Below are 70,127 nucleotides of genomic sequence, written 5' to 3' on the forward strand. Positions count from 1 at the left end.
CTAACCTAACCTAACCTAACCTAACCTAACCTAACCTAACCTAACCTAACCTAACCTAACCTAACCTAACCTAACCTAACCTAACCTAACCTAACCTAACCTAACCTAACCTAACCTAACCTAACCTAACCTAACCTAACCTAACCTAACCTAACCTAACCTAACCTAACCTAACCTAACCTAACCTAACCTAACCTAACCTAACCTAACCTAACCTAACCTAACCTAACCTAACCTAACCTAACCTAACCTAACCTAACCTAACCTAACCTAACCTAACCTAACCTAACCTAACCTAACCTAACCTAACCTAACCTAACCTAACCTAACCTAACCTAACCTAACCTAACCTAACCTAACCTAACCTAACCTAACCTAACCTAACCTAACCTAACCTAACCTAACCTAACCTAACCTAACCTAACCTAACCTAACCTAACCTAACCTAACCTAACCTAACCTAACCTAACCTAACCTAACCTAACCTAACCTAACCTAACCTAACCTAACCTAACCTAACCTAACCTAACCTAACCTAACCTAACCTAACCTAACCTAACCTAACCTAACCTAACCTAACCTAACCTAACCTAACCTAACCTAACCTAACCTAACCTAACCTAACCTAACCTAACCTAACCTAACCTAACCTAACCTAACCTAACCTAACCTAACCTAACCTAACCTAACCTAACCTAACCTAACCTAACCTAACCTAACCTAACCTAACCTAACCTAACCTAACCTAACCTAACCTAACCTAACCTAACCTAACCTAACCTAACCTAACCTAACCTAACCTAACCTAACCTAACCTAACCTAACCTAACCTAACCTAACCTAACCTAACCTAACCTAACCTAACCTAACCTAACCTAACCTAACCTAACCTAACCTAACCTAACCTAACCTAACCTAACCTAACCTAACCTAACCTAACCTAACCTAACCTAACCTAACCTAACCTAACCTAACCTAACCTAACCTAACCTAACCTAACCTAACCTAACCTAACCTAACCTAACCTAACCTAACCTAACCTAACCTAACCTAACCTAACCTAACCTAACCTAACCTAACCTAACCTAACCTAACCTAACCTAACCTAACCTAACCTAACCTAACCTAACCTAACCTAACCTAACCTAACCTAACCTAACCTAACCTAACCTAACCTAACCTAACCTAACCTAACCTAACCTAACCTAACCTAACCTAACCTAACCTAACCTAACCTAACCTAACCTAACCTAACCTAACCTAACCTAACCTAACCTAACCTAACCTAACCTAACCTAACCTAACCTAACCTAACCTAACCTAACCTAACCTAACCTAACCTAACCTAACCTAACCTAACCTAACCTAACCTAACCTAACCTAACCTAACCTAACCTAACCTAACCTAACCTAACCTAACCTAACCTAACCTAACCTAACCTAACCTAACCTAACCTAACCTAACCTAACCTAACCTAACCTAACCTAACCTAACCTAACCTAACCTAACCTAACCTAACCTAACCTAACCTAACCTAACCTAACCTAACCTAACCTAACCTAACCTAACCTAACCTAACCTAACCTAACCTAACCTAACCTAACCTAACCTAACCTAACCTAACCTAACCTAACCTAACCTAACCTAACCTAACCTAACCTAACCTAACCTAACCTAACCTAACCTAACCTAACCTAACCTAACCTAACCTAACCTAACCCAGTCTCCCCGCCGCGCGCGAGCTGAACGCACACGGTCCACGTCGCTCCGCGCAAAAAATTCCCCATTTTTCGTTTAAAAAATTAATACCTCCGGATCTAAAAGTGCTACAGCTAAGTGAGATACCTTAAAAAATGCGTGCATATTAGTGCTATAAACTGTGTGTAGTGTTATAAGTGTAGATTTTTAGTAACTATTTTTAAAAGTGCAAAAACTCTAAATTTTCGTTGACTTTTTTCATATTAAAATCAATAAAAAAACCCAGTGGACAGATATCTTTATGATTCATATACCAAATTAAAGGTTACAACAGTGCGCAACTTTTGACATATAGTACAGTGATATTAAGACAATAGTGTAACAACAGGAAACCCAAACATTTTCACTTTTAAAAATTTTAAACTTCAAAAAATTTTTTCTCTGGAATAAGATCGATAACCCCACTTTTTTGAACTGCTATCTTATGTGTAAAATCAGTGACCACAATTTCACCAAATTTGAGACATTTCTGCTGAGCCATCAGGTGGCTATCACAGAAAAACGATCACAGCCAATCAGCGGTTTTCTTGTGTTTGCGGCTAAACCCATGCACCTACGCTAGTGGTTCAACTGCCTCCTGAAGTGCGGTAAGAAGACGCATCTGAAGGCAGTTTCACCAAGTCCCTGGGATCCCGCGTTCCTGAGATACAGCCGTTTTTCCTGCCGAAATTCAACATCTGGCGACTTCGCGTCATCACACACCAGGACCCTGGAGCCCCAGAGCTAAGTGACATAGTTGAGCCCCTAGTGCATCTATCTGACCATAATTGTGCCAAATCTGAGAATTTTCCCTGCCATAGTTCCTGAGATAGACCGTCCTAACCAAAAAAGAGAACACTTTCTCGACGACTTTACGTAATTTCAAACTGAAAAATCACTTTTCTCCTACGGGATTTTTGGACAAACCAACAATATACATCCATAGTCTAGACCTAAAAAATAAGTTTCACGCTGTTTTTGGAATTTTATACCCAGTACTTTCTGAGATATTAATCTCGTAAAATCGGAAATTTTCACTACTTTTTCGCATTTTTGGTCAAAATTGCACTCTTTTCCAATAGATTAGACCCACAGAAGTACACCTACGCCATTTTTGAAATCTTTTCTCAACTAGTTCCTAAGATATTAATTTATAAAGTTAAAATATTTCTCTTATCCTTTTTTTTTTTTTTTTTTTGTAAAGTCATTTTTTTCTTTCATTTACCATGGCTAGCGTTAAAGCCACTTTGCCCACCCCCCCGACCCTCCCCAATTTGTCAGAAAACCCCACAGAAAAAATATATCAGCTAGCAAACATCATTATTGAAGCAATCAATCAAGGAAAAAGCGTCACAGCACCCAATAAGAAATTAATAGTAGAAGCAGCAGAAGCTATTAAGAGCACTACGATAAGAATCACATCGAGCAATAGTGAGAAAAGCTCTCAGGACACCCCTAACCCCCTAACCCCAAACCCCACTATTCAGGAAGACACTCTCAGACGGGTTTTTAGGGAGGAGCTTGAGGCGTTCCATACCCTCTCTACTCCCTCCAAGGCCCCCACATATGCCTCTTTGACCGCCAAGACCCCCACTAAACCAGCCATTCTTGTCAAGACCCCAACCCCCGACGGCGACAACGCCAAACCAGCTATACAGACTCTGAGAGAACAAATCTCATTTAAAGATAAGAACTTCGCCCCTAGCAAAATAACCCAGATTACAAAAGACAAACTTATAATAGAAGTTGAAAACCCACAACAACAGAAAGAAACATTAGAGTACATTAACCAGTTCGAACACCTGAAAGCCTCTATACCAAAGAAACGTAAACCACTAATTATTGCAAAGGGAATCCATAGCCGAATAAAAAGAGAAGAACTTATACAAATCATCACAACACAAAACACTCTCCCAACAGAATCAATCAGGCTGTGCTACTTGACTAACAACAGGAACCCTAAACTATACAACGCCGTACTAGAAGTCGACCCCTCTGTTTACGCCCGTATCATCGGACTAGAGAGGATCGCTGTTGACTTGCAACGAGTGCACGTAGCCCCCCAAACAAGATTTATACAGTGCCACTCGTGCCTCCAATTTGGACACACGAAAAACAAGTGCACATCCAAAACTAAACCGTGCGCACACTGTGCATCCCCTGACCACCAGATTGACACCTGTCCAACCAAGAACGCTCCAGAGTCAGCCTGCTGTTACAACTGTGCAGGCAAAGGCCAAATAAGGAACATCCAAGACACACAACTCAACCTAAACCACTCCGCAACCGACCATAAGCTGTGCCCTAGAATAAGGGCAGCCATAAACAGAATAGAAGAAGCCACTGACTTTGGATATTAAACAGAAACGAAATTCCTCCAAATAAACCTCATGAAGAGCTACCGCACGCACCACGAATTCATTCAATATTTTCAAAAAGTTAAAGCAGCAATCCTCATTAAAAACAAAATTTCAGCCCTCGGAATGGCACAATCCTCCAACAGTAACATAGCGGTAACACAACTAAAAATGGATTACAGGAAATAACAGGCCATCACATTAATAAATTCTTCCCAAGTTTAGAACAATTAAGAAAAATTACAGAAAAAAAAAAAAAATAGCACCGAATTTTGAAACTACTCAACTTATAACCTAGCATACAACCCATGAAACACCTAATAGAACACTGCCCAAAATTTTACAAATCAAGAAACGAACACAAAGAAGTAGCCAGGATCTACAAGATAGACCCATATGACCTATATCAAATTCATCACCGAGACTCCACCATCAAGACATTAGCAACCATTTACACAGCATACTAACTAACTTGAAAAAATTTAACCTACAATTGTAACTAGATTAATAATTAAGTGATTATAAAATAAACGCCACTGTATCAAATCGCAGAGGCAACAAAACTGTAAAATCAAAGACAATTGCTTATGTAAAACTACGATATATATTTTGTAAGAAACTCTGTAATAATGCTCGATAATAAATTCCTCCCGGATGTCGTGTAGCATCCAGGAGAAATCTAAAAAAAAAACCTAACCTAACCTAACCTAACCTAACCTAACCTAACCTAACCTAACCTAACCTAACCTAACCTAACCTAACCTAACCTAACCTAACCTAACCTAACCTAACCTAACCTAACCTAACCTAACCTAACCTAACCTAACCTAACCTAACCTAACCTAACCTAACCTAACCTAACCTAACCTAACCTAACCTAACCTAACCTAACCTAACCTAACCTAACCTAACCTAACCTAACCTAACCTAACCTAACCTAACCTAACCTAACCTAACCTAACCTAACCTAACCTAACCTAACCTAACCTAACCTAACCTAACCTAACCTAACCTAACCTAACCTAACCTAACCTAACCTAACCTAACCTAACCTAACCTAACCTAACCTAACCTAACCTAACCTAACCTAACCTAACCTAACCTAACCTAACCTAACCTAACCTAACCTAACCTAACCTAACCTAACCTAACCTAACCTAACCTAACCTAACCTAACCTAACCTTTTTTTTTTTTTTTTTTTTTTTTTTTTTTTTTTTTTTTTTTTTTTTTTTTTTTTTTTTTGTTCTCGCAGGAGGAAACCCATTTACAGGCGACCCAGGGGAAGAACATCTCCCCCGGAGTGTGGGGCTCCCAGGCCGCTGCCGGCCCGGACTACCCACTAAAACCTCCTGCGGCGTTTTCCAACCGACCGTTAGTGGGGGCGCCATGGGATCGCGGACATTTCACCACGACGCCCCCCGGTTCTGCCTCGCCAGGCGTCCTCACCGTAGCAGACGACGGGCGAAACGTGCCCGCCGCCTGCCACGTCTGCCTCTCCTGTTTAGAGGGGCGTTGGCTTGCGCCTCACGCTCCCTCTCGGCGGCCTCCTTCTGCGACATGACAGCCTCGCAGAAGGAAGCCACCGCATCCCAGCACCTTTCGCTGCACAGCATCTTTTCTACGACGCTGTGCAGCGCAAGGTCGTCTCCTCCCAGCTCAACCACGAGGACCACTCTCTCCTCCGCCCACCTTTCGCAGTCTGCCAGAGTGTGTTGTGCCGTATCATCCGGCTCCCCACACTCATGGCAGACCGCGCTCTCCTCCCTTCCAATCCTGTGCAGGTAATGACCGAAGCACCCGTGTCCGGTCATTACCTGCGTCAACCTATAGGTCAGCTGGCCGTGGCCTCTTCCAACCCAATCTGCGAGCGATGGCAGGAGCGCCCCAATGGTTCTTACACCATATGGGGAGTTTTCAAGCTCAACTTTCCATCGCTCGCGCAGTCTATCCACGGCCAGCTGCCTGACCGCCCTCATTTCCCTGGGAGCGAGCCTGATTCCAAGTGACCTGCACCTGGCCCGCTCCCGGTACACCTCTGTCTGCACCTGGGCCTCCAGTTCCCATGGCGGGGTTCCGGCAAGAGCGCAAGCTGCTGCCCAAGCCACCGTCACATAGGCCCGGGCGATGCGATTGGCCACCACTTTTTGTGGCCTACGCAGCCGGGCCTTATTGGCTGTGGAGAGCCTGTCCGACCAGATCGGCGCCCCGTACAGCGCCATGCTGCGGGTAACACCCGCATACAGCTGGCGGCACGAGGCGCCAGGCCCTCCGACATTGGGCAGCAGACGGCTCATTGCCGACGCCGCGCCTATTACTCGGGGAGCCAGTTGCCGAAAGTGCTCCCCGAAGTCCCAGCGTGAGTCCAGGATGATGCCCAAGTACTTTAAGTACGGCTTCACCTGGACTCTCTCCCCGCCAATGGGAACGCATTCATTTGAGGGCGGTCTCCAACTTCTCTTCCTCCCGAAGGCGATGACCTCGCATTTTGTGAGGGCCACCCTTAGTCCCAGCATCCTGATGCGTGTGAGCATCAGGTCTGCCGCGACCGCCGCAGCCCTAAGGGTGCTCTCCAACTGCTCCCCCCGGACAGCCACCATTGTATCATCTGCATAGCAGATAACTATTGTCCGGGGGGGTAGGGCCGCGCGGATGGCCCAGTCGTAGCCGACGTTCCACAACAGGGGGCCTAAGACCGAACCCTGGGGAACGCCACAGGTCATCGCCCTCGCCTTCCTTCCCTCCTTGTCCTCGTAGAGCACCTCCCTTCCTGTAAGGTAGTGCCCTACGAGGTTCCTTAGATAGAGGGGCACTCCGTGATATCGGAGCGCCTCCTCTATCACTTCATAAGGGAGGGAGCCGAAGGCGTTCGCTATATCGAGCGATACGCCAACGGCCCCTCCCCCTCCCCCAATTGCTTCCTCCGAGAATGCCCTCAAGGCCCCGATGGCGTCAATGGTGGACCGCCCCTTTCTAAAGCCATATTGGCAGTCCGACACATTGGGCCCAGTGTTTTCCAGATGCTGGGCGATTCGGGCTGCAACGATGCGCTCCAGCAGCTTACCCGTCTCGTCCAGCATCAGGAGGGGCCTCCACCCCGAAGGGGAGTCCTCAGGCCGGCCTTCTTTCCTAATAAGGACAAGCCGGCCTTCTTTCCACGGCTTTGGGAACCGCCCCGTCGACAAGCAGTCGTCGAACAGCTCTCTGAGGCGGCTCCCAATGTGTTTCGCCGCCACCGGGAGTATGGGACCAGGGACTCCGTCTGGGCCTGGGGCCTTTCTGCGGCCCTCCAGACGCTTTAGTCCCCAGTCAAACTCCTCGTCCGTCACCGGTGGCACGCTCGCCGTGGTGGACTCCCGTTCAGGGGCCGACATCCTCGGAGGGACAAACTCCTCAGCAGAGGGGAACAGGCCCTCCACGATCCGTTTGAGGAGGTCCGGTTCTATGGAGGCCGTGGGGGGGGCGTATCGCAGTTTATTGCGTACGGTCCTGTATGGCCTCCCCCATGGGTCCCTGTCGAGCGTGGCCAAGAACTCCTTAAAGGCGTCGTCCTTGGCCTTGGCTATCGCGGCCGACAGGGTCCTTTTGGCCTCCTGGAGAGCGAGGTGCAGCCGCGCCTCCTCTCCTTCCACGACATTACGCCGCCGTCTGCAACGCGTGTACTCGCGACGGGCTCGGTTACTGGCGGATCGGAGAGTAGCGATCTCTTCCGACCACCAGTGAACCGCCGTTTTTGCAGCCGGCGGCCCGGACCTCCTCATCGATGCGTCGCAAATGCGCGTAAGCGACGCACGTAGGCCTGTTGCCCTCTCATCCACACCAAGGGAACGGCTTGGTGTGGGTCTTGTCCATGCCTCGGTCATAGCCGCCTCCTCAGCCAGGTCCCTGTCGAGGCTGGCCAGACACCATCTTGGGAACCCCCGGTCCCGCCCCCTCAAGCCCTGTACGGGCTGCTGGGGCCTGTTGGAGACCCCCATTCGGATGTACCTATGGTCCGAGAGGGTCTCCACGTCCTCCAGGACACGCCAGTCCACGACACGCGCGGCAATGACGGGGCTCGCGAAGGATATGTCGACAATCGACGCCCCGTTCCGCCGCACGCATGTGTCGACGTTGCCCCGGTTTAGGACTTCAAGCCCCAAACCCACAGCCCAATCGTACAGGGCCTCTCCCCTCGGATCGTCGATGGGAGAGCCCCACGCCGAGTGCTTGGCGTTGAGGTCTCCCACCAGTAGCACCGGTGCTGGCGCCGCTCTCCCGATTACCTCACCCACCCTCTCGAGAAAGTCCTCGAAGGCCCGCAGCGGCCTATTGGGGGAGAAGTATGCCGCAACTATGGCAAACTCTCCCCACTTGGCCGCCGCGTATCCCGGACCACAGTCGATTCTCGAGAGGGGTGGGCGATCTCCAGTTCGGGGAGAGGTGATTGCCACCAGCCCGTCCGTGTCTCCGATCCAAGTAGGAAGGGGGGGGACACAATACGGCTCCACCACGACGGCAGCACCAATGCCCCACTCCGCCACGTGCTGGACTAGGAGGTCCTGTGCACGGGCGCAGTGGTTAACATTGGCCTGCAACACCTCAACCTGTTGCGCAGGCCTGCCTGGCATTAGTGCTCCATCGCGGCGCCCACGGAGGCTCCCTTATTTGCGGGGGCCAGTTTGCCCCGCGTGCGCGGGGGATTGCACGAGGGGCCGCCCATTATGTGCTTGGCGACCATCTTGTGCGCGTAACACACCGCGCACCAGGGTTCGCTGGCCCCGCACTCTGCAGACATGTGCCCTGTTTTGCCACAGCGATGGCACAGCTCCGACCTGTCCACCGGGGACGGGCAGAGGGCTCTGGTGTGGCCTATGCCCATGCACCGGAAACACCGCATGGGCAAGGCCTCCAGCCCCCTGACCTTGGCGGCCGTCCAACCAACGAGGAGACGCCCCTCGTCTATGAGGGCGTTGGCAGCCGCCACAGGGCAGGTGATGATCACCGACGCCGTCATGTCCGGCGCCATACGGATATTACCCACCCTGACCTGTCCCGGTAGACATTTTCCCGCCCTCGCTGTGGCCTCAGTTAGGGCCTCCGGCGTTATTCCCTCATTAAGGCCGGAGACCCTGATTTGTGCCACCTTAAACGGCCTTTTCACCTCCGCCTCGCTACCGATGATCTCCCGGAGCTTTTCTGCGAGACTGTCCGCCGCAGCCCCGCTATTAGCTCCGGGTATTTCGATAATTCGGGCCCCCGTTGCCGTGCCTCGCACAGCCGACACGTGGTTCACCCCTATCGACGAAAGGTCGATGGTGGTGGCCTTCGTTATCACCGCGCGGTAATCCAATTTGGACTCCGGCTTGAGGGTCACCACCACCGCCGAAGTCTTAGGTGGGGCAAACCTGATCTTTTTAGGCGGCTGTGCGCTCGCCTTGGGGGCCTTCTCTGGGGTAGGCTCAGGCTGGGCAGAAGGGGATGGTTTGTTCCCCTTCTTTTTCCCCTTCCTAACCACCTCAGCCCACCCCTGTTCACCTTCTTGAGGCGGAGGTACAACGGCAGGTGCCTGGGCCTGTACCGTCCCCTGTTTGGGCTGCTTTTTAGCCGGGGCGGCTTTGGGTGCAGGCCCAGGTCGCGCTGGGGGCATGAGGGTAGCCCCCGCAACTGCACCGGCGTAGCTTCGTCCCGTTCCTGGGGCCGGTGCTTCAGCCTCCTTCCTCCTCTCGTCAGCCGCGAGAGGCGGCCGAACGATTGGTTCCGGGGCCAGGATGCCTCTCTTCTCCGCCTCCTTGAGGCGGTCATTCACCATGCCCCCCAGCTTGAGGAACATGTTCCTCTCAAAGGACTCCTTCCATTCGGAAAGGAGTCCTCTGATGTCCTCCAGCGAGGGGGCACCCACCGGTGTTTGGGCCTCAGTCGGCGTCGGAGGCACACGTTCCGCAAAGGCCGTGCGGAGGGCCTTTGTCTCCTGTTGGAGGAGCGAAAGCTGCTCCCGCATCCTCTTGTTGTCCGCTCTTAGGATGCGGACAGCCTCCGACTCCTCACATTGGGCCTCTATTTTTCCGGCCGCCACAATAATATCATGGCAGGCCTCATTCATGGCCCGCCATGCCGTTCCCTTTAAATTGCCGGATTTTCCGGCCTCCGCCAACACTCTTTGGGCAGCCGCCCTCACTACCTCGAGGTGTTCATCCACCAGGCACCTCTTATTGGTCTGCTCCATGCCCTTCAAATAGCTGCTGGTGCCAGCTCTCTCCAACTCACGCTCAAACTGGGCATAGTCCGCCGAAAGATCGCGGAGCCTCTCCCTTGCCTCAGCCGTTCCAGCATAAGAGCCCCGACGAGCAGCCCGGCCTCTCGTGACGGAGGAAAGCTTGTTGGAGGCCCTTTCAGCCTCCTCAACATCCTCCGACGCTTTCCTCTTAGGGGCTTGGCCCCGCTTCCTGCCTAACTCAACGTCTGGGAGCCAGACTGACCCGTCCGAGTCTCCGTCGGAAAAGTAGAGAGACTCCGATCGGCTAATCACCGTCTTCTCTCCCTCTTCCACATTTATCACCTCTTCTTTATCCCCCCCGGTTGATCTCTTCCCCCTTGGGGTCAGAGATCTTCCCCTCGCAGATTTGGCCACGGTCCTACCCATGTTGGGCCAGACGTGACCAGGTCAGAATAAATGGCCCCAATGGGGCAAAAAACAAAGCAAAATTCACAGACAGGGGGCAGCAATTGGCCCCTGCCTGGCTACGAGAAACTGAGCTACTCCGCACCAGCGGTCTGGTAGCTTTGGTCAAATACGCGACCTTGTTTCCCGTACCAACAGATAGGATCCTGTCAGTGCCCCAACTCCACAAGGAGCCAAGACACTGAACCCGTCAAAAACAAAATAGATAACCAAGAGAAAACTCTTAGTGACAATAAACACCAAGACACCTCAATTGCACTCGACGCAACCTCAGTACACTTAGCACACCTCAGTACACTTAGCACACCTCGTACACACTTAGCACACCTCGTACACACTTAGCACACCTCGTACAACCTAACCTAACCTAACCTAACCTAACCTAACCTAACCTAACCTAACCTAACCTAACCTAACCTAACCTAACCTAACCTTTTTTTTTTTTTTTTTTTTTTTTTTGTTTTCGCAGGGGAATGCATTTACGCACTGAGTGTGGGACTCCTGGGCCGCTATCCAGCCCAGACTACCCACTAAACCCCTGCGGGTGCCATCTGGTGGACCCCTGCCGTCGGGTGGGACTAGTCCCACCGATTTAGGGGGGCGCCTGCAGGCGCGCAAGGTAGCGCCTGCGTCGCACCCCCGTCCGCCTTCTGCGGATCGGCTCCGCGAGGGGGTGGTCCTCGCGGTTCCTTTCCTCGGCCTCCCTCTGTGACATAACAGTCTCACAGAAGGAGGCCACTGCCGCCCAGGCTCCGTCACTCCCGAGCATCGCATTGACGACACTCGGGAGCGACAGATCCACTCCACCGAGCACTGCCACCAGATCGTGGCGCTGCCGACTCCACCTGGGACACTGCTCTAGAACATGTTGAGCAGTGTCCCGAGCCTCGCCACAATCGTGGCAGACCGGCTCGGTCTCCCGCTGGGCCACGCGGTGCAGGTACTCACCGAAGCAGCCATGCCCGGTGAGCACCTGCGTCATGCGGAAGGTGAGAGGCTTGCGCCGCCTCAACATCCATCTCTCCAGGACCTGGCGCAGGGCCTCCACTGTGCGTACACCGTACGTTGCCCGCGCCAGGTCTGCCTCCCACCTCCGCATGAGTTCCGCTTGCCCTCGCAAGCGGACCCGCCGGACCATCTCAGGCGAGGGGTGCTCGCCGATTTCCCTCCTGTTCGCCACAAAGTGGTAAACCTCGGCGAGCACCTCCGCCACCAACTCCCACGGCGGGTCGCCCGCGAGGGCTGTGGCCGCAGCGTACGCCACGGTACGGTACCCCCGTATCGCCCTTACCGCGATCACCTTCTGCGCCTGCCGGAGAAGGCGCTTATTCTCCGCGGCAAGGGCGTCCACCCAAACGGGGGCGCCGTACATCGCCATACTCCGGCACACGCCGGAGTACAGCTTCCGTACAGCGTCGCTGGGCCCACCCAGATTGGGCAGGAGTCGGCCCAGCGACGCAGCCGTCCTGATGATCCTTTGCCCCAGCTCTCGGAAGTGGGGGACAAAGGACCATCTCCCGTCGAGGATGAGGCCCAGGTATTTCATCTGGGCACTCACCCTCAACTCCTCATGACCCACCTGTAGGCGCGCCCCTGGGGGAGGTCCTCGCGTCCGGGCCCCGCGGAAGAGGAGGACTTCGGTCTTATCCAGTCGGACCCGAAGCCCCAGCCTCTCTATGCGGCCGACCAAAAGGGCGAGGCCCGTTTCGGCCAGCCGCGCCGCCTCACCGAAATTCGCACCCCGGGACGTGAAGAGAGTGTCATCCGCATAGCAGATGACACCCGTCCCGGGGGGAAGCCGGCACCGCAGGACCCAATCGTATGCGATGTCCCACAGGATAGGGCCGAGAATCGACCCCTGCGGGACACCGCACCCGACGCCCCGCCGGACCATTTGGCCTCCCCTGTCCTCGTACAGGACGACCCGCTCCTCCAGGTACGCCCCCAACAGCCCCCGCAGGTACGAGGGCACTCCGAAGTACCGGAGCGCCTCCCGTATTACACAGTGCGGGATACTGTTGAAGGCGTTGGCGATGTCTAACGACGTCGCCAGGGTCACCTCGCCTTCTCTGTCCGCCTCCTCCGTCACCGACCGCAGACGCCTGAGGGCGTCGATGGTGGACCTCTTGGCCCGGAATCCGTACTGCACGTCAGAGAGACGCGGTCCCGGGCCTTCCTCCACATGCCGAACGAGGCGAGAGGCCACAACACTCTCTAGGGCCTTCCCAGCCTCGCTCAGCAGGACCAGAGGTCGCACCGCCGAAGCCGAGTCCAAGGGCCGGCTCCCCTTCGGAATAAGGCAGAGCCGGCCCTCCTTCCATAATTTCGGGAACTGCCCCTCTCGCAGACAGCGGTTGAGCAGCCCCCGAAACTCCTCCCCGAGGTGCACGAGAATCAGCGCAAGCACTTTCCCGTGCACCCCGTCTGGACCCGGTGCCCTCTTCCTTGTCTGGAGGCGGTCGAGGACCACCTCCATTTCGACGTCGGTGACGGGAGGCGGATCCGCCTCCACCTCTTCTCCCTCCGCGTCAGGCGGCTGTCGGGCCATCCTCGGAGGAGAAAACCCTCGCGGATTGCCGGGGAATAGATCCCCGACAATCTCCCCCAGCAGAGCTGGCTGAAGGGTCTCCGTTAGCGGGGTCGCCTGTGGGCGCAATTTGTCTCGCGCCCACTTATACGGCCGGCCCCATGGGTCTCTTTCGATACCCTCCACCAGCTCCTCGAAGGCTTCCTCCTTGGCCCGACCGATGGCCAGCTGCAGCTCCTTACGGTTTTCCACATACACCGCATACAGCTGACCATCCCTCTCCTCGTCCCGGGGACTGCGCCGCCTGCTTCGACTATAGGCCCTTCGGGCCGCGTTGCAGGCGACGCGAAGGGCGGCAATCTCCGCCGACCACCAATAGACCGCCCGCCTAGGGGGGGCTCGACCTACGCTTGGCATGGCCGCCCGGCACACCGCTGTGAAAGCGTCGCCGAGACGGTCAGCCGCGTCGTCCACCCCCATTCCGTCTAGAGGCGGGAGGCTCCAGCGGCCGACGATGGCCGCCTCTTCCGCCAGCTCCCGGTCAAGCCGCGTAAGGGCCCAACGCGGGAACCGGCTGCGCACCCGGGACGATGATGCCGCCTGACATTGGGGGGCGGCCGACACCTCGAACCGAATATACAAGTGGTCCGAGAGTGTCTCCACCCCCCCTTCCACCCTCCAGTCCGACACGGAGCGCGCGGCGGAGGGGGTGGCGAACGTCAGGTCCACCACCGATCCGCCCGTCCGTCGCACGCACGTGTGGGCTGTCCCCCTGTTTAGGAGAGACAGCCCCGCGGCCAGCGCCCACTCTTCCACCTTTCGCCCCTTGGGCTCCGTGGCCGGGTTCCCCCACGCCGTTGATTTGGCGTTGAAGTCACCGGCCACGAAGACCTTTAGGGGCGCTAACCGCCTTATCTCCGGCCCCAGAGCATCCAAGAACCGCTCCAGGGCCGGCAAATCCCGGTTCGGGGAGAAGTAAACACCAATTATGGCGTACTCTCCCCGAACCGCCACCACAAAGCCGTTCCCTCTCTTCTTAATCGCGAGGGGAGGGGCGGCACCAGGCCTAGCCACGATGGCCACGAGGCCATCCAGATCCCCCGCCCAGTGGGGCAGGGAGGGAACCGCGTACGGCTCCGCGACCACCGCGACATCCAGATCCCACTCCGCCATGGATTGCAGGAGGAGGTCCTGCGCCCTAGCGGAGTGGTTGAGGTTGGCCTGGAGGAAGGTGACCCCCATCACTCCTCCATTTGGCCGACTGGCGCCTCCCCTTGCCTTCCCTCGCGCGGAGGAGGGGACGGCCCTTTCCCTCGGATCGGGGGTGGGTTGCAGGCCCTACCCCCCATCACGTGGCCCGCCGGCTTGCCGGCGTCGCGGCATACCGCGCAGCGGGGCTCCGCTGTGCAGGAGGCGGACAAATGCCCTGCCTCCCCGCACCTATAGCAGAGCCGGCTGCGGTCCGTCTGCGAGGGGCACAGCGATGCAGTGTGCCCCTTCCCCATGCACTTGTAGCAGTGCATGGGGCGCGCCTCCAGGTGCCGGAGCTGCACCCGGCTCCAGCCTACCGTGAGGCTGCCCGCCTCGATCAGCTTTTTGGCCGTCGTGACCGGGCAGCGCATCAGGGCAGAGCCAGAGCCCCGCCAGTCTGAGCGGATTTCACCCACCCAGACCTGGTCCTCCGTACAGCTCCCGGCTTGCGCGACCGCAGCCTTTATCCGCTGCGCCGTTGCCGCATCATTCAGTCCCGTCACGCGGAAATCCGCAGTTTTGACGGGCCTGAAAACGTCCACGACGCCGGCCAGAGCCACCTTCAAGGCCGAAGCAAGTGCGTCCGCCTTGCCTGAGCTAGAGGAGCCGGGGACCTCAATTAATCTCGCTCCGGTCGCACTCGGGCGAATCCGAAGCGAGCCAATGCCCAGCTCCTCCAGGTTCACCTCTTGCTCGGCCTTGAGGAGGGCGGAACTGTATGTGGCCCCATTTTGCACTGCCTCCGGCTGTAACTTAAGAATTACAGCCGAGGAGCTAGGGGCCGACAGTTTTTTCACCACCCTCAGTGGCGCCGCCTTGGGGGACTCCTTGGGCACAGACGTAGGCGCCTCCGCGGGCGCCGCCGTAGGCTTGGGCACAGACTTAGGCGCCCCCGTGGGCGCCGCCGTGGGCTTGGGCACGGTTGAGGGGGCCCCCTTGGGTACCGCCTCGGGCTTGGGCTTGGATTTTTTGCCCTTTCCCTTCCCTTTGCTCCTCCTCCCAACCTCAACCCAGGGGAGCTCCGGGGATCCGTCGACCATAATTGCCGAGGTCGTCGGCCCATCCTCAACTCCAGGGAGCTCCGGGAACTCGTCCGGAACTGCAGAGGTCGACGGCCCCCACTCCATCCCCTCCTCAGCACTTTCCCTTCTACGGCCTTCCATTCCCGTCCGCTTAGGCAGCAGCGCCGGACTCAATCCGGAGGCCTCCGCAATGGCCGCCCTAGTGGCCCTGGCCACCCTCGAACTGTCACCCGCCAGAGGTGGGCGGGTGACCATCCGAGGGAGGCAAGTCTTCAGCTCTGCTAGGCGGCCATCTATCATTTTGGCTATGGAAGCCTCCAGCCTCTCCATCAGCCTCTCTTCCTCTGCAGGTGCACCTGCCCGCTGTTCCGCAGCTCGCGCAGCCTGGTTGACCTCGCGGCGAGCCTCCTCAAACCCGCTGCGGAGCGCAGCGACCTCTGCCCTCATATTGGCCACCTCTCTTTGGAGGCGACCATTATCAGCCCTGAGGCGCCGTACTTCGTCCGACTCGTTACGCGACACCAGGGTATCCATGATATCCCTGATGTCCGTAGAGGCACGCAGAATCTTCGCGCTGAAGCCCCCCTTGAAGGCGGTGGTCTTTCTGACGAGGCTGGTTATAATTCCCAGCCTCTCCACCGCAGTAGCCATAAGTCCGTCAGCACCCAAGGCACTGAAGTCCCGTACCTCAATGGGGGCCACATCCGACCCCTCGTCCCCACTCGGGTGTTCTCCCCTCCGGAAGGCCCGAGTTCCCAGAGTGGCTGAGAAGGAGGCCTCCACATCCTCCTCCCGACTCCTTCGCGTTTCAGCCCGGGCTCCCGTCATATTCGAGGCACCTCGAGCCTTCCCTCTTTTTGCCTTCGGCAATATTTCCGGCCGTGTCCAATCAACCTCCGTGTCCGAACCGGATCCGGACCCACTCGCTACCTCCGAGTAGAGGCGCTTGGCACCCAGCACCGATTCGGACAGCGAGGTGATGGAGCCCACACTTCCCAACGGGTTCCACAGCCTTCCTTGGACCGTAGCCACACCACTCTCATCCGCCATTGCTTCCCCTTCCGATCCACCGCGACTTTCTTCATGTTCGGACCTGGACCGCTCCTTATCAGTTCCGTCCTTCCCGCCCGAACTTTTCTCTCCCCCCACCGAAATCTTCCCCCCACGCTTTCCACTCCTTCCCTTTAGTTGGCCCTGAGAAGGGCCGTTTGGGTGGCCCTGAGAAGGGCCGTTTGGGTGGCCCTGAGAAGGGCCGTTAGGGTGGCCCTGAGAAGGGCCCTTTTTCAAGAAACGCCCGGAGGCGTCCCGCAGTTGAGTACCATTCATTTTAGCGAGTTGCTCCTACTGCACAGTGCACTTTAGCCGTCGGCCTAACCACTCCGTTACGGTGGTTAGGACGCGACGTTGCCCGGGGAACGCGACGTGGACGCAAGCACTGTGGGGTGGTTCCCCAACCTAACCTAACCTAACCTAACCTAACCTAACCTAACCTAACCTAACCTAACCTAACCTAACCTAACCTAACCTAACCTAACCTAACCTAACCTAACCTAACCTAACCTAACCTAACCTAACCTTTTTTTTTTTTTTTTTTTTTTTTTTTTTTTTTTGTTTTCGCAGGGGAATGCATTTACGCACTGAGTGTGGGACTCCTGGGCCGCTATCCAGCCCAGACTACCCACTAAACCCCTGCGGGTGCCATCGGCCGCTTTACAGGGAGGCGCCTCGGATCTATCTAACACAAGACGCCTCAGCGACTGGCCGGTCTCTTTCGCCAGAGACCGGACTCACCATTCTCAGGGGCCCACCGACACCTGGTGGACCCCTGCCGTCGGGTGGGACTAGTCCCACCGATTTAGGGGGGCGCCTGCAGGCGCGCAAGGTAGCGCCTGCGTCGCGCCCCCGTCCGCCTTCTGCGGATCGGCTCCGCGAGGGGGTGGTCCTCGCGGTTCCTTTCCTCGGCCTCCCTCTGTGACATAACAGTCTCACAGAAGGAGGCCACTGCCGCCCAGGCTCCGTCACTCCCGAGCATCGCATTGACGACACTCGGGAGCGACAGATCCACTCCACCGAGCACTGCCACCAGATCGTGGCGCTGCCGACTCCACCTGGGACACTGCTCTAGAACATGTTGAGCAGTGTCCCGAGCCTCGCCACAATCGTGGCAGACCGGCTCGGTCTCCCGCTGGGCCACGCGGTGCAAGTACTCACCGAAGCAGCCATGCCCGGTGAGCACCTGCGTCATGCGGAAGGTGAGAGGCTTGCGCCGCCTCAACATCCATCTCTCCAGGACCTGGCGCAGGGCCTCCACTGTGCGTACACCGTACGTTGCCCGCGCCAGGTCTGCCTCCCACCTCCGCATGAGTTCCGCTTGCCCTCGCAAGCGGACCCGCCGGACTATCTCAGGCGAGGGGTGCTCGCCGATTTCCCTCCTGTTCGCCACAAAGTGGTAAACCTCGGCGAGCACCTCCGCCACCAACTCCCACGGCGGGTCGCCCGCGAGGGCTGTGGCCGCAGCGTACGCCACGGTACGGTACCCCCGTATCGCCCTTACCGCGATCACCTTCTGCGCCTGCCGGAGAAGGCGCTTATTCTCCGCGGCAAGGGCGTCCACCCAAACGGGGGCGCCGTACATCGCCATACTCCGGCACACGCCGGAGTACAGCTTCCGTACAGCGTCGCTGGGCCCACCCAGATTGGGCAGGAGTCGGCCCAGCGACGCAGCCGTCCTGACGATCCTTTGCCCCAGCTCTCGGAAGTGGGGGACAAAGGACCATCTCCCGTCGAGGATGAGGCCCAGGTATTTCATCTGGGCACTCACCCTCAACTCCTCATGACCCACCTGGAGGCGCGCCCCTGGGGGAGGTCCTCGCGTCCGGGCCCCGCGGAAGAGGAGGACTTCGGTCTTATCCAGTCGGACCCGAAGCCCCAGCCTCTCTATGCGGCCGACCAAAAGGGCGAGGCCCGTTTCGGCCAGCCGCGCCGCCTCACCGAAGTTCGCACCCCGGGACGTGAAGAGAGTGTCATCCGCATAGCAGATGACACCCGTCCCGGGGGGAAGCCGGCACCGCAGGACCCAATCGTATGCGATGTCCCACAGGATAGGGCCGAGAATCGACCCCTGTGGCACACCGCATCCGACGCTCCGCCGAACCATACGACCCCCCCCGTCCTCGTACAGGACAACACGATCCTCCAGGTACACCCCCAACAGCCGCCGCAGGTACGAGGGCACCCCAAAGTACCGGAGTGCCTCCCGTATTACACTGTGCGGGATGCTGTTGAAGGCGTTGGCGACGTCTAAAGACGTCGCCAGGGTCACATCGCCTTCTCGATCCGCCTCCTCCGTCACCGACCGCAGACGCCTGAGGGCGTCGATGGTGGACCTCTTGGCCCGGAATCCGTACTGCACGTCAGAGAGACGCGGTCCCGGGCCTTCCTCCACATGCCGAACGAGGCGAGAGGCCACAACGCTCTCTAGGGCCTTCCCAGCCTCGCTCAGCAGGACCAGAGGTCGCACCGCCGAAGCCGAGTCCAAGGGCCGGCTCCCCTTCGGAATAAGGCAGAGCCGGCCCTCCTTCCATAATTTCGGGAACTGCCCCTCTCGCAGACAGCGGTTGAGCAGCCCCCGAAACTCCTCCCCGAGGTGCACGAGAATCAGCGCAAGCACTTTCCCGTGCACCCCGTCTGGACCCGGTGCCCTCTTCCTTGTCTGGAGGCGGTCGAGGACCACCTCCATTTCGACGTCGGTGACGGGAGGCGGATCCGCCTCCACCTCTTCTCCCTCCGCGTCAGGCGGCTGTCGGGCCATCCTCGGAGGAGAAAACCCTCGCGGATTGCCGGGGAATAGATCCCCGACAATCTCCCCCAGCAGAGCTGGCTGAAGGGTCTCCGTTAGCGAGGTCGCCTGTGGGCGCAATTTGTCTCGCGCCCACTTATACGGCCGGCCCCATGGGTCTCTTTCGATACCCTCCACCAGCTCCTCGAAGGCTTCCTCCTTGGCCCGACCGATGGCCAGCTGCAGCTCCTTACGGTTTTCCACATACACCGCATACAGCTGACCATCCCTCTCCTCGTCCCGGGGACTGCGCCGCCTGCTTCGACTATAGGCCCTTCGGGCCGCGTTGCAGGCGACGCGAAGGGCGGCAATCTCCGCCGACCACCAATAGACCGCCCGCCTAGGGGGGGCTCGACCTACGCTTGGCATGGCCGCCCGGCACACCGCTGTGAAAGCGTCGCCGAGACGGTCAGCCGCGTCGTCCACCCCCATTCCGTCTAGAGGCGGGAGGCTCCAGCGGCCGACGATGGCCGCCTCTTCCGCCAGCTCCCGGTCAAGCCGCGTAAGGGCCCAGCGCGGGAACCGGCTGCGCACCCGGGACGATGATGCCGCCTGACATTGGGGGGCGGCCGACACCTCGAACCGAATATACAAGTGGTCCGAGAGTGTCTCCACCCCCCCTTCCACCCTCCAGTCCGACACGGAGCGCGCGGCGGAGGGGGTGGCGAACGTCAGGTCCACCACCGATCCGCCCGTCCGTCGCACGCACGTGTGGGCTGTCCCCCTGTTTAGGAGAGACAGCCCCGCGGCCAGCGCCCACTCTTCCACCTTTCGCCCCTTGGGCTCCGTGGCCGGGTTCCCCCACGCCGTTGATTTGGCGTTGAAGTCACCGGCCACGAAGACCTTTAGGGGCGCTAACCGCCTTATTTCCGGCCCCAGGGCATCCAAGAACCGCTCCAGGGCCGGCAAATCCCGGTTCGGGGAGAAGTAAACACCAATTATGGCGTACTCTCCCCGAACCGCCACCACAAAGCCGTTCCCTCTCTTCTTAATCGCGAGGGGAGGGGGCGGCACCAGGCCTAGCCACGATGGCCACGAGGCCATCCAGATCCCCCGCCCAGTGAGGCAGGGAGGGAACCGCGTACGGCTCCGCGACCACCGCGACATCCAAATCCCACTCCGCCATGGATTGCAGGAGGAGATCCTGCGCCCTAGCGGAGTGGTTGAGGTTGGCCTGGAGGAAGGTGACCCCCATCACTCCTCCATTTGGCCGACTGGCGCCTCCCCTTGCCTTCCCTCGCGCGGAGGAGGGGACGGCCCTTTCCCTCGGATCGGGGGTGGGTTGCAGGCCCTACCCCCCATCACGTGGCCCGCCGGCTTGCCGGCGTCGCGGCATACCGCGCAGCGGGGCTCCGCTGTGCAGGAGGCGGACAAATGCCCTGCCTCCCCGCACCTATAGCAGAGCCGGCTGCGGTCCGTCTGCGAGGGGCACAGCGATGCGGTGTGCCCCTTCCCCATGCACTTGTAGCAGTGCATGGGGCGCGCCTCCAGGTGCCGGAGTTGCACTCGACTCCAGCCTACCGTGAGGCTGCCCGCCTCGATCAGCTTTTTAGCCGTCGTGACCGGGCAGCGCATCAGGGCAGAGCCAGAGCCCCGCCAGTCTGAGCGGATTTCACCCACCCAGACCTGGTCCTCCGTGCAGCTCCCGGCTTGCGCGACCGCAGCCTTTATCCGCTGCGCCGTTGCCGCATCATTCAGGCCCGTCACGCGGAAGTCCGCGGTTTTGACGGGCCTGGAAACGTCCGCGACGCCGGAAAGGGCCGCCTTCAAGGCCGATGCAAGCGCATCTGCCTTGTCTGAGTTGGAGGGGCCAGAGACCTCGATTAGCCTCGCTCCGGTCGCACTCGGGCGAATCCGAAGCGAGCCGATTCCTAGCCCCTCCAGGCTCACCGCCTGCTCGGCCTTGAGGAGGGCGGAGCTGTATGTGGCCCCTTTTTGCGCTGCCTCTGGCTGTAACTTGAGAATTACAGCCGAGGAGCTAGGGGCCGACAGCTTGGCCGCCCTCGCTGGCGCCGCCCTGGGGGGAACCTAACCTAACCTAACCTAACCTAACCTAACCTAACCTAACCTAACCTAACCTAACCTAACCTAACCTAACCTAACCTAACCTAACCTAACCTAACCTAACCTAACCTAACCTAACCTAACCTAACCTAACCTAACCTAACCTAACCTAACCTAACCTAACCTTTTTTTTTTTTTTTTTTTTTTTTTTTTTTTTTTTTGTTTTCGCAGGGGAATGCATTTACGCACTGAGTGTGGGACTCCTGGGCACGGCCCAGACTACCCACTAAACCCCTGCGGATGCCATCGGCCGCTTTACAAAGAGGCGCCTCGGATCTAACTAGCACAAGGCGCCTCAGCGACTGGCCGGTCTCTTTTACCAGAGACCGGACTCTCCACTCTCAGGGGCCCTCCGACATCTGGAGGACCCCTGCCGCCGGGTGGGACCTCTGTCCCACCGATTCGGGGGGGCGCCCGCAGGCGCGCCCCCAACCACCAAGGCGAGCCGCATGCCATCCAGTCCGGAAGCAGACCGGAGGCAGCGGCTCTCCGTCTTATTCGGCCGCAGAGGATAGGGACAGCGGCGCACCGTAATACCGGCAGTCCTCCTCCTCTGCGGCCCCACCGACCACCATGCCTGCGCCATGGCCGCGCCTCATTCGGCCGCAGAGGATAGGGACAGCGGCGCACCGTAATACCGGCAGTCCTCCTCCTCTGCGGCCCCACCGACCACCATGTTTGCGCCATGGCCGCGCCTGGTCGCGGAGGATAGGGAGAGCGGCGCACCGTAATACCAACCCCTCCTCTTCCCCCGCGACCCCTACCACGGCTGTAAGAGTAGAGGGCTTAGCCCCCTTCTCTCACAGCCACTGAGCCAATTGGCTCTCCAACCTGGGTTACCCGACATGGGTAACCCACCACCAGTTGCCAGGACATTTGCCAACGGCTAACAAGACCCCTAAACGGGGAGTTATTAACCGTCGCCCAGGGTGCACCAGCCCAATAACTTGTCAGCCGCCGCTATCACCGAATCAAAGATCAAGTGACAGAAGCAAACCTTCAAATCATCGAGCCAACGTGGAGGTTTCCTGACAGTAGCACCCCAAACCTAACCTAACCTAACCTAACCTAACCTAACCTAACCTAACCTAACCTAACCTAACCTAACCTAACCTAACCTAACCTAACCTAACCTAACCTAACCTAACCTAACCTAACCTAACCTAACCTAACCTAACCTAACCTAACCTAACCTAACCTAACCTAACCTAACCTAACCTAACCTAACCTAACCTAACCTAACCTAACCTAACCTAACCTAACCTAACCTAACCTTTTTTTTTTTTTTTTTTTTTTGTTCTCGCAGGAGGAAACCCATTTACGGGCGACCCAGGGGAAAAACATCTCCCCCGGAGTGTGGGGCTCCCAGGCCGCTGCCGGCCCGGACTACCCACTAAAACCTCCTGCGGCGTTTTCCATCCGACCGTTAGTGGGGGCGCCATGGGATCGCGGACATTTCACCACGACGCCCCCCGGTTCTGCCTCGCCAGGCGTCCTCACCGTAGCAGACGACGGGCGAAACGTGCCCGCCGCCTGCCACGTCTGCCTCTCCTGTTCAGAGGGGCGTTGGCTTGCGCCTCACGCTCCCTCTCGGCGGCCTCCTTCTGCGACATGACAGCCTCGCAGAAGGAAGCCACCGCATCCCAACACCTTTCGCTGCACAGCATCTTTTCTACGACACTGTGCAGCGCAAGGTCCACTCCTCCCAACTCCACAATGAGTTCTACCCTTTCCCCCGCCCACCTTTCGCAGTCTGCCAGAGTGTGTTGTGCCGTGTCATCCGGCTCCCCACACTCATGGCAGACCGCGCTCTCCTCCCTTCCAATCCTGTGCAGGTAATGACCGAAGCACCCGTGTCCGGTCATTACCTGCGTCAGCCTATAGGTCAGCTGGCCGTGGCCTCTTCCAACCCAATCTGCGAGCGATGGCAGGAGCGCCCCAATGGTTCTTACACCATATGGGGAGTTTTCAAGCTCAACTTTCCATCGCTCGCGCAGTCTATCCACGGCCAGCTGCCTGACCGCCCTCATTTCCCTGGGAGCGAGCCTGATCCCAAGTGACCTGCACCTGGCCCGCTCCCGGTACACCTCAGTCTGTACCTGGGCCTCCAGTTCCCATGGCGGGGTTCCAGCAAGAGCGCAAGCTGCTGCCCAAGCCACCGTCACATAGGCCCGGGCAATGCGATTGGCCACCACTTTTTGTGGCCTACGCAGCCGGGCCTTATTGGCTGTGGAGAGCCTGTCCGACCAGATCGGTGCCCCGTACAGCGCCATGCTGCGGGTAACACCCGCATACAGCTGGCGGCACGAGGCGCCAGGCCCTCCGACGTTGGGCAGCAGACGGCTCATTGCCGACGCTGCGCCTATTACTCGGGGAGCCAATTGACGAAAGTGCTCCCCGAAGTCCCAGCGTGAGTCCAGGATGATGCCCAGGTACTTTAAGTACGGCTTCACCTGGACTCTCTCCCCGCCAATGGGAACGCATTCATTTGAGGGCGGTCTCCAGCTCCTCTTCCTCCCGAAGGCGATGACCTCGCATTTTGTGAGGGCCACCCTTAGTCCCAGCATCCTGATGCGTGTGAGCATCAGGTCTGCCGCGACCGCCGCAGCCCTAAGGGTGCTCTCCAACTGCTCCCCCCGGACAGCCACCATTGTGTCGTCTGCATAGCAGATAACTATTGTCCGGGGGGGTAGGGCCGCGCGGATGGCCCAATCGTAGCCGACGTTCCACAGCAGGGGGCCTAAAACCGAACCCTGGGGAACGCCGCAGGTCATCGCCCTCGACTTCCTTCCTTCTTTGTCCTCGTAGAGCACCTCCCTGCCTGTTAGGTAGTGCCCTACGAGGTTCCTTAGATAGAGGGGCACTCCGTGATACCGGAGCGCCTCCTCTATCACTTCATAAGGGAGGGAGCCGAAGGCGTTCGCTATATCAAGCGATACGCCCACGGCCCCTCCCCCTCTCCCAATTGCTTCCTCCGAGAATGCCCTCAAGGCCCCGATGGCGTCAATGGTGGACCGCCCCTTTCGAAAACCATATTGGCAGTCCGACACATTGGGTCCATCGTTTTCCAGATGCTGGGCAATTCGGGCCGCCACAATACGTTCCAGTAGTTTGCCCGTCTCGTCCAGCATCAGGAGGGGCCTCCACCCCGAAGGAGAGTCCTCAGGCCGGCCTTCTTTTCTAATAAGGACAAGCCGGCCTTCTTTCCACGGCTTTGGGAACCGCCCCGTCGACAAGCAGTCGTCGAACAGCTCTCTGAGGCGGCTCCCAATGTGTTTCGCCGCCACCGGGAGTATGGGACCAGGGACCCCGTCTGGGCCTGGGGCCTTTCTGCGGCCCTCCAGACGCTTTAGTCCCCAGTCAAACTCCTCGTCCGTCACCGGTGGCACGCTCGCCGTGGTGGACTCCCGTTCAGGGGCCGACATCCTCGGAGGGACAAATTCCTCAGCAGAGGGGAACAGGCCTTCCACGATCCGCTTGAGGAGGTCCGGTTCCATGGAGGCCGTGGGGGGGGCGTATCGCAGTTTGTTGCGAACAGTCCTGTATGGCCTCCCCCATGGGTCCCTGTCGAGCGTGGCCAAGAACTCCTTGTAAGCGTCGTCCTTGGCCTTGGCTATCGCAGCCGACAGGGTCCTTTTGGCCTCCTGGAGAGCGAGGTGCAGCCGCGCCTCCTCTCCGTCAACGACATTACGCCGCCGTCTGCAACGCGTATATTCGCGTCTGGCTCGGTTACTGGCGGATCGGAGAGCAGCAATCTCTTCCGACCACCAGTGAACCGCCGTTTTTGCAGCCGGCGGCCCGGACCTCCTCATCGAAGCGTCGCAAATTCGCGTGAGCGACGCACGAAGGCCTGTTGCCCTCTCATCCACACCAAGGGAACGGCTTGGTGTGGGTCTTGTCCAGGCTTCAGTCATGGCCGCCTCCTCAGCCAGGTCCCTGTCGAGGCTAGCCAGACACCATCTCGGGAACCCCCGGTCCCGCCCCCTCAAGCCCTGTACGGGCTGCTGGGGCCTGTTGGAGACCCCCATTCGGATGTACCTGTGGTCCGAGAGGGTCTCCACGTCCTCCAGGACACGCCAGTCCACGACACGCGCGGCAATGACGGGGCTCGCGAAGGATATGTCGACAATCGACGCCCCGTTCCGCCGCACGCATGTGTCGACGTTGCCCCGGTTTAGGACTTCAAGCCCCAATCCCACAGCCCAATCGTACAGGGCCTCTCCCCTCGGATCGTCGACAGGAGAGCCCCAAGCCGAGTGCTTGGCGTTGAGGTCTCCCATCAGTAGCACCGGTGCTGGCGCCGCTCTCCCTATTACCTCACCCACCCTCTCGAGAAAGTCCTCGAAGGCACGCAGCGGCCTATTGGGGGAGAAGTATGCCGCAACTATGGCAAACTCCCCCCATTTTGCCGCCGCGTATCCCGGACCGCTATCGATTCTCGAGAGAGGTGGGCGATCCCCAGTTCGGGGAGAGGTAATTGCCACCAGCCCGTCCGTGTCTCCGATCCAAGTAGGAAGGGGGGGGACACAATACGGTTCCACCACGACGGCAGCACCAATGGCCCACTCCGCCACGTGCTGGACTAGGAGGTCCTGTGCACGGGCGCAGTGGTTAATGTTGGCCTGCAGCACCTCTGCCTGTTGCGGAGACCCGCCTGGCATTAGTGCTCCATCGTGGTGCCCTCAGGGGTTCCCTTGTTTGGGGGGGCCAGTTTGCCCCGTGTGCGCGGCGGATTGCACGAGGGGCCGCCCATAACGTGTTTGGCGACCAACTTGTGCGCAAAGCACACCGCGCACCAGGGTTCACTGGCCTCGCACGCGGACGAGACGTGCCCCGCTTTGCCACAGCGATGGCATAACTCGGACCTGTCCACCGGGGACGGGCAGAGGGCTCTAGTGTGGCCAATGCCCATGCACCGGAAACACCGCATGGGCAAGGCCTCCAGCCCCCTGACCTTGGCGGCCGTCCAACCAACAAGGAGACGCCCCTCGTCTATGAGGGCGTTGGCAGCCGCCACAGGGCAGGTGATGATCACCGACGCCGTCATATCCGGCGCCATGCGAATATTTCCCACCCTGACTTGTCCCGGTAGACATTTTCCCGCCCTCGCTGTGGCCTCTTTTAGGGCCTCCGGCGTTACTCCCTCATCAAGGCCAGAGACCCTGATTTGTGCCGCTTTAAACGGCCTCGTCACCTCCGCTTCTCCTCCAATGACCTCCCGGAGCTTCTCTGCGAGGCTGTCCGCTGCAGCCCCGCTGTTAGCTCCGGGTATTTCAATTATACGAGCCCCCGTTGCCGTGCCACGCACAGCTGACACATGGTCCACCCCTATCGACGAAAGGTCGATGGTGGTGGCCCTCGTTATCACCGCTCGGTAATCCATTTTGGATTCCGGCTTGAGGGTCACCACCACCGCCGAAGTCTTAGGTGGGGTGAACCTAATCTTTTTAGGCGGCTGTGCGCTCGCCTTGGGGGCCTTCACTGGGGTAGGCTCAGGCTGGGCAGAAGGGGAGGGTTTGTTCCCCTTCTTTTTCCCCCTTCTAACCACCTCAGCCCACCCCTGTTCACCTTCCTGAGGCGGAGGTACAACGGCAGGTACCTCGGCAGGCGCCTGGGCCTGCACCGTCGCTTGTTTGGGCTGCTTTTTAGCCGGGGCGGCTTTGGGTGCAGGCCCAGGTCGTGCTGGGGGCATGAGAGTAGCCCCCGCAGCTGCACCAGCGTAGCTCCGTCCCGTTCCTGGGGCCGGTGTACCAGGTGGGGCCTCCTTCCTCCTCTCGTCGGCTGCGAGTGGCGGCCGAACGATCGGTTCCGGGGCCAGGATGCCCCTCTTCTCCGCCTCCTTGAGGCGGTCATTCACCATACCCCCCAGCCTGAGGAATATGTCCCTCTCAAAGGACTCCTTCCATTCGGAAAGGAGTCCCCTGATGTCCTCGAGCGAGGGGGCTCCCGCCGCTGGATGGGCCTCGTTCAGCGCCGACGACGTGCGCTCGGCAAAGGCCGTGCGCAGGGCCTTCGTCTCCTGCTGGAGGAGCGAAAGCTGCTCCCGCATTCTCTTATTGTCCGCTCTGAGAATGCGGACAGCCTCCGACTCCTCACACTGGGCCTCAATTTTGCCCGCTGCCACGATTATATCATGGCAGGCCTCATTCATGGCCCGCCATGCCGTCCCCTTCAGGTTGCCGGACTTTCCGGCCTCCGCCAGCACCTTCTGGGCAGCCGCCCTCACCACCTCAAGGTGCTCGTCCACGAGGCACCTTTTTCCGCTCTCCTCGCTGGCCTTCAAAAACTTGCTGGTACCAGCCCTGTCCAGCTCGCGTTCAAATTCGGCGTAATCCGCCGAAAGATCGCGGAGCCTCTCCCTTGCCTCGGCCGTCCCGGAATAGGATCCCCGACGAGCAGCCCGGCCCCTCGTGACAGAGGAAAGCTTATTGGAGGCCCTTTCAGCCTCCTCAACATCCTCCGAAGCTTTCCTCTTTGGGGCTTGACCCCGCTGCTTCCCGCCTAGCTTAACATCCGGGAGCCAGACTGACCCGTCCGAGTCGGCGTCGGAAAAGTAGAGCGACTCCGATCGACTAATCGCCGTCTTCTCGCTCTCCCCCACACTCATCCCCTCCTCTTTATTCCCCCCAGTTGATCTCTTCCCCCTTGGGGTCAGAGACCTTCCCCTCGAAGCTTTGGCCACGTTCCTACCCATGTTGGGCCAGAAGTGACCAAGTCAAACAAAATTGGCCCCTAAAGGGGCAAAAACAAGGCAAAATCCACAGACAGGGGGCAGCAATTGGCCCCTGCCTGGTTGCAAAAAGTTGAGCTACCCCGCACCAGCGGTCTGGTAGCTGTGGTCAACAGCACAACCTTACTTTTTGCAAAAAAGAATAGGATCCTGCCAGTGCCTCAACTCCACAAGGAGCCAAGACACTGAACCCGTCAAAAACAAAACCAAAAGAAAACTCTTGATGCCAAAAACCACCAAGACACCTCAAATTGCACTCAACACAACCTCAGCGCACTTAATACACTTCAGTATCAGCACTACACCTCAGTATCAGCACTACACCTCAGTATCAGCACTACCCTCAGTATCAGCACTACAACCTAACCTAACCTAACCTAACCTAACCTTTTTTTTTTTTTTTTTTTTTTTTTTTTTTTTTTTTTTTTTTTTTTTTTTTTGTTCTCGCAGGAGGAAACCCATTTACGGGCGACCCAGGGGAAGAACATCTCCCCCGGAGTGTGGGGCTCCCAGGCCGCTGTCGGCCCAGACTACCCACTAAAACCTCCTGCGGCGTTTTCCAACCGACCGTTGATGGGGGCGCCATGGGATCGCGGACATTTCACCACGACGCCCCCCGGTTCTGCCTCGCCAGGCGTCCTCACCGCAGCAGACGACGGGCGAATCGTGCCCGCCGCCTGCCACGTCTGCCTCTCCTGTTTAGAGGGGCGTTGGCTTGCGCCTCACGCACCCTCTCAGCGGCCTCCTTCTGCGACATGACAGCCTCGCAGAAGGAAGCCACCGCATCCCAGCACCTTTCGCTGCACAGCATCTTTTCTACGACGCTGTGCAGCGCAAGGTCGTCTCCTCCCATCTCAACCACGAGGACCACTCTCTCCTCTGCCCACCTTTCGCAGTCTGCCAGAGTGTGTTGTGCCGTATCATCCGGCTCCCCACACTCATGGCAGACCGCGCTCTCCTCCCTTCCAATCCTGTGCAGGTAATGACCGAAGCACCCGTGTCCGGTCATTACCTGCGTCAACCTATAGGTCAGCTGGCCGTGGCCTCTTCCAACCCAATCTGCGAGCGATGGCAGGAGCGCCCCAATGGTTCTTACACCATATGGGGAGTTTTCAAGCTCAACTTTCCATCGCTCGCGCAGTCTATCCACGGCCAGCTGCCTGACCGCCCTCATTTCCCTGGGAGCGAGCCTGATTCCAAGTGACCTGCACCTGGCCCGCTCCCGGTACACCTCTGTTTGTACCTGGGCCTCCAGTTCCCATGGCGGGGTTCCGGCAAGAGCGCAAGCCGCTGCCCAAGCCACCGTCACATAGGCCCGGGCGATGCGATTGGCCACCACTTTTTGTGGCCTACGCAGCCGGGCCTTATTGGCTGTGGAGAGCCTGTCCGACCAGATCGGTGCCCCGTACAGCGCCATGCTGCGGGTAACACCCGCATACAGCTGGCGGCACGAGGCGCCAGGCCCTCCGACGTTGGGCAGCAGACGGCTCATTGCCGACGCTGCACCTATTACTCGGGGAGCCAATTGACGAAAGTGCTCCCCGAAGTCCCAGCGTGAGTCCAGGATGATGCCCAGGTACTTTAAGTACGGCTTCACCTGGACTCTCTCCCCGCCAATGGGAACGCATTCGTTTGAGGGCGGTCTCCAACTGCGCTTCCTCCCGAAGGCGATGACCTCACATTTGCTAAGGGCCACCCTTAGTCCCAGCATCCTGATGCGTGTGAGCATCAGGTCTGCCGCGACCGCCGCGGCCCTAAGGGTGCTCTCCAACTGCTCCCCCCGGACAGCCACCATTGTGTCATCCGCATAGCAGATGACTATTGTCCGGGGGGGTAGGGCCGCGCGGATGGCCCAGTCGAAGCCGACGTTCCACAGCAGGGGGCCTAAAACCGAACCCTGGGGAACGCCACAGGTCATCGCCCTCGACTTCCTTCCCTCTTTGTCCTCGTAGAGCACCACCCTTCCTGTTAGGTAGTGCCCTACGAGGTTCCTTAGATAGAGGGGCACTCCGTGATACCGGAGCGCCTCCTCTATCACTTCATAAGGGAGGGAGCCGAAGGCGTTCGCGATATCAAGCGATACGCCGACAGCCCCTCCCCCTCCTCCAATTGCTTCCTCCGAGAATGTCCTCAAGGCCCCGATGGCGTCAATGGTGGACCGCCCCTTTCTAAAGCCATATTGGCAGTCCGACACATTGGGCCCAGTGTTTTCCAGATGCTGGGCGATTCGGGCTGCAACAATGCGCTCCAGCAGCTTTCCCGTCTCGTCCAGCATCAGGAGGGGCCTCCATCCCGAAGGAGAGTCCTCAGGCCGGCCTTCTTTCCTGATAAGGACAAGCCGGCCTTCTTTCCACGGCTTTGGGAACTGCCCCGTCGACAAGCAGTCGTCGAACAGTTCTCTGAGGCGGCTCCCAATGTGCTTCGCCGCCACCGGGAGTATAGGACCAGGGACCCCGTCTGGGCCTGGGGCCTTTCTGCGGCCCTCCAGACGTTTTAGTCCCCAGTCAAATTCCTCATCAGTCACCGGTGGCACGCTCGCCGTGGTGGACTCCCGTTCAGGGGCCGACATCCTCGGAGGGACAAACTCCTCAGCAGAGGGGAACAGGCCTTCCACGATCCGCTTGAGGAGGCCCGGTTCTATGGAGGCCGTGGGGGGGGCGTATCGCAGTTTGTTGCGTACGGTCCTGTATGGCCTCCCCCATGGGTCCCTGTCGAGCGTGGCCAAGAACTCCTTGTAAGCGTCGTCCTTGGCCTTGGCTATCGCAGCCGACAGGGTCCTTTTGGCCTCCTGGAGAGCGAGGTGCAGCCGCGCCTCCTCTCCGTCAACGACATTACGCCGCCGTCTGCAACGCGTATACTCGCGTCTGGCTCGGTTACTGGCGGATCGGAGAGCAGCAATCTCTTCCGACCACCAGTGAACCGCCGTTTTTGCAGCCGGCGGCCCGGACCTCCTCATCGAAGCGTCGCAAATTCGCGTGAGCGACGCTCGAAGGCCTGTTGCCCTCTCGTCCACACCAAGGGAACGGCTTGGTGTGGATCCAATCCATGCCTCAGTCATGGCCGCCTCCTCAGCCAGGTCCCTGTCGAGGCTAGCCAGACTCCATCTCGGGAACCCCCGGTCGCGCCCCCTCAAGCCCTGCACGGGCTGCTGGGGCCTGTTGGAGACCCCCATTCGGATGTACCTGTGGTCCGAAAGGGTCTCCACGTCCTCCAGGACACGCCAGTCCACGACACGCGCGGCAATGACGGGGCTCGCGAAGGATATGTCGACAATCGACGCCCCGTTCCGCCGCACGCATGTGTCGACGTTGCCCCGGTTTAGGACTTCAAGCCCCAAACCCACAGCCCAGTCGTACAGGGCCTCTCCCCTCGGATCGTCGACAGGAGAACCCCAAGCCGAGTGCTTGGCGTTGAGGTCTCCCATCAGTAGCACCGGTGCTGGCGCCGCTCTCCCAATCGCCTCACCAACCCTCTCGAGAAAGACCTCAAAGGCACGCAGCGGCCTGTTGGGGGAGAAGTATGCCGCAACTATGGCAAACTCTCCCCATTTTGCCGCCGCGTATCCCGGGCCACAATCAATTCTCGAGAGGGGTGGGCGATCTCCAGTTCGAGGAGAGGTGATCGCCACCAGCCCGTCTGTGTCTCCGATCCAAGTAGGAAGGGGGGGGACGCAATACGGTTCCACCACGACGGCAGCACCAATGGCCCACTCCGCCACGTGCTGGACTAGGAGGTCCTGTGCACGGGCGCAGTGGTTAATATTGGCCTGCAACACCTCTGCCTGTTGCGGAGACCCGCCTGGCATTAGTGCTCCATCGTGGTGCCCTCAGGGGTTCCCTTGTTTGGGGGGGCCAGTTTGCCCCGTGTGCGCGGGGGATTGCACGAGGGGCCGCCCATAACATGTTTGGCGACCAGCTTGTGCGCAAAACACACCGCGCACCAGGGTTCACTGGCCTCGCACGCGGACGAGACGTGCCCCGCTTTGCCACAGCGATGGCATAACCCAGACCTGTCCACCGGGGACGGGCAGAGGGCTCTAGTGTGGCCAATGCCCATGCACCGGAAACATCGCATGGGCAAGGCCTCCAGCCCCCTGACCTTGGCGGCCGTCCAACCAACAAGGAGACGCCCCTCGTCTATGAGGGCGTTGGCAGCCGCCACAGGGCAGGTGATGATCACCGACGCCGTCATGTCCGGCGCCATGCGAATGTTCCCCACCCTGACTTGTCCCGGCAGACATTTCCCCGCCCTCGCTGTGGCCTCAGTCAGGGCCTCCGGCGTTACACCCTCATCAAGGCCAGAGACCCTGATTTGTGCCGCTTTAAACGGCCTCGTCACCTCCGCCTCTCCACCAATGATCTCCCGGAGCTTCTCTGCGAGGCTGTCCGCTGCAGCCCCGCTGTTAGCTCCGGGTATTTCAATAATGCGGGCCCCCGTTGCCGTGCCGCGAACAGCCGACACATGGTCCACCCCTATCGACGATAGGTCGATGGTGGTGGCCCTCGTAATTACCGCACGGTAATCCAGCTTGGATTCCGGCTTGAGAGTCACCACCACCGCCGAAGTCTTGGGAGGGGTGAATTTTATCTTTTTTGGCGGCTGTACGCTCGTCTTGGGGGCCACCGCTTGGGTAGGCTCCGGCTGGGCAGAGGGGGAGGATTTCTTATTCCTCTTCTTTTTCCCCTTTCTGACCACCTCAGCCCACCCTTGTTCGCCTTCTTGAGGCGGAGGCAATTCAGCAGGTGGCTCGGTAGATACCTGGGCCTGTGCCGTCGCTTGTTTGGGCTGCTTCTTCGCTGGAACAGCTTTAGGTGCAGGCCCAGGTCGTGCTGGGGGCATCAGGGTAGCCCCCGCGGCTACGCTGGCATAATTTTTCCCAGTTTTTGGGGCCAGCGCTTCGACCTCCTTGGTCTTCTTGTCGGCCGCAAGAGGCGGCCGAACAATCGGCTCCGGGGCCAGGAAGCCTCTCTTCTCAGCCTCCTTAAGGCGGTCGCTGACCATTCCCCCCAGCCTGAGGAACACATCTCTCTCAAATGACTCCTTCCATTCGGATAGGAGTCCCTTGATGTCCTCAAGCGAGGGGGTTCCCGCCGCTGGTTGGGCCTCCTTCGGCGCCGACGACGTGCGCTCGGCAAAGGCCGTGCGCAGGGCCTTCGTCTCCTGCTGGAGGAGCGAAAGCTGTTCCCGCATTCTCCTGTTATCCGCTCTGAGTATGCGGACAGCCTCCGACTCCTCACACTGGGCCTCAATTTTGCCCGCTGCCACGATTATATCATGGCAGGCCTCATTCATGGCCCGCCATGCCGTCCCCTTCAGGTTGCCGGATTTTCCGGCCTCCGCCAAAACCTTCTGGGCAGCCGCCCTCACCACCTCGAGGTGCTCGTCCACGAGGCACCTCTTCCCGCTCTCCTGGCTGGCCTTCAAATACTTGCTGGTACCAGCCCTGTCCAGCTCGCGTTCAAATTCGGCATAATCCGCCGAAAGATCGCGAAGCCTCTCTCTTGCCTCGGCCGTCCCAGAATACGAGCCCCGACGAGCAGCCCGGCCCCTCGTGGCAGAGGAAAGCTTGTTGGAGGCCCTTTCAGCCTCCTCAACACCCTCCGAAGCTTTCCTCTTTGGGGCTTGACCCCGCTGCTTCCCGCCTAACTTAACATCCGGGAGCCAGACTGACCCGTCCGAGTCGGCGTCGGAAAAGTAGAGCGACTCCGATCGGCTAATCGCCGTCTTCTCGCTCTCCCCCACACTCATCCCCTCCTCTTTATCCCCCCCAGTTGATCTCTTCCCCCTTGGGGTCAGAGACCTTCCCCTCGAAGCTTTGGCCACGTTCCTACCCATGTTGGGCCAGAAGTGACCAATTCAAAATAAATTAGCCCCAAATGGGGCAAAAACAAGCAAAATCCACAGACAGGGGGCAGCAATTGGCCCCTGCCTGGTTACAAAAAGCTAAGCTACCCCGCACCAGCGGTCTGGTAGCTGTGGTCAGAAGCACAACCTTGCTTTTTGTATAGAAGGATAGGATCTCGCCAGTGCCCCAACTCCACAAGGAGCCAAGACACTGAACCCGTCAAAAACAAAACCAAAAGAAAAACTCTTGGTGCCAAAAACCACCAAGACAAGACACCCCAAATTGCACTCAACACAGCCTCAGCGCACTTGATACACCTCAGTAATACTAATACACCTCAGTAATACTAATACACCTCAGTAATACTAATACACCTCAGTAATACTAATACACCTCAGTAATACTAATACACCTCAGTAATACTAATACACCTCAGTAATACTAATACACCTCAGTAATACTAATACACCTCAGTAATACTAATACACCTCAGTAATACTAATACACCTCAGTAATACTAATACACCTCAGTAATACTAATACACCTCAGTAATACTAATACACCTCAGTAATACTAATACACCTCAGTAATACTAATACACCTCAGTAATACTAATACACCTCAGTAATAGACTTCAAGACCTACATCAAGGCTACACCCACAGTTAATGACAACAATCCCACAGTTAATGACAACAATCCCACAGTTAATGACAACAATCCCCACAGTTAATGACAACAATCCCACAGTTAATGACAACAATGCCACAGTTAATGACAACAATCCCACAGTTAATGACAACAATCCCACAGTTAATGACAACAATCCCACAGTTAATGACAACAATCCCCACAGTTAATGACAACAATCCCCACAGTTAATGACAACAATCCCCACAGTTAATGACAACAATCCCACAGTTAATGACAACAATCCCACAGTTAATGACAACAATCCCCACAGTTAATGACAACAATCCCCACAGTTAATGACAACAATCCCCACAGTTAATGACAACAATCCCACAGTTAATGACAACAATCCCACAGTTAATGACAACAATCCCACAGTTAATGACAACAATCCCACAGTTAATGACAACAATCCCCACAGTTAATGACAACAATCCCCACAGTTAATGACAACAATCCCACAGTTAATGACAACAATCCCACAGTTAATGACAACAATCCCCACAGTTAATGACAACAATCCCCACAGTTAATGACAACAATCCCCACAGTTAATGACAACAATCCCACAGTTAATGACAACAATAACCTAACCTAACCTAACCTAACCTAACCTAACCTAACCTAACCTAACCTAACCTAACCTAACCTAACCTAACCTAACCTAACCTAACCTAACCTAACCTAACCTAACCTAACCTAACCTAACCTAACCTAACCTAACCTAACCTAACCTAACCTAACCTAACCTAACCTAACCTAACCTAACCTAACCTAACCTAACCTAACCTAACCTAACCTAACCTAACCTAACCTAACCTAACCTAACCTAACCTAACCTAACCTAACCTAACCTAACCTAACCTAACCTAACCTAACCTAACCTAACCTAACCTAACCTAACCTAACCTAACCTAACCTAACCTAACCTAACCTAACCTAACCTAACCTAACCTAACCTAACCTAACCTAACCTAACCTAACCTAACCTAACCTAACCTAACCTAACCTAACCTAACCTAACCTAACCTAACCTAACCTAACCTAACCTAACCTTTTTTTTTTTTTTTTGTTTTCGCAGGGGAATGCATTTACGCACTGAGTGTGGGACTCCTGGGCAGCTAATCGGCCCAGACTACCCACTAAACCCCTGCGGATGCCATCGGCCGCTTTTTACAAAGAGGCGCCTCGGATCTAACTAGCACAAGGCGCCTCAGCGACTGGCCGGTCTCTATCCCCAGAGACCGGACTCTCCACTCTCAGGGGCCCTCCGACATCTGGAGGACCCCTGCCGCCGGGTGGGACCCTTGTCCCACCGATTCAGGGGGGCGCCCGCAGGCGCGCCCCCAACCACCAAGGCGAGCCGCACGCCATCCAGTCCGGAAGCAGACCGGAGGCAGCGGCTCTCCGTCTTATTCGGCCGCAGAGGATAGGGACAGCGGCGCACCGTAATACCGGCAGTCCTCCTCCTCTGCGGCCCCACCGACCACCATGCCTGCGCCATGGCCGCGCCTCATTCGGCCGCAGAGGATAGGGACAGCGGCGCACCGTAATACCGGCAGTCCTCCTCCTCTGCGGCCCCACCGATCACCATGTTTGCGCCATGGCCGCGCCTGGTCGCGGAGGATAGGGAGAGCGGCGCACCGTAATACCAACCCCTCCTCTTCCCCCGCGACCCCTACCACGGCTGTAAGAGTAGAGGGCTTAGCCCTCTTCTCTCACAGCCACTGAGCCAATTGGCTCTCCAACCTGGGTTACCCGACATGGGTAACCCACCACCAGTTGCCAGGACATTTGCCAACGGCTAACAAGACCCCTAAACGGGGAGTTATTAACCGTCGCCCAGGGTGCACCAGCCCAATAACTTGTCAGCCGCCGCTATCACCGAATCAAAGATCAAGTGACAGAAGCAAACCTTCAAATCATCGAGCCAACGTGGAGGTTTCCTGACAGTAGCACCCCAACCTAACCTAACCTAACCTAACCTAACCTAACCTAACCTAACCTAACCTAACCTAACCTAACCTAACCTAACCTAACCTTTTTTTTTTTTTTTTTTTTGTTTTCGCAGGGGAATGCATTTACGCACTGAGTGTGGGACTCCTGGGCCGCTATCCAGCCCAGACTACCCACTAAACCCCTGCGGGTGCCATCGGCCGCTTTACAGGGAGGCGCCTCGGATCTATCTAACACAAGACGCCTCAGCGACTGGCCGGTCTCTTTCGCCAGAGACCGGACTCACCATTCTCAGGGGCCCACCGACACCTGGTGGACCCCTGCCGTCGGGTGGGACTAGTCCCACCGATTTAGGGGGGCGCCTGCAGGCGCGCAAGGTAGCGCCTGCGTCGCACCCCCGTCCGCCTTCTGCGGATCGGCTCCGCGAGGGGGTGGTCCTCGCGGTTCCTTTCCTCGGCCTCCCTCTGTGACATAACAGTCTCACAGAAGGAGGCCACTGCCGCCCAGGCTCCGTCACTCCCGAGCATCGCATTGACGACACTCGGGAGCGACAGATCCACTCCACCGAGCACTGCCACCAGATCGTGGCGCTGCCGACTCCACCTGGGACACTGCTCTAGAACATGTTGAGCAGTGTCCCGAGCCTCGCCACAATCGTGGCAGACCGGCTCGGTCTCCCGCTGGGCCACGCGGTGCAAGTACTCACCGAAGCAGCCATGCCCGGTGAGCACCTGCGTCATGCGGAAGGTGAGAGGCTTGCGCCGCCTCAACATCCATCTCTCCAGGACCTGGCGCAGGGCCTCCACTGTGCGTACACCGTACGTTGCCCGCGCCAGGTCTGCCTCCCACCTCCGCATGAGTTCCGCTTGCCCTCGCAAGCGGACCCGCCGGACCATCTCAGGCGAGGGGTGCTCGCCGATTTCCCTCCTGTTCGCCACAAAGTGGTAAACCTCGGCGAGCACCTCCGCCACCAACTCCCACGGCGGGTCGCCCGCGAGGGCTGTGGCCGCAGAGAACGCCACTGTACGGTACCCCCGTATCGCCCTTACCGCGATCACCTTCTGCGCCTGCCGGAGAAGGCGCTTATTCTCCGCGGCAAGGGCGTCCACCCAAACGGGGGCGCCGTACATCGCCATACTCCGGCACACGCCGGAGTACAGCTTCCGTACAGCGTCGCTGGGCCCACCCAGATTGGGCAGGAGTCGGCCCAGCGACGCAGCCGTCCTGATGATCCTTTGCCCCAGCTCTCGGAAGTGGGGGACAAAGGACCATCTCCCGTCGAGGATGAGGCCCAGGTATTTCATCTGGGCACTCACCCTCAACTCCTCATGACCCACCTGGAGGCGCGCCCCTGGGGGAGGTCCTCGCGTCCGGGCCCCGCGGAAGAGGAGGACTTCGGTCTTATCCAGTCGGACCCGAAGCCCCAACCTCTCTATGCGGCCGACCAAAAGGGCGAGGCCCGTTTCGGCCAGCCGCGCCGCCTCACCGAAATTCGCACCCCGGGACGTGAAGAGAGTGTCATCCGCATAGCAGATGACACCCGTCCCGGGGGGAAGCCGGCACCGCAGGACCCAATCGTATGCGATGTCCCACAGGATAGGGCCGAGAATCGACCCCTGCGGGACACCGCACCCGACGCCCCGCCGGACCATTTGGCCTCCCCTGTCCTCGTACAGGACGACCCGCTCCTCCAGGTACGCCCCCAACAGCCCCCGCAGGTACGAGGGCACTCCGAAGTACCGGAGCGCCTCCCGTATTACACAGTGCGGGATACTGTTGAAGGCGTTGGCGATGTCTAACGACGTCGCCAGGGTCACCTCGCCTTCTCTGTCCGCCTCCTCCGTCACCGACCGCAGACGCCTGAGGGCGTCGATGGTGGACCTCTTGGCCCGGAATCCGTACTGCACGTCAGAGAGACGCGGTCCCGGGCCTTCCTCCACATGCCGAACGAGGCGAGAGGCCACAACACTCTCTAGGGCCTTCCCAGCCTCGCTCAGCAGGACCAGAGGTCGCACCGCCGAAGCCGAGTCCAAGGGCCGGCTCCCCTTCGGAATAAGGCAGAGCCGGCCCTCCTTCCATAATTTCGGGAACTGCCCCTCTCGCAGACAGCGGTTGAGCAGCCCCCGAAACTCCTCCCCGAGGTGCACGAGAATCAGCGCAAGCACTTTCCCGTGCACCCCGTCTGGACCCGGTGCCCTCTTCCTTGTCTGGAGGCGGTCGAGGACCACCTCCATTTCGACGTCGGTGACGGGAGGCGGATCCGCCTCCACCTCTTCTCCCTCCGCGTCAGGCGGCTGTCGGGCCATCCTCGGAGGAGAAAACCCTCGCGGATTGCCGGGGAATAGATCCCCGACAATCTCCCCCAGCAGAGCTGGCTGAAGGGTCTCCGTTAGCGGGGTCGCCTGTGGGCGCAATTTGTCTCGCGCCCACTTATACGGCCGGCCCCATGGGTCTCTTTCGATACCCTCCACCAGCTCCTCGAAGGCTTCCTCCTTGGCCCGACCGATGGCCAGCTGCAGCTCCTTACGGTTTTCCACATACACCGCATACAGCTGACCATCCCTCTCCTCGTCCCGGGGACTGCGCCGCCTGCTTCGACTATAGGCCCTTCGGGCCGCGTTGCAGGCGACGCGAAGGGCGGCAATCTCCGCCGACCACCAATAGACCGCCCGCCTAGGGGGGGCTCGACCTACGCTTGGCATGGCCGCCCGGCACACCGCTGTGAAAGCGTCGCCGAGACGGTCAGCCGCGTCGTCCACCCCCATTCCGTCTAGAGGCGGGAGGCTCCAGCGGCCGACGATGGCCGCCTCTTCCGCCAGCTCCCGGTCAAGCCGCGTAAGGGCCCAGCGCGGGAACCGGCTGCGCACCCGGGACGATGATGCCGCCTGACATTGGGGGGCGGCCGACACCTCGAACCGAATATACAAGTGGTCCGAGAGTGTCTCCACCCCCCCTTCCACCCTCCAGTCCGACACGGAGCGCGCGGCGGAGGGGGTGGCGAACGTCAGGTCCACCACCGATCCGCCCGTCCGTCGCACGCACGTGTGGGCTGTCCCCCTGTTTAGGAGAGACAGCCCCGCGGCCAGCGCCCACTCTTCCACCTTTCGCCCCTTGGGCTCCGTGGCCGGGTTCCCCCACGCCGTTGATTTGGCGTTGAAGTCACCGGCCACGAAGACCTTTAGGGGCGCTAACCGCCTTATTTCCGGCCCCAGAGCATCCAAGAACCGCTCCAGGGCCGGCAAATCCCGGTTCGGGGAGAAGTAAACACCAATTATGGCGTACTCTCCCCGAACCGCCACCACAAAGCCGTTCCCTCTCTTCTTAATCGCGAGGGGAGGGGCGGCACCAGGCCTAGCCACGATGGCCACGAGGCCATCCAGATCCCCCGCCCAGTGGGGCAGGGAGGGAACCGCGTACGGCTCCGCGACCACCGCGACATCCAAATCCCACTCCGCCATGGATTGCAGGAGGAGATCCTGCGCCCTAGCGGAGTGGTTGAGGTTGGCCTGGAGGAAGGTGACCCCCATCACTCCTCCATTTGGCCGACTGGCGCCTCCCCTTGCCTTCCCTCGCGCGGAGGAGGGGACGGCCCTTTCCCTCGGATCGGGGGTGGGTTGCAGGCCCTACCCCCCATCACGTGGCCCGCCGGCTTGCCGGCGTCGCGGCATACCGCGCAGCGGGGCTCCGCTGTGCAGGAGGCGGACAGATGCCCTGTCTCCCCGCACCTATAGCAGAGCCGGCTGCGGTCCGTCTGCGAGGGGCACAGCGATGCAGTGTGCCCCTTCCCCATGCACTTGTAGCAGTGCATGGGGCGCGCCTCCAGGTGCCGGAGCTGCACCCGGCTCCAGCCTACCGTGAGGCTGCCCGCCTCGATCAGCTTTTTGGCCGTCGTGACCGGGCAGCGCATCAGGGCAGAGCCAGAGCCCCGCCAGTCTGAGCGGATTTCACCCACCCAGACCTGGTCCTCCGTGCAGCTCCCGGCTTGCGCGACCGCAGCCTTTATCCGCTGCGCCGTTGCCGCATCATTCAGTCCCGTCACGCGGAAATCCGCAGTTTTGACGGGCCTGAAAACGTCCACGACGCCGGCCAGGGCCACCTTCAAGGCCGAAGCAAGTGCGTCCGCCTTGCCTGAGCTAGAGGAGCCGGGGACCTCAATTAATCTCGCTCCGGTCGCACTCGGGCGAATCCGAAGCGAGCCAATGCCCAGCTCCTCCAGGTTCACCTCTTGCTCGGCCTTGAGGAGGGCGGAACTGTATGTGGCCCCATTTTGCACTGCCTCCGGCTGTAACTTAAGAATTACAGCCGAGGAGCTAGGGGCCGACAGTTTTTTCACCACCCTCAGTGGCGCCGCCTTGGGGGACTCCTTGGGCACAGGTGTAGGCGCCCCCGTGGGTGCCGCCGCAGGCTTGGGCACGGTCGCGGGGGGCCCCTTGGGTACCGCCGCGGGCTTGGGCTTAGATTTTTTGCCCTTTCCCTTTCAACCTAACCTAACCTAACCTAACCTTTTTTTTTTTTTTTTTTTTTTTTTTTTTTTTTTTTTTTGTTTTCGCAGGGGAATGCATTTACGCACTGAGTGTGGGACTCCTGGGCCGCTATCCAGCCCAGACTACCCACTAAACCCCTGCGGGTGCCATCGGCCGCTTTACAGGGAGGCGCCTCGGATCTATCTAACACAAGACGCCTCAGCGACTGGCCGGTCTCTTTCGCCAGAGACCGGACTCACCATTCTCAGGGGCCCACCGACACCTGGTGGACCCCTGCCGTCGGGTGGGACTAGTCCCACCGATTTAGGGGGGCGCCTGCAGGCGCGCAAGGTAGCGCCTGCGTCGCGCCCCCGTCCGCCTTCTGCGGATCGGCTCCGCGAGGGGGTGGTCCTCGCGGTTCCTTTCCTCGGCCTCCCTCTGTGACATAACAGTCTCACAGAAGGAGGCCACTGCCGCCCAGGCTCCGTCACTCCCGAGCATCGCATTGACGACACTCGGGAGCGACAGATCCACTCCACCGAGCACTGCCACCAGATCGTGGCGCTGCCGACTCCACCTGGGACACTGCTCTAGAACATGTTGAGCAGTGTCCCGAGCCTCGCCACAATCGTGGCAGACCGGCTCGGTCTCCCGCTGGGCCACGCGGTGCAAGTACTCACCGAAGCAGCCATGCCCGGTGAGCACCTGCGTCATGCGGAAGGTGAGAGGCTTGCGCCGCCTCAACATCCATCTCTCCAGGACCTGGCGCAGGGCCTCCACTGTGCGTACACCGTACGTTGCCCGCGCCAGGTCTGCCTCCCACCTCCGCATGAGTTCCGCTTGCCCTCGCAAGCGGACCCGCCGGACTATCTCAGGCGAGGGGTGCTCGCCGATTTCCCTCCTGTTCGCCACAAAGTGGTAAACCTCGGCGAGCACCTCCGCCACCAACTCCCACGGCGGGTCGCCCGCGAGGGCTGTGGCCGCAGCGTACGCCACGGTACGGTACCCCCGTATCGCCCTTACCGCGATCACCTTCTGCGCCTGCCGGAGAAGGCGCTTATTCTCCGCGGCAAGGGCGTCCACCCAAACGGGGGCGCCGTACATCGCCATACTCCGGCACACGCCGGAGTACAGCTTCCGTACAGCGTCGCTGGGCCCACCCAGATTGGGCAGGAGTCGGCCCAGCGACGCAGCCGTCCTGACGATCCTTTGCCCCAGCTCTCGGAAGTGGGGGACAAAGGACCATCTCCCGTCGAGGATGAGGCCCAGGTATTTCATCTGGGCACTCACCCTCAACTCCTCATGACCCACCTGGAGGCGCGCCCCTGGGGGAGGTCCTCGCGTCCGGGCCCCGCGGAAGAGGAGGACTTCGGTCTTATCCAGTCGGACCCGAAGCCCCAGCCTCTCTATGCGGCCGACCAAAAGGGCGAGGCCCGTTTCGGCCAGCCGCGCCGCCTCACCGAAGTTCGCACCCCGGGACGTGCATCCGCATAGCAGATGACACCCGTCCCGGGGGGAAGCCGGCACCGCAGGACCCAATCGTATGCGATGTCCCACAGGATAGGGCCGAGAATCGACCCCTGTGGCACACCGCATCCGACGCTCCGCCGAACCATACGACCCCCCCCGTCCTCGTACAGGACAACACGATCCTCCAGGTACACCCCCAACAGCCGCCGCAGGTACGAGGGCACCCCAAAGTACCGGAGTGCCTCCCGTATTACACTGTGCGGGATGCTGTTGAAGGCGTTGGCGACGTCTAAAGACGTCGCCAGGGTAACCTAACCTAACCTAACCTAACCTAACCTAACCTAACCTAACCTTTTTTTTTTTTTTTTTGTTTTCGCAGGGGAATGCATTTACGCACTGAGTGTGGGACTCCTGGGCAAACGGCCCAGACTACCCACTAAACCCCTGCGGATGCCATCGGCCGCTTTACAAAGAGGCGCCTCGGATCTAACTAGCACAAGGCGCCTCAGCGACTGGCCGGTCTCTTTCACCAGAGACCGGACTCTCCACTCTCAGGGGCCCTCCGACATCTGGAGGACCCCTGCCGCCGGGTGGGACCTCTGTCCCACCGATTCAGGGGGGGCGCCCGCAGGCGCGCCCCCAACCACCAAGGCGAGCCGCACGCCATCCAGTCCGGAAGCAGACCGGAGGCAGCGGCTCTCCGTCTTATTCGGCCGCAGAGGATAGGGACAGCGGCGCACCGTAATACCGGCAGTCCTCCTCCTCTGCGGCCCCACCGACCACCATGCCTGCGCCATGGCCGCGCCTCATTCGGCCGCAGAGGATAGGGACAGCGGCGCACCGTAATACCGGCAGTCCTCCTCCTCTGCGGCCCCACCAACCACCATGTTTGCGCCATGGCCGCGCCTGGTCGCGGAGGATGGGGAGAGCGGCGCACCGTAATACCAACCCCTCCTCCTCCCCCGCGACCCCTACCACGGCTGTAAGAGTAGAGGGCTTAGCCCCCTTCTCTCACAGCCACTGAGCCAATTGGCTCTCCAACCTGGGTTACCCGACATGGGTAACCCACCACCAGTTGCCAGGACATTTGCCAACGGCTAACAAGACCCCTAAACGGGGAGTTATTAACCGTCGCCCAGGGTGCACCAGCCCAATAACTTGTCAGCCGCCGCTATCACCGAATCAAAGATCAAGTGACAGAAGCAAACCTTCAAATCATCGAGCCAACGTGGAGGTTTCCTGACAGTAGCACCCCAACCTAACCTAACCTAACCTAACCTAACCTAACCTAACCTAACCTAACCTAACCTAACCTAACCTAACCTAACCTAACCTAACCTTTTTTTTTTTTTTTTTTTTTTTTTTTTTTTTTTTTTTTTTTTTTTTTTTTTTTTTTTTTTTTTTTTTTTTTTTTGTTCTCGCAGGAGGAAACCCATTTACGGGCGACCCAGGGGAAGAACATCTCCCCCGGAGTGTGGGGCTCCCAGGCCGCTGCCGGCCCAGACTACCCACTAAAACCTCCTGCGGCGTTTTCCAACCAACCGTTGATGGGGGCGCCATGGGATCGCGGACATTTCACCACGACGCCCCCCGGTTCTGCCTCGCCAGGCGTCCTCACCGTAGCAGACGACGGGCGTATCGTGCCCGCCGCCTGCCACCTCTGCCTCTCCTGTTCAGAGGGGCGTCGGCTTGCGCCTCACGCACCCTCTCAGCAGCCTCCTTCTGCGACATGACAGCCTCGCAGAAGGAAGCCACCGCATCCCAGCACCTTTCGCTGCACAGCATCTTTTCTACGACGCTGTGCAGCGCAAGGTCTTCTCCTCCCAGCTCCACTATCAGCTCCACCCTCTCCTCCGCCCACTTTTCGCAGTCTGCCAGAGTGTGTTGGGCCGTATCATCCGGCTCTCCACACTCATGGCAGACCGCGCTCACCTCTCTGCCAATCCTGTGCAGGTAATGACCGAAGCACCCGTGTCCGGTCATTACCTGCGTCAACCTGTAGGTCAGCTGGCCGTGGCCCCTTCCAACCCAGTCTGCGAGCGATGGCAGGAGCGCCCCAATGGTTCTTACACCATATGGGGAGTTCTCCAGCTCGACTTTCCATCGCTCGCGCAGTCTATCCACGGCCAGCTGCCTGACCGCCCTCATTTCCCTGGGAGCGAGCCTGATTCCAAGTGACCTGCACCTGGCCCGCTCCCGGTACACCTCAGTCTGTACCTGGGCTTCCAGTTCCCATGGCGGGGTTCCGGCAAGAGCGCAAGCTGCCGCCCAAGCCACCGTCACATAGGCCCGAGCTATGCGGTTAGCCACAACTTTTTGTGGCCTACGCAGTCGGGCCTTATTGGCTGCGGAGAGCCTATCTGACCAAATCGGCGCCCCGTACAGCGCCATGCTGCGGGTAACTCCCGCATACAGCTGACGGCACGTGGCGCCAGGCCCTCCGACATTGGGCAGCAGACGGCTCATTGCCGACGCCGCGCCTATTACTCGGGGAGCCAATTGACGAAAGTGCTCCCCGAAGTCCCAGCGTGAGTCCAGGATGATGCCCAGGTACTTTAAGTACGGCTTCACCTGGACTCTCTCCCCGCCAATGGGAACGCATTCATTTGAGGGCGGTCTCCAACTACGCTTCCTCCCGAAGGCGATGACCTCACATTTGCTAAGGGCCACCCTTAGTCCCAGCATCCTGATGCGTGTGAGCATCAGGTCTGCCGCGACCGCCGCAGCCCTAAGGGTGCTCTCCAACTGCTCCCCCCGGACAGCCACCATTGTGTCATCCGCATAGCAGATGACTATTGTCCGGGGGGGTAGGGCCGCGCGGATGGCCCAGTCGAATCCGACGTTCCACAGCAGGGGGCCTAAGACCGAACCCTGGGGAACGCCACAGGTCATCGCCCTCGACTTCCTTCCCTCTTTGTCCTCGTAGAGCACCACCCTTCCTGTTAGGTAGTGCCCTACGAGGTTCCTTAGATAGAGGGGCACTCCGTGGTACCGGAGCGCCTCCTCTATCACTTCATAGGGGAGGGAGCCGAAGGCGTTCGCTATATCAAGCGATACGCCCACGGCCCCTCCCCCTCCCCCAATTGCTTCCTCCGAGAATGTCCTCAAGGCCCCGATGGCATCAATGGTGGACCGCCCCTTTCGAAAGCCATATTGGCAGTCCGACACATTGGGTCCATCATTTTCCAGATGCTGGGCGATTCGGGCCGCCACGATACGTTCCATCAGTTTACCCGTCTCGTCCAGCATCAGGAGGGGCCTCCACCCCGAAGGAGAGTCCTCAGGCCGGCCTTCTTTCCTAATAAGGACAAGCCGGCCCTCTTTCCACGGCTTTGGGAACCGCCCCGTCGACAAGCAGTCGTCGAACAGCTCTCTGAGGCGGCTCCCAATGTGTTTCGCCGCCACCGGGAGTATGGGACCAGGGACTCCGTCTGGGCCTGGGGCCTTTCTGCGGCCCTCCAGACGCTTTAGTCCCCAGTCAAACTCCTCGTCTGTCACCGGTGGCACGCTCGCCGTGGTGGACTCCCGTTCAGGGGCCGACATCCTCGGAGGGACAAATTCCTCAGCAGAGGGGAACAGGCCTTCCACGATCCGCTTGAGGAGGTCCGGTTCCATGGAGGCCGTGGGGGGGGCGTATCGCAGTTTGTTGCGTACAGTCCTGTATGGCCTCCCCCATGGGTCCCTGTCGAGCGTGGCCAAGAACTCCTTGTAAGCGTCGTCCTTGGCCTTGGCTATCGCAGCCGACAGGGTCCTTTTGGCCTCCTGGAGAGCGAGGTGCAGCCGCGCCTCCTCTCCATCAACGACATTGCGCCGCCGTCTGCACCGCGTATATTCGCGTCTGGCTCGGTTACTGGCGGATCGGAGAGCAGCAATCTCTTCCGACCACCAGTGAACCGCCGTTTCCACCAGTGAACCGCCGTTTTTGCAGCCGGCGGCCCGGACCTCCTCATCGAAGCGTCGCAGATTCGCGTGAGCGACGCACGAAGGCCTGTTGCCCTCTCGTCCACACCAAGGGAACGGCTTGGTGTGGGTTCTATCCATGCTTCTGTCATGGCCGCCTCCTCAGCCAGGTCCCTGTCGAGGCTGGCCAGACACCATCTCGGGAACCCCCGGTCCCGCCCCCTCAAGCCCCGTACGGGCTGCTGGGGCCTGTTGGAGACCCCCATTCGGATGTACCTGTGGTCCGAGAGGGTCTCCACGTCCTCCAGGACACGCCAGTCCACAACACGCGCGGCAATGACGGGGCTCGCGAAGGATATGTCGACAATCGACGCCCCGTTCCGCCGCACGCATGTGTCGACGTTGCCCCGGTTTAGGACTTCAAGCCCCAAACCCACAGCCCAATCATACAGGGCCTCTCCCCTCGGATCGTCGACAGGAGAGCCCCAAGCCGAGTGCTTGGCGTTGAGGTCTCCCATCAGTAGCACCGGTGCTGGCGCCGCTCTCCCGATTACCTCACCCATCCTCTCGAGAAAGTCCTCAAAGGCACGCAGCGGCCTATTGGGGGAGAAGTATGCCGCAACTATGGCAAACTCCCCCCATTTTGCCGCCGCGTATCCCGGGCCACTGTCAATTCTCGAGAGGGGTGGGCGATCTCCAGCTCGGGGAGAGGTGATTGCCACCAGCCCGTCCGTGTCTCCGATCCAAGTAGGAAGGGGGGGGACGCAGTACGGCTCCACCACGACGGCAGCACCAATGGCCCACTCCGCCACGTGCTGGACTAGGAGGTCCTGTGCACGGGCGCAGTGGTTGACATTGGCCTGCAGCACCTCTGCCTGTTGCGCAGACACGCCAGGCATTAGTGCTCCATGGTGGTGCCCTCAGGGGTTCCCTTATTTGGGGCCAGTTTGCCCCGTGTGCGCGGGGGATTGCACGAGGGGCCGCCCATAATGTGTTTGGCGGCCAGCTTGTGCGCATAGCACACCGCGCACCAGGGTTCACTGGCCTCGCACGCAGACGAAATGTGCCCTGCTTTGCCACAGCGATGGCATAGCTCTGATCTGTCCACCGGGGACGGGCAGAGGGCTCTGGTGTGGCCTATGCCCATGCACCGGAAGCACCGCATGGGCAAGGCCTCCAGCCCTCTGACCTTGGCGGCCGTCCAACCAACAAGGAGACGCCCCTCGTCAATTAGGGCGTTGGCAGCCGCCACGGGGCAAGTGATAATCACCGCCGCAGTCATATCTGGTGATATGCGGATGTTGCCCACTTTAACTTGTCCCGGTGGACATTTTCCTGCCCTCGCTGTGGCATCTTTAAGGGCCTCTGGCGTTACTCCCTCGTCAAATCCAGAGACCCTTATTTGGGCCGCCTTGAACGGCCTTGTGACCTCCGCCTCAGTCCCTATGACCTCCCGGAGCTTCTCTGCGAGGCTGTCCGCCGCAGCCCCACTGTTAGCCCCGGGTATTTCAATAATGCGGGCCCCCGTTGCCGTGCCACGAACAGCCGCCACATGATCCACTCCAATTGACGACAGGTCAATAGTGGTGGCCCTCGATATCACCGTGCGGTAATCCAGTTTAGATTCCGGCTTGAGGGTCACCACCACTGCCGAAGTCTTGGGTGCGGCAAATTTTACTTTTTTAGGCGGCTGTGCGCTCGCCTTGGGGGCCTTCACTAGGGTAGGCTCAGGCTGGGCAGAAGGGGAGGCTTTGTTCCCCCTCTTTTTTCCCTTTTTGACAACCTCAGCCCACCCTTGTTCACCTTCCTGAGGCGGAGGTACTTCAATCGATTGCCCAGTGGGTGTCTGGGCCTGGACCGTCACCTGTTGGGGCTGCTTTTTGGCTGGTGTAGCTTTGGGTGCAGGCCCAGGTCGTGCTGGGGGCATCAGGGTAGCCCCCGCAACTGCACCGGCATAGCTCCTCCCAGCTTTTGGGGCCGACGGTTCGGCCTCCTTCCTCTTATCGGCTGCCAGAGGCGGCCGGACAATCGGTTCAGGGGCCAAAAAGCCCCTTTTCTCTGCCTCCTTGAGGCGGTCATTAACCATGCCCCCCAGCTTGAGGAACATGTTCCTTTCAAAGGACTCCTTCCATTCAGAGAGGAGTCCCCTAATGTCCTCCAGCGAGGGGGCACCCACCGCTGGTTGGGCCTCATTCAGCGCCGATGACGTGCGCTCGGCAAAGGCCGTGCGCAGGGCCTTCGTCTCCTGCTCGAGGAGCGAAAGCTGCTCCCGCATCCTCTTGTTGTCCGCCCTGAGTATGCGGACAGCCTCCGACTCCTCGCACTGAGCCTCGATCTTTCCGGCCGCCACAATTATGTCATGGCAGGCCTCGTTCATGGCCCGCCATGCCGTCCCCTTTAGGTTGCCGGATTTTCCGGCCTCCGCCAAAACCTTCTGGGCGGCCGCCCTCACCACCTCCAGGTGCTCGTCAACGAGGCACCTCTTCCCGCTCTTCTCACTAGCCTTCAGGTACCTGCTGGTACCAGCCTTCTCGAGCTCGCGCTCAAATTGGGCATAGTCCGCAGACAGGTCCCGGAGCCTCTCTTTGGTCTCGGCCGTGCCAGCGTAGGAGCCCCGATGAGCAGCCCGGCCTCTCGTGGCTGAGGAAACCTTGTTGGAAGCCCTTTCGGCCTCCTCCACGTCCTCTGATGCCTTCCTCTTTGAGGCTTGGCCCCGCTCCTTCCCGGTCGTCATTACGTCCGGGAGCCAGATTGACCCATCCGAGTCACCGTCCGATTCGCCGTCCGAGAAGTAGAGAGACTCTGACCGGCTGATCACAGTCTTCTCGCCTACCTCCTCGTTATCCCCCCCAGTCGATTTCTTCCCCCTTGGGGTCAGAGATCTTCCCCGTGCAGATTTGGCCACCGTCCTACCCATATTGGGCCGGACGCGACCACGCCAAAAATAAACAACACAGAATTCGCAGACAGGGGGCAGAAATTGGCCCCTGCCTGGTTACAGAAAGCTGAGCTACCCCGCACCAGCGGTCTGGTAGCTGTGGTCAAAAACACAACCTTGCTTTTGTAAAGAAGAATAGGATCTTGCCAGTGCCCCAACTCCACAAGGAGCCAAGACACTGAACCGTCGAAAACAAAAGTAAGTAACCAAAAGAAAGACTCTTGGTGACAAAAATCTCCAGGACACCTTGAACCGCACTCAACACAACGTCAGTACCCTCAGCTCACCTTCAGTACCTTCAGCTCACCTTCAGTACCTTAGCTCACCTTCAGTACCTTAGCTCACCTTCAGTACCTTTTAGCTCACCTTCAGTACCTTAGCTCACCTTCAGTACCTTAGCTCACCTTCAGTACCTTAGCTCACCTTCAGTACCTTAGCTCACCTTCAGTACCTTAGCTCACCTTCAGTACCTTAGCTCACCTTCAGTACCTTAGCTCACCTTCAGTACCTTAACCTTTTTTTTTTTTGTTTTCGCAGGGGAATGCATTTACGCACTGAGTGTGGGACTCCTGGGCAGCAAATCGGCCCAGACTACCCACTAAACCCCTGCGGATGCCATCGGCCGCTTTTTACAAAGAGGCGCCTCGGATCTAACTAGCACAAGGCGCCTCAGCGACTGGCCGGTCTCTATCACCAGAGACCGGACTCTCCACTCTCAGGGGCCCTCCGACATCTGGAGGACCCCTGCCGCCGGGTGGGACCCTTGTCCCACCGATTCAGGGGGGCGCCCGCAGGCGCGCCCCCAACCACCAAGGCGAGCCGCACGCCATCCAGTCCGGAAGCAGACCGGAGGCAGCGGCTCTCCGTCTTATTCGGCCGCAGAGGATAGGGACAGCGGCGCACCGTAATACCGGCAGTCCTCCTCCTCTGCGGCCCCACCGACCACCATGCCTGCGCCATGGCCGCGCCTCATTCGGCCGCAGAGGATAGGGACAGCGGCGCACCGTAATACCGGCAGTCCTCCTCCTCTGCGGCCCCACCGATCACCATGTTTGCGCCATGGCCGCGCCTGGTCGCGGAGGATAGGGAGAGCGGCGCACCGTAATACCAACCCCTCCTCTTCCCCCGCGACCCCTACCACGGCTGTAAGAGTAGAGGGCTTAGCCCTCTTCTCTCACAGCCACTGAGCCAATTGGCTCTCCAACCTGGGTTACCCGACATGGGTAACCCACCACCAGTTGCCAGGACATTTGCCAACGGCTAACAAGACCCCTAAACGGGGAGTTATTAACCGTCGCCCAGGGTGCACCAGCCCAATAACTTGTCAGCCGCCGCTATCACCGAATCAAAGATCAAGTGACAGAAGCAAACCTTCAAATCATCGAGCCAACGTGGAGGTTTCCTGACAGTAGCACCCCTCAGTACCTTAACCTAACCTAACCTAACCTAACCTAACCTAACCTAACCTAACCTAACCTAACCTAACCTAACCTAACCTAACCTAACCTAACCTAACCTAACCTAACCTAACCTAACCTAACCTAACCTTTTTTTTTTTTTTTTTTTTTTTTTTTTTTTTTTTTTTTTTTTTTTTTTTTTCGTATGGAAAATGGCCAACCCACTGACACCACTTTCACTGCGGGGACAGGAAAGCAGTAGTGTGGGGCTCGAACCCACTAAAAACCATACGGTGTACCTCTTATCGCAATTGGTGCCGTTAGCAGGGTCACCTGACCGAAGTCTGGCATTCTACTGCTGTCGGCTGCGATTACCTGCTTCCAGGTTCCTCTTGTTTTTGTTGCCTCTTGGGTTGCGCGCAGGCACACGCGCACGCATCCTCAAGTTGGGTCGACAGACTTATCCCCGAGTCCGCCACCCAGATTTGCCAGTCAGGGGGGTTGTTGGCGGTTAAAGTCCCGCCTTCTTCGTCCTTTTGTTCTACGTCGCATGGGGTCTGAGGTCGTAGCTTCACGTTCACGCTCCGCTTCCTCCTTTACTCCCATTACAACTTCGCAGAATCTTTTTACAGCATTCCATTCTCTTCTGGACGAGACCATCGCAATCAGAATGGCCCGCAGAGAGAGATCTAGCCCAATTGCGGCTGTAAGCTCAGCACGCTCCGTACTAAATGCCGTACACACTGTTAAGGTGTGCTCGGCCGTATCCTCAAAGCCGCCATCACAGTGGTGGCACTCGGTTGTCGGCTCCCTTCCAGCCACCTGACACAGATATTTGCCAAAGCAACCATGCCCGGTCAAAATCTGCGTCAGTCGGAAGGTAAGGGACCCATGACTCCGGTCCACCCACTGCAGTAATATAGGACGGACGGCTTCTACCGTCTGACGACCAGCACTTGTGTTTTCTAGCCTGTCCTGCCATAATTGTAGGGCTTCCATTCGCTTTTGGGAGCGACACCCCGCCACCTCTCTAGGAGCAGGTCGATTACCACGAGCCACCGCTTCTTCACGCCAGTTATAGACCGACGCGAGAATTCTTGCCTCTAGGTCCCATGGCAACGACCCTGCTAGTACACATGCCGCACTGTGGGAAACCGTGCGATATCCTCTTATGACTCTGATTGCCATCACTCTCTGAGAGGAATTAAGGAGAGCGACATTCTGGTTTTTCAGAGTCTCCGCCCATATAGGCGCTCCATATAAAGCCATCGATCTCACAATACCCTCATAAAGGCGACGGCAAGATGAGTTCGGACCTCCCACATTCGGCAGCAGACCTCCCAGGGCTAGTGCCGCTGTTTTAAGTTTGGGCACCAACGTCACAAAGTGGGTGGTGAAGTCCCACCTACTATCAAGTATCAGCCCAAGATACTTCATTGACCTCTTTATGACGATGGTGATTCCTCCCACCGTTATTTTACTTCCTGCAGGGGGCGCACTCCGAGGTCCGTGGAAGATTATGGCTTCAGATTTCTCAAGCGCAACCTCCAGCCCAAGAAGTCTAATGCGTCGTACCACATGTGCAACTGCGATAGTGGCCCGCATACAGACATCGCGGAGTGACTTCCCTCTAATCGTTACCAGAGTGTCGTCTGCGTAGCAGGTGAGATAGACACCTCCAATATTCGCACCCCGCAACACCCAATCATAACCGATGTTCCACAGGAGGGGACCGAGGACCGACCCCTGTGGAACACCGCACGACATTGGCCAATGTCCCCAACCGTCTTTTCCCGGAAATGAGACTTGCCGACTCGAAAGGTATGAATCCACCATTTTTTGCAAGTACTCTGGCACCCGGTGATACTGCAAAGCTGCCTTGATGCAGTCCCAAGGGAGGGTATTGAAGGCATTCCGTATATCAAGTGAGCAAGCCAACACCATCCCACCCCGAGACAATGCATCGTCCACCAGGGCTTTCACACGCAAAACCGCATGGACAGTGGATTTTCCTCTTCTAAACCCAAACTGGTTTTCTGCTAGGTCAGGACCAACAGTCTCGAGATGTTTTTTGAGACGGGTTGAGATCACTACCTCGAAGACTTTAGTCAGCTCACTCTCCAGAACAATCGGTCTAAATGCCGAAGGTGAGTCCATGGGACGACCCTCTTTCCTCAACAAAATTAACTTTCCGGTTCTCCACTCTTCAGGAAATTCACCCCTTTCCAAGCACTTTGAGAGCAGCGCTCGCAATCTGGGCTCTAGGTGTTTTAGAGCCATTGCTAGTACACGTCCTGGAACGCCATCTAGGCCAGGCGCTTTGCTCTTTGCTCTCAGGCGTTCAATCGCTAATCCCGTTTCCTCTTGCGTCACTGTATAATTATTATCTTCTAGCGCATGCAGACTTCCTGGAGGACAGGCCATCGGAGGAGGTGCATATTGGCCTCTGGTAGGAAATAGTGTCAACAAGACATTATTTAGGAACTGCGGTTGCAAAGTCTCCGTTATAGGGGGGGCCCAAGGTCGTAACTTCTGCCGCACCATTCTATAAGGTCGTCCCCATGGGTCATTGTCCAGTATCCTCAGAAACTCTTCCCTTGCACTCTCTTTAGCGATGGCTATTGCCTTTCGGAGAGACTTCTTGGCCTCTTTATAAACGGCGTGTAGCTGTACCTCTATATCTTCGTTTCTGGGACGTCTTCTTCTTTGGCGTGTGTACTGGCGTCGTGCCGCATTGCAGGTAGAGCGCAGTTTGGCAATTTCAGCGGACCACCAGTACACAACCTAACCTAACCTAACCTAACCTAACCTAACCTAACCTAACCTAACCTAACCTAACCTTTTTTTTTTTTTTGTTGTTTACCCAGGGGAATGCTTGTTACGCACTGAGTGTGGGACTCCTGGGCCGCTAGTCGGCCCAGCCTACCCACTAAACCCCTGGGGCGTTTTCACGCTGCCGTTATGGGGGACGTCACGGGGTCGCTAGGCATTCGACCGCGACGCCCCCCCGGCCGGCCTTTCGGCCCCGACCTGGGCGGGCAGCAAGCACAAGTGCTAACCACCCGCCCCTTACGCCACGCGAGCGTGGCGCGGACCATCAAGCCCGCTCCGCATACCAGTCAGAAAGCTGACGGGGGGAGCGGGCATCACCGACCGCTGGTCCTGAAGGGACCAGCGATCACAACACACATAACACACACACAAAGTCTTGGGTGCCACAGGGCACCCAAGTCTGCCTCTGTACGGGCGCAAGAGGTGATAGGCAGGTGACACCCACACATTGCACCCGATACAGAGGCAGCCACCCTTCGGCCGCAGAGGACAGGGGGATCGTCGAGAGACATACCGACTCTCCTCTTCCCCTGCGGCCCCACCGCACCGTGTTTAGCGCCACGGCCGCGCTGTGGTCGCGGAGGACAAACCCCGCGACCCCACCTCTGGTCCCCTCTAGTTTCCACATCCAAAGGCTGGTGGCGGGTCACCAGCCAATGGCAGTACTACTGAGGGGACCGTCCACCAGGCCCAGAGCACCCACCAAAGTCTCTGGGCCTTGGGTTCCTCTTGGTTCACCGGGGTGGCTGGTTGTGTCAGACCAGCCCCCCCGGTTACTAAGCCCCACCATCGCGACAAGATGGGAACCCGTCGGGGGGAACCTTTTTTTTTTTTTTTTTTTTTTTTTTTTGTTTTCGCAGGGGAATGCATTTACGCACTGAGTGTGGGACTCCTGGGCCGCTATCTAGCCCAGACTACCCACTAAACCCCTGCGGGTGCCATCGGCCGCTTTACAGGGAGGCGCCTCGGATCTATCTAACACAAGACGCCTCAGCGACTGGCCGGTCTCTTTCGCCAGAGACCGGACTCACCATTCTCAGGGGCCCACCGACACCTGGTGGACCCCTGCCGTCGGGTGGGACTAGTCCCACCGATTTAGGGGGGCGCCTGCAGGCGCGCAAGGTAGCGCCTGCGTCGCACCCCCGTCCGCCTTCTGCGGATCGGCTCCGCGAGGGGGTGGTCCTCGCGGTTCCTTTCCTCGGCCTCCCTCTGTGACATAACAGTCTCACAGAAGGAGGCCACTGCCGCCCAGGCTCCGTCACTCCCGAGCATCGCAATGACGACACTCGGGAGCGACAGATCCACTCCACCGAGCACTGCCACCAGATCGTGGCGCTGCCGACTCCACCTGGGACACTGCTCTAGAACATGTTGAGCAGTGTCCCGAGCCTCGCCACAATCGTGGCAGACCGGCTCGGTCTCCCGCTGGGCCACGCGGTGCAAGTACTCACCGAAGCAGCCATGCCCGGTGAGCACCTGCGTCATGCGGAAGGTGAGAGGCTTGCGCCGCCTCAACATCCATCTCTCCAGGACCTGGCGCAGGGCCTCCACTGTGCGTACACCGTACGTTGCCCGCGCCAGGTCTGCCTCCCACCTCCGCATGAGTTCCGCTTGCCCTCGCAAGCGGACCCGCCGGACCATCTCAGGCGAGGGGTGCTCGCCGATTTCCCTCCTGTTCGCCACAAAGTGGTAAACCTCGGCGAGCACCTCCGCCACCAACTCCCACGGCGGGTCGCCCGCGAGGGCTGTGGCCGCAGAGAACGCCACTGTACGGTACCTCGGGGGGAACCTAACCTAACCTAACCTAACCTAACCTAACCTAACCCAGTCTCCCCGCCGCGCGCGAGCTGAACGCACATGGTCCGCGTCGCTCCGCGCAAAAAATTCCCCATTTTTCGTTTAAAAAATTAATACCTCCGGATCTAAAAGTGCTACAGCTAAGTGAGATACCTTAAAAAATGCGTGCATATTAGTGCTATAAACTGTGTGTAGTGTTATAAGTGTAGATTTTTAGTAACTATTTTTAAAAGTGCAAAAACTCTAAATTTTCGTTGACTTTTTTCATATTAAAATCAATAAAAAAACCCAGTGGACAGATATCTTTATGATTCATATACCAAATTAAAGGTTACAACAGTGCGCAACTTTTGACATATAGTACAGTGATATTAAGACAATAGTGTAACAACAGGAAACCCAAACATTTTCACTTCTAAAAATTTTAAACTTCAAAAAATTTTTTCTCTGGAATAAGATCGATAACCCCACTTTTTTGAACTGCTATCTTATGTGTAAAATCAGTGACCACAATTTCACCAAATTTGAGACATTTCTGCTGAGCCATCAGGTGGCTATCACAGAAAAACGATCACAGCCAATCAGCGGTTTTCTTGTGTTTGCGGCTAAACCCATGCACCTACGCTAGTGGTTCAACTGCCTCCTGAAGTGCGGTAAGAAGACGCATCTGAAGGCAGTTTCACCAAGTTCCTGGGATCCCGCGTTCCTGAGATACAGCCGTTTTTCCTGCCGAAATTCAACATCTGGCGACTTCGCGTCATCACACACCAGGACCCTGGAGCCCCAGAGCTGAGTGACATAGTTGAGCCCCTAGTGCATCTATCTGACCATAATTGTGCCAAATCTGAGAATTTTCCCTGCCATAGTTCCTGAGATAGTTCGTCCTAACCAAAAAAGAGAACACTTTCTCGACGACTTTACGTAATTTCAAACTGAAAAATCACTTTTCTCCTACGGGATTTTTGGACAAACCAACAATATACATCCATAGTCTAGACCTAAAAAATAAGTTTCACGCTGTTTTTGGAATTTTATACCCAGTACTTTCTGAGATATTAAGCTCGTAAAATCGGAAATTTTCACTACTTTTTCGCATTTTTGGTCAAAATTGCACTCTTTTCCAATAGATTAGACCCACAGAAGTACACCTACGCCATTTTTGAAATCTTTTCTCAACTAGTTCCTAAGATATTAATTTATAAAGTTAAAATATTTCTCTTATCCTTTTTTTTTTTTTTGTAAAGTCATTTTTTTTCTTTCATTTACCATGGCTAGCGTTAAAGCCACCTTGCCCACCCCCCCGACCCTCCCCAATTTGTCAGAAAACCCCACAGAAAAAATATATCAGCTAGCAAACATCATTATTGAAGCAATCAATCAAGGAAAAAGCGTCACAGCACCCAATAAGAAATTAATAGTAGAAGCAGCAGAAGCTATTAAGAGCACTACGATAAGAATCACATCGAGCAATAGTGAGAAAAGCTCTCAGGACACCCCTAACCCCCTAACCCCAAACCCCACTATTCAGGAAGACACTCTCAGACGGGTTTTTAGGGAGGAGCTTGAGGCGTTCCATACCCTCTCTACTCCCTCCAAGGCCCCCACATATGCCTCTTTGACCGCCAAGACCCCCACTAAACCAGCCATTCTTGTCAAAACCCCAACCCCCGACGGCGACAACGCCAAACCAGCTATACAGACTCTGAGAGAACAAATCTCATTTAAAGATAAGAACTTCGCCCCTAGCAAAATAACCCAGATTACAAAAGACAAACTTATAATAGAAGTTGAAAACCCACAACAACAGAAAGAAACATTAGAGTACATTAACCAGTTCGAACACCTGAAAGCCTCTATACCAAAGAAACGTAAACCACTGATTATTGCAAAGGGAATCCATAGCCGAATAAAAAGAGAAGAACTTATACAAATCATCACAACACAAAACACTCTCCCAACAGAATCAATCAGGCTGTGCTACTTGACTAACAACAGGAACCCTAAACTATACAACGCCGTACTAGAAGTCGACCCCTCTGTTTACGCCCGTATCATCGGACTAGAGAGGATCGCTGTTGACTTGCAACGAGTGCACGTAGCCCCCCAAACAAGATTTATACAGTGCCACTCGTGCCTCCAATTTGGACACACGAAAAACAAGTGCACATCCAAAACTAAACCGTGCGCACACTGTGCATCCCCTGACCACCAGATTGACACCTGTCCAACCAAGAACGCTCCAGAGTCAGCCTGCTGTTACAACTGTGCAGGCAAAGGCCAAATAAGGAACATCCAAGACACACAACTCAACCTAAACCACTCCGCAACCGACCATAAGCTGTGCCCTAGAATAAGGGCAGCCATAAACAGAATAGAAGAAGCCACTGACTTTGGATATTAAACAGAAACGAAATTCCTCCAAATAAACCTCATGAAGAGCTACCGCACGCACCACGAATTCATTCAATATTTTCAAAAAGTTAAAGCAGCAATCCTCATTAAAAACAAAATTTCAGCCCTCGGAATGGCACAATCCTCCAACAGTAACATAGCGGTAACACAACTAAAAATGGATTACAGGAAATAACAGGCCATCACATTAATAAATTCTTCCCAAGTTTAGAACAATTAAAAAAATTACAGAAAAAAAAAAAAAAAAAAATAGCACCGAATTTTGAAACTACTCAACTTATAACCTAGCATACAACCCATGAAACACCTAATAGAACACTGCCCAAAATTTTACAAATCAAGAAACGAACACAAAGAAGTAGCCAGGATCTACAAGATAGACCCATATGACCTATATCAAATTCATCACCGAGACTCCACCATCAAGACATTAGCAACCATTTACACAGCATACTAACTAACTTGAAAAAATTTAACCTACAATTGTAACTAGATTAATAATTAAGTGATTATAAAATAAACGCCACTGTATCAAATCGCAGAGGCAACAAAACTGTAAAATCAAAGACAATTGCTTATGTAAAACTACGATATATATTATGTAAGAAACTCTGTAATAATGCTCGATAATAAATTCCTCCCGGATGTCGTGTAGCATCCAGGAGAAATCTAAAAAAAAAACCTAACCTAACCTAACCTAACCTAACCTAACCTAACCTAACCTAACCTAACCTAACCTAACCTAACCTAACCTAACCTAACCTAACCTAACCTAACCTAACCTAACCTAACCTAACCTAACCTAACCTAACCTAACCTAACCTAACCTAACCTAACCTAACCTAACCTAACCTAACCTAACCTAACCTAACCTAACCTAACCTAACCTAACCTAACCTAACCTAACCTAACCTAACCTAACCTAACCTAACCTAACCTAACCTAACCTAACCTAACCTAACCTAACCTAACCTAACCTAACCTAACCTAACCTAACCTAACCTAACCTAACCTTTTTTTTTTTTTTTTTTTTTTTTTTTTTTTTTTTTTTTTTTTTTTTTTTTTTTTTTTTTTTTTTTTTTTTTTTTTTTTTTTTTGTTCTCGCAGGAGGAAACCCATTTACGGGCGACCCAGGGGAAGAACATCTCCCCCGGAGTGTGGGGCTCCCAGGCCGCTGCCGGCCCAGACTACCCACTAAAACCTCCTGCGGCGTTTTCCAACCAACCGTTGATGGGGGCGCCATGGGATCGCGGACATTTCACCACGACGCCCCCCGGTTCTGCCTCGCCAGGCGTCCTCACCGTAGCAGACGACGGGCGTATCGTGCCCGCCGCCTGCCACCTCTGCCTCTCCTGTTCAGAGGGGCGTCGGCTTGCGCCTCACGCACCCTCTCAGCGGCCTCCTTCTGCGACATGACAGCCTCGCAGAAGGAAGCCACCGCATCCCAGCACCTTTCGCTGCACAGCATCTTTTCTACGACGCTGTGCAGCGCAAGGTCTTCTCCTCCCAGCTCCACTATCAGCTCCACCCTCTCCTCCGCCCACTTTTCGCAGTCTGCCAGAGTGTGTTGGGCCGTATCATCCGGCTCTCCACACTCATGGCAGACCGCGCTCACCTCTCTGCCAATCCTGTGCAGGTAATGACCGAAGCACCCGTGTCCGGTCATTACCTGCGTCAACCTGTAGGTCAGCTGGCCATGGCCCCTTCCAACCCAGTCTGCGAGCGATGGCAGGAGCGCCCCAATGGTTCTTACACCATATGGGGAGTTCTCCAGCTCGACTTTCCATCGCTCGCGCAGTCTATCCACGGCCAGCTGCCTGACCGCCCTCATTTCCCTGGGAGCGAGCCTGATTCCAAGTGACCTGCACCTGGCCCGCTCCCGGTACACCTCAGTCTGTACCTGGGCTTCCAGTTCCCATGGCGGGGTTCCGGCAAGAGCGCAAGCTGCTGCCCAAGCCACCGTCACATAGGCCCGAGCTATGCGGTTAGCCACAACTTTTTGTGGCCTACGCAGTCGGGCCTTATTGGCTGCGGAGAGCCTATCTGACCAAATCGGCGCCCCGTACAGCGCCATGCTGCGGGTAACTCCCGCATACAGCTGACGGCACGTGGCGCCAGGCCCTCCGACATTGGGCAGCAGACGGCTCATTGCCGACGCCGCGCCTATTACTCGGGGAGCCAATTGACGAAAGTGCTCCCCGAAGTCCCAGCGTGAGTCCAGGATGATGCCCAGGTACTTTAAGTACGGCTTCACCTGGACTCTCTCCCCGCCAATGGGAACGCATTCATTTGAGGGCGGTCTCCAACTACGCTTCCTCCCGAAGGCGATGACCCCACATTTGCTAAGGGCCACCCTTAGTCCCAGCATCCTGATGCGTGTGAGCATCAGGTCTGCCGCGACCGCCGCAGCCCTAAGGGTGCTCTCCAACTGCTCCCCCCGGACAGCCACCATTGTGTCATCCGCATAGCAGATGACTATTGTCCGGGGGGGTAGGGCCGCGCGGATGGCCCAGTCGAATCCGACGTTCCACAGCAGGGGGCCTAAAACCGAACCCTGGGGAACGCCACAGGTCATCGCCCTCGACTTCCTTCCCTCTTTGTCCTCGTAGAGCACCACCCTTCCTGTTAGGTAGTGCCCTACGAGGTTCCTTAGATAGAGGGGCACTCCGTGGTACCGGAGCGCCTCCTCTATCACTTCATAGGGGAGGGAGCCGAAGGCGTTCGCTATATCAAGCGATACGCCCACGGCCCCTCCCCCTCCCCCAATTGCTTCCTCCGAGAATGTCCTCAAGGCCCCGATGGCATCAATGGTGGACCGCCCCTTTCGAAAGCCATATTGGCAGTCCGACACATTGGGTCCATCATTTTCCAGATGCTGGGCGATTCGGGCCGCCACGATACGTTCCATCAGTTTACCCGTCTCGTCCAGCATCAGGAGGGGCCTCCACCCCGAAGGAGAGTCCTCAGGCCGGCCTTCTTTTCTAATAAGGACAAGCCGGCCCTCTTTCCACGGCTTTGGGAACCGCCCCGTCGACAAGCAGTCGTCGAACAGCTCTCTGAGGCGGCTCCCAATGTGTTTCGCCGCCACCGGGAGTATGGGACCAGGGACTCCGTCTGGGCCTGGGGCCTTTCTGCGGCCCTCCAGACGCTTTAGTCCCCAGTCAAACTCCTCGTCCGTCACCGGTGGCACGCTCGCCGTGGTGGACTCCCGTTCAGGGGCCGACATCCTCGGAGGGACAAATTCCTCAGCAGAGGGGAACAGGCCTTCCACGATCCGCTTGAGGAGGTCCGGTTCCATGGAGGCCGTGGGGGGGGCGTATCGCAGTTTGTTGCGTACAGTCCTGTATGGCCTCCCCCATGGGTCCCTGTCGAGCGTGGCCAAGAACTCCTTGTAGGCGTCGTCCTTGGCCTTGGCTATCGCAGCCGACAGGGTCCTTTTGGCCTCCTGGAGAGCGAGGTGCAGCCGCGCCTCCTCTCCATCAACGACATTGCGCCGCCGTCTGCACCGCGTATATTCGCGTCTGGCTCGGTTACTGGCGGATCGGAGAGCAGCAATCTCTTCCGACCACCAGTGAACCGCCGTTTTTGCAGCCGGCGGCCCGGACCTCCTCATCGAAGCGTCGCAGATTCGCGTGAGCGACGCACGAAGGCCTGTTGCCCTCTCGTCCACACCAAGGGAACGGCTTGGTGTGGGTTCTATCCATGCTTCTGTCATGGCCGCCTCCTCAGCCAGGTCCCTGTCGAGGCTGGCCAGACACCATCTCGGGAACCCCCGGTCCCGCCCCCTCAAGCCCCGTACGGGCTGCTGGGGCCTGTTGGAGACCCCCATTCGGATGTACCTGTGGTCCGAGAGGGTCTCCACGTCCTCCAGGACACGCCAGTCCACAACACGCGCGGCAATGACGGGGCTCGCGAAGGATATGTCGACAATCGACGCCCCGTTCCGCCGCACGCATGTGTCGACGTTGCCCCGGTTTAGGACTTCAAGCCCCAAACCCACAGCCCAATCATACAGGGCCTCTCCCCTCGGATCGTCGACAGGAGAGCCCCAAGCCGAGTGCTTGGCGTTGAGGTCTCCCATCAGTAGCACCGGTGCTGGCGCCGCTCTCCCGATTACCTCACCCATCCTCTCGAGAAAGTCCTCAAAGGCACGCAGCGGCCTATTGGGGGAGAAGTATGCCGCAACTATGGCAAACTCCCCCCATTTTGCCGCCGCGTATCCCGGGCCACTGTCAATTCTCGAGAGGGGTGGGCGATCTCCAGCTCGGGGAGAGGTGATTGCCACCAGCCCGTCCGTGTCTCCGATCCAAGTAGGAAGGGGGGGGACGCAGTACGGCTCCACCACGACGGCAGCACCAATGGCCCACTCCGCCACGTGCTGGACTAGGAGGTCCTGTGCACGGGCGCAGTGGTTGACATTGGCCTGCAGCACCTCTGCCTGTTGCGCAGACACGCCAGGCATTAGTGCTCCATGGTGGTGCCCTCAGGGGTTCCCTTATTTGGGGCCAGTTTGCCCCGTGTGCGCGGGGGATTGCACGAGGGGCCGCCCATAATGTGTTTGGCGGCCAGCTTGTGCGCATAGCACACCGCGCACCAGGGTTCACTGGCCCCGCACGCAGACGAAATGTGCCCTGCTTTGCCACAGCGATGGCATAACTCTGATCTGTCCACCGGGGACGGGCAGAGGGCTCTGGTGTGGCCTATGCCCATGCACCGGAAGCACCGCATGGGCAAGGCCTCCAGCCCTCTGACCTTGGCGGCCGTCCAACCAACGAGGAGACGCCCCTCGTCAATTAGGGCGTTGGCAGCCGCCACGGGGCAAGTGATAATCACCGCCGCAGTCATATCTGGTGATATGCGGATGTTGCCCACTTTAACTTGTCCCGGTGGACATTTTCCTGCCCTCGCTGTGGCATCTTTAAGGGCCTCTGGCGTTACTCCCTCGTCAAATCCAGAGACCCTTATTTGGGCCGCCTTGAACGGCCTTGTGACCTCCGCCTCAGTCCCTATGACCTCCCGGAGCTTCTCTGCGAGGCTGTCCGCCGCAGCCCCACTGTTAGCCCCGGGTATTTCAATAATGCGGGCCCCCGTTGCCGTGCCACGAACAGCCGCCACATGATCCACTCCAATTGACGACAGGTCAATAGTGGTGGCCCTCGATATCACCGTGCGGTAATCCAGTTTAGATTCCGGCTTGAGGGTCACCACCACTGCCGAAGTCTTGGGTGCGGTAAATTTTACTTTTTTAGGCGGCTGTGCGCTCGCCTTGGGGGCCTTCACTAGGGTAGGCTCAGGCTGGGCAGAGGGGGAGGCTTTGTTCCCCCTCTTTTTTCCCTTTTTGACAACCTCAGCCCACCCTTGTTCACCTTCCTGAGGCGGAGGTACTTCAATCGATTGCCCAGTGGGTGTCTGGGCCTGGACCGTCACCTGTTGGGGCTGCTTTTTGGCTGGTGTAGCTTTGGGTGCAGGCCCAGGTCGTGCTGGGGGCATCAGGGTAGCCCCCGCAACTGCACCGGCATAGCTCCTCCCAGCTTTTGGGGCCGATGGTTCGGCCTCCTTCCTCTTATCGGCTGCCAGAGGCGGCCGGACAATCGGTTCAGGGGCCAAAAAGCCCCTTTTCTCTGCCTCCTTGAGGCGGTCATTAACCATGCCCCCCAGCTTGAGGAACATGTTCCTTTCAAAGGACTCCTTCCATTCAGAGAGGAGTCCCCTAATGTCCTCCAGCGAGGGGGCACCCACCGCTGGTTGGGCCTCATTCAGCGCCGATGACGTGCGCTCGGCAAAGGCCGTGCGCAGGGCCTTCGTCTCCTGCTCGAGGAGCGAAAGCTGCTCCCGCATCCTCTTGTTGTCCGCCCTGAGTATGCGGACAGCCTCCGACTCCTCGCACTGAGCCTCGATCTTTCCGGCCGCCACAATTATGTCATGGCAGGCCTCGTTCATGGCCCGCCATGCCGTCCCCTTTAGGTTGCCGGATTTTCCGGCCTCCGCCAAAACCTTCTGGGCGGCCGCCCTCACCACCTCCAGGTGCTCGTCAACGAGGCACCTCTTCCCGCTCTTCTCACTAGCCTTCAGGTACCTGCTGGTACCAGCCTTCTCGAGCTCGCGCTCAAATTGGGCATAGTCCGCAGACAGGTCCCGGAGCCTCTCTTTGGTCTCGGCCGTGCCAGCGTAGGAGCCCCGATGAGCAGCCCGGCCTCTCGTGGCTGAGGAAACCTTGTTGGAAGCCCTTTCGGCCTCCTCCACGTCCTCTGATGCCTTCCTCTTTGAGGCTTGGCCCCGCTCCTTCCCGGTCGTCATTACGTCCGGGAGCCAGATTGACCCATCCGAGTCACCGTCCGATTCGCCGTCCGAGAAGTAGAGAGACTCTGACCGGCTGATCACAGTCTTCTCGCCTACCTCCTCGTTATCCCCCCCAGTCGATTTCTTCCCCCTTGGGGTCAGAGATCTTCCCCGTGCAGATTTGGCCACCGTCCTACCCATATTGGGCCGGACGCGACCACGCCAAAAATAAACAACACAAAATTCGCAGACAGGGGGCAGAAATTGGCCCCTGCCTGGTTACAGAAAGCTGAGCTACCCCGCACCAGCGGTCTGGTAGCTGTGGTCAAAAACACAACCTTGCTTTTGTAAAGAAGAATAGGATCTTGCCAGTGCCCCAACTCCACAAGGAGCCAAGACACTGAACCGTCGAAAACAAAAGTAATAACCAAAAGAAAGACTCTTGGTGACAAAAATCTCCAGGACACCTTGAACCGCACTCAACACAACGTCAGTACCCTCAGCTCACCTTCAGTACCTTCAGCTCACCTTCAGTACCTTAGCTCACCTTCAGTACCTTAGCTCACCTTCCAGTACCTTAGCTCACCTTCAACCTAACCTAACCTAACCTAACCTAACCTAACCTAACCTAACCTAACCTAACCTAACCTAACCTAACCTAACCTTTTTTTTTTTTTTTTTTTTTTTTTTTTTTTTTTTTTTTTTTTTTTTTTTTTTTTTTTTTTTTTTTTTGTTCTCGCAGGAGGAAACCCATTTACGGGCGACCCAGGGGAAGAATATCTCCCCCGGAGTGTGGGGCTCCCAGGCCGCTGCCGGCCCAGACTACCCACTAAAACCTCCTGCGGCGTTTTTCAACCGACCGTTGATGGGGGCGCCATGGGATCGCGGACATTTCACCACGACGCCCCCCGGTTCTGCCTCGCCAGGCGTCCTCACCGTAGCAGACGACGGGCGTATCGTGCCCGCCGCCTGCCACCTCTGCCTCTCCTATTCAGAGGGGCGTCGGCTTGCGCCTCACGCACCCTCTCGGCGGCCTCCTTCTGCGACATGACAGCCTCGCAGAAGGAAGCCACAGCATCCCAACACCTTTCGCTGCACAGCATCTTTTCTACGACGCTGTGCAGCGAAAGGTCGTCTCCTCCCAGTTCCACGACGAGAACGACTCTCTCCTCTGCCCACTTTTCGCAGTCTGCCAGAGTGTGTTGGGCCGTATCATCCGGCTCCCCACACTCATGGCAGACCGCGCTCACCTCTCTCCCAATCCTGTGCAGGTAATGACCGAAGCACCCGTGTCCGGTCATTACCTGCGTCAACCTGTAGGTCAGCTGGCCGTGACCTCTTCCGACCCAGTCTGCGAGCGATGGCAGGAGCGCCCCAATGGTTCTTACACCATATGGGGAGTTCTCCAGCTCGACTTTCCATCGCTCGCGCAATCTGTCCACGGCCAGCTGCCTGACCGCCCTCATTTCCCTGGGAGCGAGCCTGATTTCAAGTGACCTGCACCTGGCCCGCTCCCGGTACACTTCCGTTTGTACCTGGGCTTCTAGTTCCCATGGCGGGGTTCCGGCAAGAGCACAAGCTGCTGCCCAAGCCACCGTCACATAGGCCCGGGCGATGCGATTGGCCACCACTTTTTGTGGCCTACGCAGCCGGGCCTTATTGGCTGTGGAGAGCCTGTCCGACCAGATCGGCGCCCCGTACAGCGCCATGCTGCGGGTAACTCCCGCATACAGCTGGCGGCACGAGGCGCCAGGCCCTCCAACATTGGGCAGCAGACGGCTCATTGCCGACGCTGCGCCTATTACTCGGGGAGCCAGTTGACGAAAGTGCTCCCCGAAGTCCCAGCGTGAGTCCAGGATGATGCCCAAGTACTTTATGTACGGCTTCACCTGGACTCTCTCCCCGCCAATGGGAACGCATTCGTTCGAGGGCGGTCTCCATCTTCTTTTCCTGCCGAAGGCAATGACCTCGCACTTGCTAAGGGCCACCCTTAGTCCCAGCATCCTGATGCGTGTGAGCATCAGGTCTGCTGCGACCGCCGCAGCCCTAAGGGTGCTCTCCAACTGCTCCCCCCGGACAGCCACCATTGTGTCATCTGCATAGCAGATAACTATTGTCCGGGGGGGTAGGGCCGCGCGGATGGCCCAGTCGAAACCGACGTTCCACAGCAGGGGGCCTAAAACCGAACCCTGGGGAACGCCGCAGGTCATCGCCCTCGACTTCCGTCCCTCCTTGTCCTCGTAGAGCACCTCCCTCCCTGTAAGGTAGTGCCCTACGAGGTTCCTTAGATAGAGGGGCACTCCGTGATACCGGAGCGCCTCCTCTATCACTTCATAAGGGAGGGAGCCGAAGGCGTTCGCGATATCAAGCGATACGCCCACGGCCCCTCCCCCTCCCCCAATTGCTTCCTCCGAGAATGTCCTCAGGGCCCCGATGGCGTCAATGGTGGACCGCCCCTTTCGAAAGCCATATTGGCAGTCCGACACATTGGGTCCATCATTTTCCAGATGCCGGGCGATTCGGGCCGCCACGATACGTTCCAGCAGTTTACCCGTCTCGTCCAGCATCAGGAGGGGCCTCCACCCCGAAGGAGAGTCCTCAGGCCGGCCTTCTTTCCTAATAAGGACAAGCCGGCCTTCTTTCCACGGCTTTGGGAACCGCCCCGTCGACAAGCAGTCGTCGAACAGTTCTCTGAGGCGGCTCCCAATGTGTTTCGCCGCCACCGGGAGTATGGGACCAGGGACTCCGTCTGGGCCTGGGGCCTTTCTGCGGCCCTCCAGACGCTTTAGTCCCCAGTCAAACTCCTCATCCGTTACCGGTGGCACACTCGCCGCGGTGGACTCCCGTTCAGGGGCCGACATCCTCGGAGGGACAAATTCCTCAGCAGAGGGGAACAGGCCTTCCACGATCCGCTTGAGGAGGTTCGGTTCCATGGAGGCCGTGGGGGGGGCGTATCGCAGTTTGTTGCGAACAGTCCTGTATGGCCTCCCCCATGGGTCCCTGTCGAGCGTGGCCAAGAACTCCTTGTAGGCGTCGTCCTTGGCCTTGGCTATCGCAGCCGACAGGGTCCTTTTGGCCTCCTGGAGAGCGAGGTGCAGCCGCGCCTCCTCTCCGTCAACGACATTACGCCGCCGTCTGCAACGCGTATATTCGCGTCGGGCTCGGTTACTGGCGGATCGGAGAGCAGCGATCTCTTCCGACCACCAGTGAACCGCCGTTTTTGCAGCCGGCGGCCCGGACCTCCTCATCGAAGCGTCACAGATCCGCGTGAGCGACGCACGAAGGCCTGTTGCCCTCTCGTCCACACCAAGGGAACGGCTTGGTGTGGGTCTAATCCAAGCCTCAGTCATGGCCGCCTCCTCAGCCAGGTCCCTGTCGAGGCTAGCCAGACTCCATCTCGGGAACCCCCGGTCCCGCCCCCTCAAGCCCCGTACGGGCTGCTGGGGCCTGTTGGAGACCCCCATTCGGATGTACCTGTGGTCCGAGAGGGTCTCCACGTCCTCCAGGACACGCCAGTCCACGACACGCGCGGCAATGACGGGGCTCGCAAAGGATATGTCGACAATCGACGCCCCGTTCCGCCGCACGCATGTGTCGACGTTGCCCCGGTTTAGGACTTCAAGCCCCAAACCCACAGCCCAGTCGTACAGGGCCTCTCCCCTCGGATCGTCGATAGGAGAGCCCCAAGCCGAGTGCTTGGCGTTGAGGTCTCCCATCAGTAGCACCGGTGCTGGCGCCGCTCTCCCGATTACCTCACCCACCCTCTCGAGAAAGTCCTCAAAGGCACGCAGCGGCCTGTTGGGGGAGAAGTATGCCGCAACTATGGCAAACTCTCCCCACTTTGCCGCCGCGTATCCCGGACCACAACCAATTCTCGAGAGGGGTGGGCGATCTCCAGCTCGGGGAGAGGTGATTGCCACCAGCCCGTCCGTGTCTCCGATCCAAGTAGGAAGGGGGGGGACGCAATACGGCTCCACCACGACGGCAGCACCAATGGCCCACTCCGCCACGTGCTGGACTAGGAGGTCCTGTGCACGGGCGCAGTGGTTGACATTGGCCTGCAGCACCTCTGCCTGTTGCGCAGATCCGCCAGGCATTAGTGCTCCATGGTGGTGCCCTCAGGGGTTCCCTTATTTGGGGCCAGTTTGCCCCGTGTGCGCGGGGGATTGCACGAGGGGCCGCCCATAATGTGTTTGGCGGCCAGCTTGTGCGCGTAGCACACCGCGCACCAGGGTTCACTGGCCCCACACGCTGACAAGATGTGCCCTGATTTGCCACAGCGATGGCACAGTTCTGATCTGTCCACCGGGGACGGGCAGAGGGCTCTAGTGTGGCCTATGCCCATGCACCGGAAGCACCGCATGGGCAAGGCCTCGAGCCCTCTAACCTTGGCGGCTGTCCAACCGACAAGAAGACGCCCCTCTTCAATCAGGGCGTTGGCAGCCGCCACAGGGCAGGTGATAATCACCGCCCCAGTCATATCCGGTGCTATGCGGATGTTGCCCACTTTAACTTGTCCCGATGGACATTTCCCTGCCCTCGCCGTGGCCTCTTTAAGGGCCTCTGGCGTTACTCCCTCGTCGAAGCCAGAGACCCTTATTTGCGCCGCTTTAAATGGCCTCGTCACCTCCGCCTCACTGCCAATGACCTCCCGGAGCTTCTCCGCAAGGTTGTCCGCCGCAGCCCCACTGTCAGCTCCGGGTATTTCAATAATGCGGGCCCCCGTAGCCGTGCCGCGAACAGCCGACACATGGTCCACCCCTATCGACGATAGGTCGATGGTGGTGGCCCTCGTTATTACCGCACGGTAATCCAGCTTGGATTCCGGCTTGAGAGTCACCACCACCGCCGAAGTCTTGGGAGGGGTGAACTTTATCTTTTTAGGCGGCTGTACGCTCGCCTTGGGGGCCTCCGCTTGGGTAGGCTTCGGCTGGGCAGAGGGGGAGGATTTCTTGTTCCTCTTCTTTTTCCCCTTTCTGACCACCTCAGCCCACCCTTGTTCGCCTTCTTGAGGCGGAGGCAATTCGGCAGGTGGCTCGGTAGATACCTGGGCCTGTGCCGTCACTTGTTTGGGCTGCTTCTTAGCTGGAACAGCTTTGGGTGCAGGCCCAGGTCGTGCTGGGGGCATCAGGGTAGCCCCCGCAGCTACGCTGGCATAATTTTTCCCGGTTTTTGGGGCCGGCGCTTCGGCCTCCTTGGTCTTCTTGTCGGTCGCAAGAGGCGGCCGAACAATCGGCTCCGGGGCCAGGAAGCCTCTCTTCTCGGCCTCCTTAAGGCGGTCGCTGACCATTCCCCCCAGCCTGAGGAACACATCTCTCTCAAATGACTCCTTCCATTCGGATAGGAGTCCCTTGATGTCCTCAAGCGAGGGGGCTCCCGCCGCTGGCTGGGCCTCCTTTAGCGCCGACGACGTGCGCTCGGCAAAGGCCGTGCGCAGGGCCTTCGTCTCCTGTTCGAGGAGCGAAAGCTGCTCCCGCATTCTCTTGTTGTCCGCCCTGAGAATGCGGACAGCCTCCGACTCCTCGCACTGAGCCTCAATTTTTCCGGCCGCCACAATTATGTCATGGCAGGCCTCGTTCATGGCCCGCCATGCCGTTCCCTTCAGGTTGCCGGACTTTCCGGCCTCCGCCAAAACCTTCTGGGCAGCCGCCCTCACCACCTCAAGGTGCTCATCTACCAGGCACCTCTTCCCGCCCTTCTCGCTGGCCTTCAAAAATTTGCTGGTACCAGCCCTGTCCAGCTCGCGTTCAAATTCGGCATAATCCGCCGAAAGATCGCGGAGCCTCTCCCTTGCCTCGGCCGTCCCAGAATAGGAGCCCCGGCGAGCAGCCCGGCCCCTCGTGACAGAGGAAAGCTTGTTGGAGGCCCTTTCAGCCTCCTCAACTTCCTCCGAAGCTTTCCTCTTTGGGGCTTGACCCCGCTTCCCGCCTAACTCAATGTCCGGGAGCCAGACTGACCC

The 70,127-nt window shown here is 57.9% G+C and overlaps 6 protein-coding genes and 1 pseudogene across 6 annotated transcripts; all 7 read right to left on the bottom strand.

The window, feature by feature from the left end:
• Nucleotides 1-8,702: 8,702 nt before the first annotated feature.
• LOC128678458 (uncharacterized) lies at nucleotides 8,703-10,715 on the bottom strand. Its single transcript, XM_053760032.1, has one exon. It carries the CDS (start codon nucleotides 10,713-10,715, stop codon nucleotides 8,703-8,705), a length of 2,013 nt encoding a protein of 670 aa, XP_053616007.1.
• A 3,292-nt stretch (nucleotides 10,716-14,007) lies between these two features.
• LOC128678425 (uncharacterized) lies at nucleotides 14,008-14,523 on the bottom strand (the record flags this gene model as incomplete). The annotated part of the gene is made up of 1 exon (XM_053759971.1): nucleotides 14,008-14,523. A coding segment is annotated over exon 1 (516 nt), but the record flags the coding sequence as incomplete, so codon positions are not given.
• Nucleotides 14,524-20,070: 5,547 nt separating this feature from the next.
• LOC128678422 (uncharacterized) lies at nucleotides 20,071-20,587 on the bottom strand (annotated as a pseudogene).
• Nucleotides 20,588-26,116: 5,529 nt separating this feature from the next.
• Nucleotides 26,117-28,150, bottom strand: LOC128678460 (uncharacterized). The gene has a single exon (XM_053760035.1). The coding sequence runs from the start codon at nucleotides 28,148-28,150 to the stop codon at nucleotides 26,117-26,119; it is 2,034 nt and encodes a 677-aa protein (XP_053616010.1).
• Nucleotides 28,151-31,990: 3,840 nt separating this feature from the next.
• Nucleotides 31,991-34,021, bottom strand: LOC128678461 (uncharacterized). The gene has a single exon (XM_053760036.1). The coding sequence runs from the start codon at nucleotides 34,019-34,021 to the stop codon at nucleotides 31,991-31,993; it is 2,031 nt and encodes a 676-aa protein (XP_053616011.1).
• Nucleotides 34,022-39,691: 5,670 nt separating this feature from the next.
• Nucleotides 39,692-40,207, bottom strand: LOC128678424 (uncharacterized; the record flags this gene model as incomplete). The annotated part of the gene is made up of 1 exon (XM_053759970.1): nucleotides 39,692-40,207. A coding segment is annotated over exon 1 (516 nt), but the record flags the coding sequence as incomplete, so codon positions are not given.
• A 7,204-nt stretch (nucleotides 40,208-47,411) lies between these two features.
• Nucleotides 47,412-49,430, bottom strand: LOC128678463 (uncharacterized). Its single transcript, XM_053760039.1, has one exon. The coding sequence runs from the start codon at nucleotides 49,428-49,430 to the stop codon at nucleotides 47,412-47,414; it is 2,019 nt and encodes a 672-aa protein (XP_053616014.1).
• Nucleotides 49,431-70,127: the final 20,697 nt, after the last annotated feature.

This window comes from Plodia interpunctella, chromosome 19 (genome assembly GCF_027563975.2).
Source record: "Plodia interpunctella isolate USDA-ARS_2022_Savannah chromosome 19, ilPloInte3.2, whole genome shotgun sequence".
NCBI classification, from domain to species: Eukaryota; Metazoa; Arthropoda; class Insecta; order Lepidoptera; family Pyralidae; genus Plodia; species Plodia interpunctella.

Bases quoted from the DNA above. Each gene is read 5' to 3' on its own strand.
- LOC128678463 (XM_053760039.1), bottom strand. From the start codon at position 49,430: ATGGGTAGGACGGTGGCCAAATCTGCACGGGGAAGATCTCTGACCCCA.
- LOC128678458 (XM_053760032.1), bottom strand. From the start codon at position 10,715: ATGGGTAGGACCGTGGCCAAATCTGCGAGGGGAAGATCTCTGACCCCA.
- LOC128678461 (XM_053760036.1), bottom strand. From the start codon at position 34,021: ATGGGTAGGAACGTGGCCAAAGCTTCGAGGGGAAGGTCTCTGACCCCA.
- LOC128678460 (XM_053760035.1), bottom strand. From the start codon at position 28,150: ATGGGTAGGAACGTGGCCAAAGCTTCGAGGGGAAGGTCTCTGACCCCA.